General features: G+C 52.5%; 4 protein-coding genes across 12 annotated transcripts in view; 2 read left to right on the top strand and 2 right to left on the bottom strand.

The window, feature by feature from the left end:
* Positions 1-10,020, bottom strand: part of SEC14L2 (SEC14 like lipid binding 2) — a 20,440-nt gene extending 10,420 nt beyond the window's left edge. Inside the window, exons 1-7 of one of the 3 annotated variants that reach the window (XM_081037088.1) lie at positions 9,334-10,020; positions 7,114-7,189; positions 2,667-2,710; positions 2,245-2,304; positions 1,784-1,972; positions 503-598; positions 261-321 (exon numbers count right to left, since the gene is read on the bottom strand). In XM_081037088.1, the coding sequence (XP_080893214.1) occupies positions 261-321; positions 503-598; positions 1,784-1,972; positions 2,245-2,304; positions 2,667-2,710; positions 7,114-7,189; positions 9,334-9,387 (580 nt within the window). In that variant the 5' untranslated portion in view covers positions 9,388-10,020. Of the gene's footprint in view, positions 1-260; positions 322-502; positions 599-1,783; positions 1,973-2,244; positions 2,305-2,666; positions 2,711-7,113; positions 7,190-8,988; positions 9,046-9,333 lie in introns of those variants that run through there. The other 2 variants (XM_081037089.1, XM_081037090.1) reach the window with 2 other exon arrangements.
* Positions 10,021-20,102: 10,082 nt separating this feature from the next.
* On the top strand, positions 20,103-27,135 carry RNF215 (ring finger protein 215). Its single transcript, XM_081036841.1, has 9 exons — positions 20,103-20,473; positions 20,721-20,864; positions 21,305-21,376; positions 21,456-21,541; positions 22,000-22,156; positions 25,602-25,721; positions 25,797-25,940; positions 26,161-26,263; positions 26,352-27,135. The coding sequence occupies exons 1-9, from the start codon at positions 20,186-20,188 to the stop codon at positions 26,372-26,374; spliced, it is 1,137 nt and encodes a 378-aa protein (XP_080892967.1). The 5' UTR covers positions 20,103-20,185; the 3' UTR covers positions 26,375-27,135.
* A 555-nt stretch (positions 27,136-27,690) lies between these two features.
* CCDC157 (coiled-coil domain containing 157) lies at positions 27,691-44,041 on the bottom strand. 7 transcript variants are annotated; one of them, XM_081036839.1, is made up of 13 exons: positions 43,869-44,041; positions 40,839-40,888; positions 37,957-38,215; positions 35,696-35,867; positions 35,251-35,321; positions 34,301-34,943; positions 33,507-33,584; positions 32,959-33,149; positions 31,463-31,639; positions 31,121-31,289; positions 29,896-30,035; positions 29,163-29,251; positions 27,691-29,076 (listed from the first exon to the last, which is right to left on the bottom strand). In XM_081036839.1, exons 5-13 carry the CDS (start codon positions 35,299-35,301, stop codon positions 28,863-28,865), a joined length of 1,752 nt encoding a protein of 583 aa, XP_080892965.1. In that variant the 5' UTR covers positions 35,302-35,321; positions 35,696-35,867; positions 37,957-38,215; positions 40,839-40,888; positions 43,869-44,041; the 3' UTR covers positions 27,691-28,862. The 7 variants fall into 7 exon arrangements, with proteins under 7 accessions (XP_080892965.1, XP_080892964.1, XP_080892961.1 ...); XM_081036838.1 differs by lacking the exon at positions 43,869-44,041 and adding an exon at positions 43,580-43,703 and having other exon boundaries at positions 40,739-40,888; XM_081036835.1 differs by lacking the exon at positions 35,251-35,321 and having other exon boundaries at positions 40,739-40,888.
* On the top strand, positions 43,779-63,121 carry SF3A1 (splicing factor 3a subunit 1). The gene is made up of 16 exons (XM_081036833.1): positions 43,779-43,970; positions 46,765-46,886; positions 50,750-50,957; positions 52,303-52,560; positions 54,994-55,068; positions 55,798-55,948; positions 56,271-56,464; positions 57,347-57,464; positions 57,740-57,925; positions 58,608-58,729; positions 58,823-59,068; positions 59,608-59,815; positions 60,332-60,486; positions 61,500-61,601; positions 61,693-61,764; positions 62,536-63,121. Exons 1-16 carry the CDS (start codon positions 43,908-43,910, stop codon positions 62,635-62,637), a joined length of 2,382 nt encoding a protein of 793 aa, XP_080892959.1. The 5' UTR covers positions 43,779-43,907; the 3' UTR covers positions 62,638-63,121.
* The last annotated feature ends 4,901 nt before the right edge of the window (positions 63,122-68,022 follow it).

Here is a 68,022-nt window from a genome sequence, read left to right as displayed (position 1 = left end):
GGCACCTATCTGAGTTCCAGCTTCCCCATGGGTACAGTGGGAAAAGTCAAGTGGGTATAGTCTTCCTATCTCACCCGCTGGGTGGCTTGAAGGCAGAAATAAATCCTAACACTTTGTCGATTGGAATGTAGTCTGGATATGTCAAGGGCCCTCAGATCCCTTCCTTTGGCTCACTCTGGTTTACTCTCCTGAATCTGTCCCAGTAACTTCTTGAGCCACTCTTTCCCATTTGTCTTCCTCACGGGGAGTTCCCAACTTACTTTTAATAACAAAAAGACGCTTCAGTGTTTCAGGGTAATTATCCTCAACCATGCAGAGAAACTGTGGAAACAAAATCAGAGCCCAGCAGGCTCAGACCTCTTGCCACGGGCGACAGGCCCTGCCTCCTCCCGGCTCAACTCTGCTGCCATCACCTCACCCGTCCCACAGGGCGCCCTAGCAGAGGGGCCTACTCTCCCATTCTCTCACCGTCCCACCCTGCCTCCCCAGTCCTGCCCCTCACCTCTATGTAGGTCTCCACAGCAGGCTTCCAGAGATGCTTGAGGCCAAGCCCCTCACAGTCATAAATCAGGGTGACGGTATCCACTCTCTTCCCCAGCTGCAGAGGACAGAGGAGCAGAGTCACAGCAGCCTGCACCGCTGCAGGAACCCACCCAGTTTGGAGCAAATGCTGATTGTGTCATGTGCTCATATTGCAACTGGATCTGGGCAGAGCAGTCCCTAGCATTTTCCAAACGGAGATACTGTTTCCCCGAAAATAAGACGTAGCTGGACAATCAGCTCTAATGCGTCTTTTGGAGCAAAAATTAATATGACCCAGTATTATATTATATTATTATATTATATTATATTATATTATATTATATTATACCCGGTCTTATTTTACTATAATATTAATTTTTGCTCCAAAAGACGCATTAGAGCTGATTGTCCAGCTACGTGTTATTTTCAGGGAAACACGGTCATCACCTCAGGCAGGAACTGTGGCCCAGAAAGTCACCCTTCCTACCTAGGTCTCTGTGTTCTCATCCAGTAAACCACTGGTTGGATCTCAGTTACATCTGAGGTCCCTTCTGTTCTGCAGTTTGCCCTGGTGGCCTCCCTCTTCCTCTGTGTGTAACACCACACAACGCTCCGTCCAAGGGGCCATGTGCAGCCACTCATCGCGTCCCGGGCACAGATGCTATCTGTCTACCCCAAGGGTGCATTCCCATCTAATGCTTCTTTGCCTCCCCAGGCTTCAGGGTCTCTGTACACACTAAGCTCTCAGTGAACATTTGTGGATGACCGTGTTGAAATGGCCCCAAACTTAATCCCATCGTTTCATTGGGTGTTTACACCTGCTAAAGAGGAAGGAAAGAGGAAAGATCATGGTAGCAGCTGTAGCTTACTCTTCAGCCTTTTTCTCAGTAAGGAAATCAGCGGTCCTTATCTTTTTTTAAAACACAGAGTCAGAGAAACACAGAATCTGAGCTCATCTATACCAGTGACACCCAAATACTTCTCAGGATGATCCATGACAAAGATCTCACTAGTGCCCATATAAATGAGAAAAATCACCACAATGTACCTAGAAGCTGGCAATTGTTTTGAAGTGCTTACTTGGAAAATTAAAAATTTGGCAACATATGTCAGTCCCTACACCGTTGAAATTTCACTGGTCTATGAAATTCAAACCTCCAGGCCTCGGCCCTGAAGATGTGCTTAAGTCCCTCTGCGACGCTGCTTCTGCCTGCACGCCTCTACCGTGATCAACTCATGTGCAACCGTGCTGTCCACTCGCCTTTTCAGACTGACGATGACACTCCTGCACCAGCCGCTCGCAGTCCCGCATCTTGGTCTTCAGCAAGTCCTGTTTGGTGGCTGAGAGGATCAGACCCTTGGCATCCAGAGGTCCAACGATATCGTACCAGATGGGAGAGCCTTCCATGTCGTAGCCACACATGCCCCCAGACAGGTACAGTTGGACCACCTGGGTAAAGACACAGAGAAGGCACCTGGTCGGCAGGCCCAGGGTGGCCACACCTTTCCTGTATCCCAGGGCCTTTCTCTGGACTCATCCATCTCTCCCACCACAGCCTTCCCCTGGGTGCTGATGGACCTCCATTCTGGGAACCATTAGGGCCCATTTGGCAGTGTCAGACTTTTCCTCTGAAAGTCCCATTCCCATAGACCCGGGACACAGACCGTGAGATTGTGGACTGTAACCTAACAGAGGGGTGGGCCAGGATCGTCTGTCCTCACCTCTGGAGGCTGCCAGCTCAGGACGTTTTCAATGTCCTTTTGCTTTCGAAACTCCACATGCTGCAAACACACAATCAGGGCTTTAATAAAATGAAGGCAGGACAGGGAGGGCCCCTTAATCGTCATCTAGCAATAGGGGACAGCGTGAACAGACCACCAGACCACAGGGAAGTCATGAGACGGCAACCGGCAGAATGCAAAAGAAGGCGCTACCTATTTTAGAGGTCTCAGCAGAAGTAATTCTTGGCTGGCCCAGACCTGTGAAAGTTGGGTGTTTCCAGGGAAGAGAATTCACTAAAGCAGTAATGGTTGGCTAATACTCAGCTATATCATAGAAGTCACGGGCAGAAGTTCAAGCAAGGTGTGATTCTGACAGGCGAGCATGGAGGCAACCAGGGGATTTGGAAACAAATGGAGCTTACCTTCCGGAGCATGGCCTCGGACTTCTGCAAGTCAAAGCTTCTTGCTGTAACAGCAAAATTTGGTCAAGTTTAGGCTAGCAGACTGGGCAACCAAGGACAAGATTTCCCTATTCCCATACTGGGGCCAGCCCCTGTCTGTCATGCCTCAGTGAACTTTCAGGTCACCCCACATGCAGAAGCTAACATGAGGACCTGCACTGAGGGCCTCCGGAGCACCACAGCCCCTGGAGAGCAGGTCAAGGTTCAGGGCAGGAGGGGGCAGCATTGCAACTTCAGAGTTTTACCCTAGTGAATGCAATCAGGTGAAGGGTCTTATCACCTCTCAGGGAAAACGAACCCTGGACTCCCTTATCATTTAACCTTCCCCTTACACAAAGTTAATCTCTTCCACAGTCTAACATCCCGTCCTGAGAATTTGACCCACAGTTCGAAGATGAACACAGCCGCCCCGTAATCTGGGGAAAAACTGGCAGATAATCCCAGTAGGATGGGGGTGGGGAGTTGATCAGCTTCCAGTCAACATTGCCGTGTCCTCAAAGGACCCACGAATACCCCAATGGGATACAGAGGGCCCTCCTCCCAGGGGTCCTGAAAAGTTTTAGAATTAAAGTTCACATGGGCTAACTCTATTTTATGCACGAACCCCAACAAGTTGTCTGACTCCAACTTGAACACAAAGACCTCTCCGCCCCCTCCCCCGAAAGCCACCTGCTCCCAAATAAGCTGAGTTTTCATTTGCACTCAGCCCTCATTGTTTTACTGAGTGGAGATCCATCCAGAGACACTTAGAGAGTGGTTGTGACCTCAGCCATGTGACCACCTTTCCAATACTGGCAAATTCTGTGCTGCCACCTGCGTCCCTCCTGCTATCATGCTGCCCCTCCGTGGATCCTTTCACCATTCCTCACAGCTTGGTTTCAAGTTCACCCAAAAACTTCCCTTTGGGTGTCTTCCAGTTTGCCATTGCCCCTCTTCAAGAGTGTTGTCCCCAGCTGAGCACAGCACCAGGTGTTGTCTACCATTCTTCAATAAAGCCTAAGAACTTTCTGGGCGATGGTCACACCCTGAACTCAGGTGGCACTTAGAGTCAGCTGAAACCCCTAAATGCTTTTCAGCAGTTCTGCTGCTAAGCTTCCATCCCATATGTTGTGACATGGTTTTCTTGGCTTCATCCCTAACAGATTTCATCTTGTAACAGTCAGCTTCATTTTATCCTTTAGAGAGATGTTGAGACCCAGATTCTAACCAGTTTTGCCACCTGACCTATGAACTGTGTCCTCCCAGCTCTGTGGATTTGATCGACATCAAGATCTGCTTGACAACCACAAAACCTGGGCCAGATAGGCTGCCCTCTGGACTGTCACTGGTTCCCTAATCACTGCTCCCCAGGAGTGGCCGCGCACATTGCCTGATTCTGCTATCATGAAATCCAGTCCCTCTTGAGGCACCCATGGTGCCTCAAGAGATTTGAGCGATGCCACGCCAGTCATCGGAGCTGGACATACATTTGCAGAACTGAACAGCCTTCACTCTTGGGAAGTTCCTTCTGACTGCCCTTTGATGTGCCATCTTGGCAGCGTGGAACATGCCAGGCAATCTGCTCCCGTGACGGGGAGGTCAGCTGGACTACGAAAGTGGCAATTCTCCATCGGAGGGACACCCCTAACTGTGAGGAGAGAACTTATCTTCCAGGGAATAGGAGTGGAGGTGAACTGTGAGCCCCCTTATCTCAGGGTGGCTCTCCAGTTAACCCTTATCTGCCAGGGTCCAACATCCAGGGTCTTCTTCAAGGGCCCTCCCTGTGTTGCCACTTGCCCCTGGCAGCCCCTGGACTGGTCCCCCCCCATGCCTGCTGAGTCAGGTCCTTCCAGGGCTCCTGCTGCCCTGGTGAGGGGCAGCTCAAAGCATGGCTCAGGACACTGCACGAGAAGCCCATCTAGGAGCAGCTCTGCAGGGTTCTTCTTTGATCACTTCCTGGAAAATGGAAAGACTCAGACCTGTTCTGCCCTCCATAGGGTTCCTACCACATCCTTGTTTTTCTCTTGCCATCTGACCCTCCTTGGTGAGGTGCCCAGAGTTCAGCCAAAGTCAAAGGAGACAATGGAGATGTGTAGGCCTGCTCTCAGGGCCTGAGGCCAACAGAAAAGTGAGCCCACCGGGGGAAAGGAGGAAAGAGTAAAACCGCAGCTCACACTTCGGTTAGAGAAAGTCATCCTGTATGTGTGCACCTTGCAGATACTTCCTTTGGGACCAAAGGGAGAAAGAGAAAATGTTCCTTAAAATAATAATAAGAAGAAGACAACAAAAACCTTAACTGAAATTCATAGTAGAATCTGACCAGGTCTAAGCTCCTGCCCAGGAAATGTGAGGCACAAGTAAAGTGGAGATACTTCCTCTGAAATGGCACAGCTTGGCTTCAGGGGACCGCTGTGGCTTACTGGAGAGGATGCTGGCCTGGGGATCTGGGGCACTAGGTTTCTGCCCTGATTCTGCTTCACATTAGCTGTGTGCCTTCAGGTAAGTGCCCTCCCCTCTCTGAGCCTGTTTTCTCATCTGTCAAATGAGGATAACCACACTCTTTGATGTTCCTGCAAAGAGAGGGGTTATCCCAGGACTGGAGAGTTGGGGGTGCCTGGGAAACCAGCTGCAGGGCCCCGGGCCGGCCTCCTCTTAGATAAAAGAGAGCTGTGCTGTTGTTCACAGCTTTCTGAAACCACACTCCTTCACCTAACAGCAGTTCGGTAATTTGTTTGGTGATCATACAGCTGGCCTTTTAAATTTTTTTTTAGTTTCAGGTGTACAAAACAATGCACTAGTTAGACATTTCACCCTCACAAAGTGATAACCCCCTCCCCCAATCTATTGCCCCTCTGACATCGTATATATCTGTTACAATTCCATTGACTCTATTCCCTATGGATATGGAATATATATATATACACACACACATATGTATGTATATATATATATATATAAATTATAGTTGACATACAATATTATTCATCTTCAGCATGGTGTACAGTGTACAGTGTACAGGTGTACAGTGTAGTGGTCAAGCATCTACACCATCCATGAAGTGGTCTCTCTGCACTGTTGATGGCATTGCAGATTGGTGCCACCACTATGGAAATCAGCTGGTCTTTTAAGGCAGCCCTGGCTTCCCACTTTCTCCACCTGCCCCCTTCTAGCTACAGCCCCTTGTTAAAGTCCTGGGCCAAAATATCCTCCAGCCCTGGATGGACTCCTCTGCCACCCCTGCCCTGCCCCTCCACTCTCTCTGGGTGGGCTGGGAGCATGGGTGTGCAGCTTTCCTAGGGAAAGGGGAAATTGGCACTTCTAGAGGCCTACAGAGCCCCATGTGGCTCTCTGGTTGCATGTGCCCTGGGGTACCTGCTAGCAGTCCCTCAAAGCATGCCAGCTGTATTCAGTTTCTGCACCAAAAATGAAAATCCAGCTCTTCACTGCCTCAAGACTCCTTGTGGGTATCTATAAATAAATAATCAGTCACGATTTGTACTTTAATTTTTGAACTATGATTCCACATCACAACTTAATCTCTGCTAATCTAAGAAAGTGGAATTTATTCTCTATCATGTTATGTCTGGTGATAAAATTTCTATAAAAAAAAAAAAAAGTATGTCACAAGAACCAGAGAGGGTAGCACATGACTTGAAACACAGGGGAAGGAGAAGAGGGAAAAGAACAGACAGATTTCAGGAGCTGGGGCGTGGGGTTGAGTGTGACCCTGATGCTAATAGAAACGTGTGCATTGCCTCACCATGTGCAGAGCTGTCATGTCACACCTTGCAATAGGCAGGGCACCCTGTCTCATCCTGCTCTCTCAGAGAGGGGCCTAGGGCAGATGTTCGCCCCTAGGTACCACAGCCAAGCTGAGGCACAGCTAGAACTAGAACTCAGGGCTCTGGTGGTGGCTTGAGGGGAGTCTTGTCAACGTAGTTCAGGCTGAGCCCCCCATGTTCCCCATGTACTCTGTCCCTTCTTCAAGCTGCCAAACTGCTGGCAGTAGGTGCCCTGCCATCCCAACAGGCCACAGGGGGCCCAACCTCTTCCAGAAGCCAGGACTCTGGTTCTAAACTTGGCTGTGCCTCTGTCTTCCCACATGGCTGGTGCCTTTCTCAGCTTTTCCTCAATCTACTTCGCGAAGTCCATCAGTAGAGTGGATGGAAAGGGCATTGGGCGCTAGTCCTCTTTTTGCCTGCAGCTCAAGCACTTGTGTGACTTGGGGCAAATTACTTCACCTCTCTGTGCCTCAGTGTCATCTATCCAGTAGGCGGGTTGAGGTTATATGATTGCCAAGTGTTCTTTTGGTTCTAAAGGTTGAATACTCCAGATTCTCAGATTACCAGGGCCAAGGTACCCAGAGGGTGCCATTCTGTTACCGAGAACAAGCCCCTGCCACAGCCTCCCGCAGCCCCCCTTCACTCACCTCGGAGCCAGCGCAGGAGAAAATAGTCATCTGGATTTGGCAGGATGGGCAACACATCTTTGACATTCTCCCGAAACTGTAGGGAGAAACAGCTAGGTGAGTGACAGGTCCCAACCTGACCTCCCTCTGCCCAGGACTCTCCGTGGGGGCTTTGCGGGACCAGTCTTCCACACGGGTCCACTCTGCAGACACTGGGTACTTGGGCTGCGTGGGGCGCTCTGTCTGTCCTGCAGGGGGCATCGAGGTGGCAGGAGGAGGTGGGAAGGGATTCAAACACTGCCCCTGCCTGGGGGCATGCACTTCCACACTCCAGTGTGGCTGGTTCATGTTCTCAGTGAACTGTGATTGTAGACATTCTGGGACACGCCGTGGGAAAGGATGTCAGTTTACCAAGCATTCCTCATGTGCCCAGCACTGAACGTGGCACTTATCTTATTCCCACCTCATTCAGAGTCCCTAGAGCTATTACTGTCCCCATTTTATAGATGAAGGAATTAGAGCTCAGAGAGGCTTAATAACACGCCCAAGGTCAAACAGCAGAGCTGGGATGAAAACCCGGGTCTTTTCCAAGGCCAGAACATGCACTCTTTCGTGATCTTTTGCCCCCTTAGAAATGGACTGGTGAGCAATGTGTTTCTCAGAGCAAAGGGAAGGAAGAGTTTGATTCTGGCCAGGGGCAGGAAGAAAGTGGTCTCATATGACTTCATATAAAAAAAATGGCATTTGAGTTGGGCTTGAAGGACATCAAAGGCAGTAGGAGGAGGGCCATCCAGGTGGAGGGAACAGTTCCAACGGGAAGCCATGAAGTGGGGAAATGCAGGGAGTGCCAAACAAGGAAGATGGACAGTGACCCCACCGGATAGCCACACCCACTTCCAACTGCTCACTACCCTGTAAGTGAGCACACCCGCTGCGCATGTCCTCCCCATACCTCCTGTTTCCAGCCACTCATCTTTCTCTAGTCACTGACCGACAGGGGAGCCGCAGAGGGGATCAATAAGGACCAGCCACCTCTGCCCCTTGCCCAGGTCAGCCAGGGACTCAGACCATCCCATCCCCCAAACAGCTCCCAGACTCCCAGGTAAACTGCTCAATCCAGGGCCCAGGCATGAAGCCACCCCTTATCAAGGACCCTACCCAGCCCCTGGTTTCCAGTTTAATCACCACCTAATCCCTCTGTGCTTGACTTCCTCTGAAGGTCAGCGGTAAAATCTGAAACCTCCCTATCCAGCCTCCCTGGGATGGGGGAGGCCCAGCCTGGGCAAAACCTTCATAGGGCTGGTGCCTCAGCCTCTTTGTCATGGCAGGAGACGTCTCTCCCCTTCCTCTGTCCCAGCAACGGAAAACTGCGTGGCTGTGGAGCCTCCAAACCTTGAGTCTGGACCCCATTGGCTTTGGCTCCAAGAACAGTCAACCTACCCTCTCCCTAAGGGCGACAGACAAGAAGAGATTTAGGTGGCAGGGAGGGGGTCCAGCCGCCGAATTGTTGCTCCCTCCTCTGCCTAAGTGCCAAGGCAAAGCCAGGCTTACCTCCTAACCTTCTGAAGAGCATCAGCCCAACTCCCCAGCCATGGAGGGGCCTGGATTGCAGGACAGGGGAGGGCGGTCTCCGCTTATACCAACCCCAACCCACAGGGTCTCTGGTAAGATCCCAGACTTCACACTGGAAGGTGCTCCCTTCCACAGCATCTGGTCCAACCTCCTCATTTCTATTCATCAAGGAGCAAACAGATGAAGGACTGGTTTTGCCCAAGGTCGCAGAGCGACTTGGGACCAGAGCAGGGGTTATGGAAGTCTCCTAAGGAGCTGTACAGCGCCCTTTCCCTGGTGCCACTGCCCCTGCAAGAGGAAAACCTCCCGGAAATGAAAACAAACCTGGGGGCCCTGCTCCTGCCCCCAGGGCCCGGCTGCCAGTTCCGAGAATGAATGTCGTCTTTGTGCCCTGAGCTGCCTCCAAGGGCTTCCACTTAGAACAACCACTTCTTCCCAGTGATATGGGGTTCAGGCCGGGGTGGCTAAACTTCTCCGGGCCCCCTCAGCCGGCAGAGGGAGGAGGGGCGGGACATGATCTGCCAGGTGCCGCCGTTGCTGCTCGCGCTGCAGCCCGCCTGCCGGGGACCGTCGCTCGCCCCCCACCCAGCGCCTTCCCCGCTGGCTGCCGCCAGAGGGCGAGGACCAGGACCTGGCCGCGGACGGCGCCCGGCAAGGATGAGAGCTCACCTTGGCCAGCGCCTCCTTCTGCTTGGGATTCAGGTCGCCGACTCTGCCGCTCATCGTGGCTCAGGCTCGGGGCTCGGGGCGCGGCGGTTGCAGCAACTGATGGAGCTTGGACTCGTTCTCTGCCGCTGAAGTAAAGTCCCAGCCTTTGCCCCGGCCACTAGGCTGACGGCCAAGCCCCGCCCTTTAAAGGACCTGCCAATAAGAAGATGCGAGGGGGCATGGGGAGGGGGGGCCTCTGACGCGTCCCCTCCGCCCTCCTGAAGTCGGAGACCAGGACAGGAGGTGAGCGAGAGTACCCAACCCAGGCCGGGGCCAGAATGCATCAAAAGAACAGGAAATCTGGGTTCTAGTCCCAAATTTACTCTTAGCTCCCAGTGTGACCTCAGATGAGACATCTGAGCTCTATTAGTCTTTATTTCCCCATCTAGGTACTGTCTATGAGCTCTTCTAAGATCTGGCCCTCATAGGGGAGGACCTCTCCTCCCAAAACAGCAGGGAGCTTGCTTGTGACGCCATGGGAGGTCAGGACCCCTTATGCCTAGCCATTGCCCTGCCTCTGGGAACTGTGGTATTGGCCACTTCTCTCTGGAGCCCTTGCCCTTCTGTTCTGCCATCGGATTTGGACAACTGCTGCCAACCCAGCTTGGGGCCTTTCCGTGGTGACAGCCTTTCCCCTCCACTTGTGGGCAGACAGGCTGAGGGGGAACAAGGAAACACAGACGGGATCTCCCCACCCAGGGCCCTGTACCCCGCCTCTGACCTTCAAGAGCTGCTCTTAAGTTGCTCACACCCTCAGCCAGCATGGAAGAGTGCCTCAAAGCCCTGGGTTGGAGTTCTGAACCCTCCACTTGGAGGACACTTTAGCAAGAGAGAGACTTCACCTCTCTGAATCCAAGCTTCTTCATTCACCCATTGGGGGTATTAGCTTGGTGCAAAAGTAAGTGCGGTTTAAAAGGTTAAAAATAATTGCAAAAAACGCAATTACTTTTGCACCCACTTAATAGATGGTCTGGATTTCAAGTCAGCCTGAAAAGATACAGTGATCGAATGTATGTAATTCACCCACCGCAGTGCCTAGTACTGGGTTCTCCTCTGTGACCACTACTTCCTGGGTTGTCCAGGACAGCCTCCCTGGAGGCAGGGTGGACCTGGAGAAAGGCCCAATGGAAGCAGGCCTGCTATCAGCTTATCTGCTTCCCCACCCCCTTCCCGGCTCAAGCCCAGGGGCCAGAAGAGTTTGCAGGTAGCTGCAAGTCTGACTGTCCTGAGTGCCCCAGTCACAGCCTCTTCCCCATAGAATGAGCCATTTCCTTCTTTCAGGACTCCACAGCCCTTCCCCTCTACCGGGGGTCCCCTGCCCTCCATTCTAATCCGACTTCCACTGTCATGTGCCTTGGGCCATTCTTTTCTTCTACTGTGTGCCAGGCCCTATGCACTGTTCTGGGGACCCTGAAATCAATCAGGCACCAAGCTGTCCTCCCACAGATAAGACACAGGCACCTAGATATTCAACTAGAATAAAAGGGCCAGGTATATGTCACAAAGAGAGGCAGCAAGGGCTTGGGAGCTAGTTTAAAAAGGGACAGTTTGTTTGGGGTTGGAAGAATAGTAGAAGGCTTCATAGAGGGAGTGGCATGGCATTGGAGCTGGGCCTTACAATGTGGGGTAGGAAGGAAATGGAAAGGAGATTCATTCATTCCATGGCAGCTCAACACATGAGCAAAATGTTGGTGGTTGGTGGGCAGTGTGGCTACATCTAGAGAGGAGGGGAGAGAAGGACGAGGCAGGGAGGATTGGCAGAACCTTGATGAGGCCTTGCTTAGCAGCATCTGCCCTGCTAGACCATGAGGTCCTGAGGCATAGGGCCTTGTTTTACTCATCTCTGAACGCCCACAAGCCCTCTACTCCCAACAGAGCATCTTGAACATGGGCTGTTCAATAAACATGTGCTGAAAGAATGCAAGAAATGCTCCAATCGGCAAAGAGATAGGTGCTGGGGGAACCCTGACTGCATACAAACAGAGATCCTTCAGGGATCAGGAAGCTCACTTCACTTAACAGCTGTGAAAGCTAGGCCCAAAGAAGGCATACATTCCTTCAGTCACACCCTCCCTTTACTGCCTAGAATTAACTCAGGCAGAGCTAAGCCCAGGAGCCTGTGGGCACCCCACCTCCCAGAATGCCCCACCTCTACACTTATGCCTCTTAAGAGAGTAGAAAGCACTCTGGGGTAGAAGACAGAGGCAGGCTATAGCAGGCCCATTCAAGACTTGGGAGGCTTTCATTCTGCACCTGTCATGGCCTCCACCATAGAAGTCTTCTGCAGGGCACAGGTTCAGCCCTGTGGCTGACAGCCCCCACCCCACCTCTGTGAAGTGTTTTCAGGCAGTCCCAGCAGTCTTGCCCTAGTTAAAAAATCATCAGTTTCTGGCTTAGGGCAGGGCATGGCTGCCTTCCTTGCTGGATATGTGACTGAGATCTTTATTTAAGATCTTTCCAGGGGCAAGATGTTCATTTCAGTGTAGAGCCTACTCAAAGGAAAATAGAAGAACAACCTTTATGTTGCGTTGGCACTTTACAGTTTACAGGGTACTTCCAGATCTAGCTTTTCACTTAAGCCCATGTGGGAAGGTCAGGTGATTTATCGAGGAATCTGAGGGTAAGAGTGCATGGAGTGTTGGGACTTGAACCCACGTTCCTGGCTTCTGGGCCATAAGTTGCCAGGTACCTGTGGGCCAGGGCATGGACTTACCTGGGAGCTGCATGCAGAAGTTTCCTGGGAAAGCATAAAGAAAATATTCACCCAGCAGAAAACAGTCCCCAGCTCCAATCAACGCCCCCCCGCCTCCCCGCCACTACTTCTCCAGGAATCTGGCGTTACCTACAATAAAGGCCTAAGTAAATTCTGCCCTTCCCAGGCCCGTGGCTGCCTGCTTCTCCTTCCTCCACTGAAACTTATCTATCTCCAGTCCACTATGGAACAGCTAGTTAATCTGATAATATAAATCCTACATAATAATCTGGCAAACTCCTTCAAGCTTCAAAGGTTATTAAAAGAGGGTCCCTCCTCCCCATCCTCACATTTTCTCTGTCCCCCAACCCCTGCCCCACAATTCTCCTTCGCCGCTAGGTGTGTTGTTCCTCTGCAGTGGCTCCCTAGTTCCTTGACTTGCACTCAAAGCCTACCCCCATCTCGTCCATCCCTTGTGGCCTCGACTGCAGCTCCTCCCCTTCACACATGCTCATTTCAGCAAGAGAAGCTCCATGCTGTCTGTCAGAGGCACCTCAGCCTTCCTGCCTCTGTCCAAGTTGCTGCCCTTTCCTGTTTCCTCCTGCCAGATACCCCCTAGCCTTCAAAACCCTGATCTAATGCTCTTTCCAGGAACCTCTCTCTCTGATCAACCTAATCCAACGTGACCTCTGCCAACCAGTAGCCTCTCTCTTCTGAACTTGACACTGACTACTTTGTGTTGTAGTGGCGACCATCTGGCAACTGCCTGGCCCAACAGGAAGAGCCCAGCCTCAGGGTCAGGCAGGCACGAGGTGAGATCCAGGCCCTGCCGCTTGGCAGCTCTGGGACGGGTGTGCTCTTCTGAGTATACCTTGCTGGGCAAGGTTGTGTGAATGGCTGAAAACAGGCTGCTGGAGCATGGAGGAGCCTGGGCTGACTGTCCTAGTCTTAGGAGTTAGTGCTCTGAGATTGAGATTCCTCTGGGAGGTGGCTCCAGGCACAAGCAGGAGCACTGGACGGGGAGTCCAGAGCCAGGGTTTAGGCAGAGTTCTTGAGTGAATGCGCTGCAGTCATTATTCAACAGTGAGCATGTAGGGTCTCCGCAGGGTGGTTTGTCCTTGACCTCTGGGCCTTGGACACCTACTCTCTAAAACAAGGGCATTAACCTCGAGATCAAAGGCCCCTAGGTCCTCTGTCCTCTGATTCTGTGGTGTCAGCAGGAAAAGCGTGGTGCAGAGATTAGTACAGTGAATTGAGAGTTAGAGGGAACAGTCTTCTAAACCTTTCTGCAAATATTTGTGGAACACTCTACTTCCACGGGACCAGGACAACAGGAACTCTCTGGAAAGCCGTTGTGCTTGCAGGAGGCCCTGACTAGGGCCTCCTCGCCTCCTCCCAGCCCTGCCATGTGTGGCTGCAGCCGCCTCGAGTCCTTTTCCGACAAAGAGGGGAAGGAATGAAGAAATCTGAGCTACCTGGGACTACATGGCCTGGACAGCAGTGGTGACAGCAGCAGAATGAGGAAGCAGCTGCTTTCTCCTCCAGGTGGCCCAAGCTTCCACTTGTGATTGGAACTGAGAACCAGAACATTTTTTTTACACTTTTTTTGGGGGGGAAGGGGAACAGGACTTTAATGGGGAACAGTGTGTACTTCCAGGACTTTTTTTCCAAGTCAAGTTGTCCTTTCACTCTTAGTTGTGGAGGGCACAGCTCAGCTCCAGGTCCAGTTGCCGTTGCTAGTTGAAGGGGGCGCAGCCCACCATCCCTTGTGGGAGTCGAACCGGCAACCTTGTGGTTGAGAGGACACGTTCCAACTAACTGAGCCATCCGGGAGCTCAGCAGCAGCTCAGCTCAAGGTGCCATGTTCAATTTTAGTTGCAGGGGGCGCAGCCCACCATCCCTTGGTGGTGGCAACGTTGTGGTTGAGAGCCTGCTGGCCCATGTGGGAATCGAACCAGCAGCCTTCGGAGTTAGGAACATGGAGCTCAAACCGCCTGAGCCACCGGGCCAGCCCAGAACACTTTTTATTCCTTCGCTCCACAAGTACTGTGTATGCAGTGGGCATGGTGGCAGGCATGGGACACCTCCGAGGAGGCCAACCAGGCCCTGCCTTCAAGGAGTTCCCAGGCTACATGCAGACAGCCAAGGCAGCAAGTCATTCCAGTACAGTGCAGCCAGTGCCACCCCACAGGGGGCACACAGGAGAGTCCCCACACAGTCAGAGGATGGAGGCATCCCAGGTTCCCCACAGACCTGATGGCTGAGTAAGAGTCAGCCAGATGGGAGGGGCACGAGGCCTTTTCATTCATTTATTCATACATTCATTCATGCCGCGTATATTTAACTGAGCACTGTGCTAATCACGGAGTAAAATATCTGCCCTCATGGAACTTAGTGGCATGGGGAGGGGGAGCATGCCCAGAGTGTGGAGAGGTGAGGTGGCCAGATAAGAAGCAGGGCTGGGGGGTATGTGGATGTAGGAGGGGCAGACATCAGGAAGGGTTTCCGCGCGGTAGGATGCGGGGAGGTATTCTGAGATCCTTGAGCTCAGGATGCTCCGTGGGAACTTGGGTGGGGGCATCTTTCTCCTTTTGGGGCCTCGGCACCCTTAGTGTTGAACAAGTCTAGAACATCTGCCAGGGTAAGGTCAGACTGTGGACGAAAAGTACCTCTGAAGGTTGAAGGGCCACAAATGAGGGTTATGGGAAAGAGGTGGATAAGAAGCCCTTTTTTTAGGCCCCTCTGGTTCCAGCTGCAGCCCTGCTCCGCTGCCCAGAATACAGGATGGCAACCCCTCTGTTCCCTCATTCTTTGTTCTCCCTGCTGCCTTCCCCTTCTCCCCACCCCAGTGAGGAGACCAGGGGTCTTTAGGGACTTCCGTCTAGTAGGTGGCAGCCTGAGTTTCCCATGACTTCTGTTGTGGCTTCTTGGCACCCACCCCCCACTTCTCCCCCTGCACTAACTCTGTGAGAGCAGCGGAAGCAGTCCTGGGCCAGGAACGGGGGTGGGGGTGGGGGGCCTGGAGCCAAACCCCAGTTCCTTCGGGGGAAAGTCACCTGCTTTCTCTGGGTGCCAGTAACCTGGGGACAAATGTAATCTTTGCCTCTTTCCCAAGGCTTCTGTGAGAATTCCAAGTGGAAAAATGGCTGGTAGAGCTATGGGTGCACAAATGTGAGGGATTATTCATACTATTATGTGTTATTTCTGAAGACACAACAGAATGTGAGAAACTGAGCCCCGTTGGGCACCTCATCAGGAGCCGGTTTCCTCCTCACTTCCGCAGTCCACCCTGGCTTTGTGAAGACATAAATCCTCTCCCCGCCCCACTTCCCACACCTAACCCCCTTAATTAAGTCCCTTACCTTCCCAGATATTATTGCCTAATCCCTAAGCCCTTTCTCACAAGTCTCTAGTTGTCTCCTGGAGTCAAATCCCTTTAGAATGAGGTGGCCCAGTTTAGCAGTGAGCCCAGAGGCTGGGGGCAGGGAGCTGGGACTTCAGGACTCCCCCAGAGGGGAAGGGAGGAGAGAGCAGGGGGGTGCTGGAGACCATGCCCTGGCTCTGGCACTAGCTGACACAAGCCTTCCCTTGGAAAGAGAGAGGGGGTTGTCATTTCTACCCCTACCCCCTGCATTCAAGATAGAATCCAGATCTTATAGCCAGACTTTTTCATTCCGTGCCAGTGCCTTTGAGAAGCAGAATGGCATGGGGTGAGCCCACCGACTCTGCAGCAAACTACTTGGGTTCTCTCATCTACCAAGGTTACTTGACCCCTGTACCTCAATTTCCCTTCTGTGAAATGGCAATGATAATTTTACTACCTCATAAGGTTGTGATGAGGTTAAATGAGCTAATTCATGCAAAGGACCTAGAACAGTGCTTGGAACATAGTAAATGTATCAGCTGTTTTTACCTGAACTGTCTATTTTTTCCGCAATATTCTTGCTAGCCAGATCTCCACACCACTTCTTCGAATGGCCTTCCTTCTCTTGGTACTGAAACTGAAGCAGCCCCCAACCCCCAGTCATTCTCTAAAGTCATTTTATCTCCTTCATATGGCACTTACCATGGTCTAAAATGATCTTGCTTACGGATGTGATTATCGTTGACTATTCTGAAGGGCAGGGGTTATTGCTTGTCATGGTCACTGTTCCATGCCGAGTGCCTGGAACCCTGCAGACAATCAACATCCATCTGTGGGCATGACCCAACATTTGCTCTGCCCCCTCAGGGCTGAACCCAGGGAAGGAGCAGGCCTCTGGCTGCCCATCCACTCTGCAGCCCTTTCTTTCCAACGCACGACAAACCTCTGCTACTACTCTGCACCTAGCCTGTGGGGTCTTGGGTAAGTCATTGCCCCTCTCTGGCATCTGGGTGAGTGGAGGGAGGTGGTGATGGAACTAGGCAACCAAGGGATGGTCTAAGATGTTTTTTAAGACAACTTGTTCTATATCCTGGGGCTCATGCCTATACAATGAAGGGATCTCAAGATCCCAAGTTCTGTAAATACAGCCCTCCAGCCTAGCCCTCTCTTGTTGTCACTGGGCCTGAAGTCCCTGGGGGTAGGGGGATGTACATTCTTGTGAACTAGGCATTGCCTTCCTCAAGTCCCTTTGTAAAACCAGAAACTACTGCTGGGCTCCTATGTGGCCTAGCCTGCCACCTGGTGGCCGCTTAATTGTATATATTGGCCCCTCCAATAACAGGGGACCAAGGTTCAATCACTACAGCAGGCATCTAGTCTGAATATGGATTTGCCTACCTTGACATCCTTCTGCCAGCACCACCATCTGTGTTCTCATGGAATGCCTCATCCACGTGTATGGCACCACACTGAAGAACTCATGTCACAGCAGAGAAAGAGCAGCTGTGGGCTGTGTCCAGGGAATTCACTGGCCTTATCATGCATCTGGTTCTTGGTACTGAGTCTAAAACATTTCACCACCCCTATCCTGTTCCCACTTGGGATAATACACCCCATACCTCACACTTTTGTTAACGGATTCATTTTTTCCCGAGGTTGCCCTACAACTTCAGGGTATGAAGAGAGATGGGGGCAGTTCACACACAGTTCACAGCCCAGCTCAGGGCCAGAAAACCTTGGATTTCAAGACACAAGCCACCGGAATCACAGCATGTCTATTGAAAATCTTTTTGTCTAACTACCATTTTACAGTTGGGGACACAGGCCAAGAAAAGGGAGTGGCTTGCCTGGAGGCACATGGTGAGAGAGTGACAGCTCTGTCCCTGACAGCTCCCTACTCAGCCCCAGGCGTGAAGCAAGCTGGGACCTGGCTCAGTGTTCTGTCTGTCCATCCCTGAGAGCCGGGTGGCCAAAGGGTCAGCACCACGCCTGATAGCCTCCCTCCTCTCCCAGCTAGGATCCCTTCCCTCCCTCTGGGTCCTCCAGTCTCTTCCTCTTCAGATGCTCTGCTCCCAAACAGGGCCTTGCCCAGCACTCATCTCCCTGCGTCAATCTCTGGTCCTTTGCTGCTCTGTTCCTGGGCTTATACTCCCTCCAGTGGCAACGCCGACCTTTGCTGCTCCTCCGCCCACACCCACCCCCACTCCAGCAGCAGCAGAAGGCCCCGGGCTGGGCTGGGCTGGGCTACACCCTCCCACATTGTCTCTTCCAGGATAACCAAGGGTTACCCCATGGGAGGTAACCACAGGGTAACTCTTCTTACTCACCAAATTCACAGGGCGCTCCAGCTCCCACTGATGGAAAGCTAGGATGTGGATATTTGTGGGGAAGCAGAAATGTGTTCTAGGTTGGGGACAGGCGTGAGTAAGAATCTGTGTCTGGTGGGTGCAGCGAGGACCCCCTGCCTGGGTGACTGGGGTGGCGGGTAGGGAGTAATTAGTAGGAATAGGTATAGGCAGAAGTGAAGCCAACAGCCTGGCTAATTACAGGGTGTGTCCTTGCAACCTTGTCATTGGGGCTGACAGATGGGCTGAGACATTCACCGAATCGGAAAACCAAGGGGCCTCAAGAGTGATTTCATACCTACAAAGGAATGTTAGTAACCTACAAGAATAAAGATGCCACAATTTATCCCTTCCAGTGACGGAGATGTGGGCTGTTTCGAATTTTTTACTATTTAAATAGGGCTGTTCAACACAGGCCCGGGAAATGGTTCTCAGCCACGTCTGCACAGTAGAGTCACTTGCTGTGCACATTTTTAATCATTATCACCAACAAATTCTCACCTCCAGAGACAACAATTCAGTTGATTTAGAATAGGGCATCAGTATTTTGTAGACAATCCTTAGATGATTCTAATATTGTCTGTATCGAGAACCTCTGTTCTAGAGTATAGACCCAGGAGTGGAATGCCTGAGAACGTGCATATTGTTTTATTTGATATAAAATAGTTCCCAACGTGGCTGTACTGTACCAGTGCAACCAGGCTGGTCAGCCATTAGCAGTGTGCAGATTCCAGTGTGTCATTCCCCTTCCAACACTCGGTATTATCAGACTCTTACATTTTTACCATTTGATCTCTCCAATGATTTTAATTTGTATTTCACTGATTAACGACGAGATTGAGCATCTTTTCATATTTATTGACCATTCCTGTTTCCTCTTTTGCCAAATGCCTATTTGCATCTTGTAGCCCATATTTAGGTATTTGTATATTCTGCAGATGAATCATTTGGCTGCATAATACCTTCTCCCAGTTTGTAGCTTTCCCTGCCACTTTACTCCAATGTTTTCATTAACAATCGTTTCATTGTGGATGAATTTTTTCAATCTTTTCTTTTATAATCTGCTTTTACACATTAAGAAATCTCTCCCGATCTTGAAGTAATCAAGATATTGTTTCTTTCTAAGAATGTTTAAGGTATGACTTTTCATATTTAGGTCTTTAATCCACAGGAAATTGATAGTTTGTGTATGATGTGCAGTGTCCAATTTCATTTCTTTTCCTTATTGCCATTTTCTTAGCACAGTTTATCAAATAGTCCATCATACTTCCTCCTCCCCTCCGCCAACTGCATTGTTTCCTCGGGCATAGCCATGTTTATGTGTGTGGGTCTGTTTCTAGCTTCTCTGTTTGATGTCCCATTTGTCTGTGTTTGGGCTGATATCAGGCTGTCTTATTTTTTCCATCTTATTCTTCTGGAGCACCTTGATAATGCAGTGTTGGTGGTTATACAGGTGTTCACTGTAAAAGTCTTTCAATTTTTCTGTATGTTTGATATTTTTCATAATAAAATATTATTATATTAGTGTCATGACTCATCTGGCCTTTTATCACAGTGTAATTTTTAAAAGGATTTCAGACTGAGCCAGCTCCCAGTAGCCGCAACCCTTGGAGGAAAGGATGATTTTGAGGACAGTTCGTGGAACTTGCACATTCTGGCAGGCATCAGAGATTACTTGTTGGGGACTCGGCAGTGCTGGTCTCATATTGTGCCCACTTCACAGCCCAGAGAATTGACTTCCCTGAGGACCCGGTCTCTCCGCCCCACTGAGGAATTGTGTCTGGCCTGCTCCATGGCACCAAGCATCCCCAGACCCTCTCTCTGTCACTCCAGGACCCTTGCCTCAATCTCCCCCAGCTGACTCCCACACCAATCTCTGGTTCTGCCTCCTGGAGTTTGGTCCAGGGGAGAAACTGAGGCCCAGGGAAGAGAGGGGTGCAATCTGGTCCAGGCCACACCGTGGGACCATCAGGCCACTCCAGCCTCCAGGCCCCCAGATATCTCTCGTTCCTTCCTTTCTGTGGCCCTCATCGTGTCTCCGCCTCCCCAAGTCGTCCTTTCCAACTATGTCTCTCGCTCTCTGCCCCAGTCTCCGCTTCTGACAACCCAGCAAGCTGTGAGCACCTCCTCTCTGACTTCCCGCCTCTACACGGTAATCTAGGTTCCGCTCCCGCCTCCCCGGCCGTCGGAGCCAGAGTTCTCCATGGCCACCAGGGGGCGCGCGCGGCCTGGCCTGGGCGCGCGAGCCGCGGAGAGCCCACCCCACCCCACCCCGCGGCTCCCCGCCCCGTCCGGCCACAGCCCCGCCCTCTCCCGGCGCCCCGCCCCGTCCGGCCGCGGCCTCCGTCGCTCCGCTACTCCCGCGCCCGCGACCCCCGGTGTTCCTGTCTCATCTGTTTGCGGGGTCCGACCATGGGCCCCACCGCTCGCCCCGCGCTGAGGTCGCCGCCGTCGCCGCCGCCTCCTCCGCCGCCATCGCCGCTGTTGCTGTTGCTGCCCCTGCTGCCGCTTTGGCTGGGCCTGGCGGGACCCGGGGCCGCTGCGGACGGCGGCGAGCCCGTGGCAGGGGCGGGGCGGGGCGGGGCCCGTGCGGTGCGGGTGGACGTGAGGCTACCGCGGCAGGACGCTCTGGTCCTGGAGGGCGTCAGGATTGGCCCCGAGGCGGCCCCGGCGCCCCGGCTGGGCGGCCGCCTGCTGCTGGTGAGCGCTGCGGAGCCATCTGTTTCTGGCCCTAGCCCCAGTGTAGACCCCGCACCCAGATCCGGCCTTCACCTGGACCACCCCCTGGCAGTCCAGCATCTCCTCCCAGGCCCCCAGCATTCCGGTTCCCAGAACCTGAGGCCCAGATGCCCTCTGCTCCAAATTCGTTTCTAAACTCTGGCCTTGCGTCCCCTGTGTGCCTGATCGCCTCGTCCCCTTCCTCTGCCTATGGCCCCTCGCCCCACAGATGGATTTCGTGGATGCTGAGCAGGAGGTGCCTGCGGAAGGCTGGATTGCAGTGGCGTATGTGGGCAGGGAGCAGGCGGCCCACTTCCACCAGGAGAGCCAGGGCAGTGGCCCGAAGGCCTATCCCAAGGCCCTAATCCAGCAGGTGCAGGGGGTGTATGTGGGGAAGGGGGCTGGAGGAGGGCTTTTCAAGGCATTTGCTAGAGCCAGACTACTAGGGGGGACCTTAAGGAGCTTTCAGAAAACTCTTGGGCCTGGGTGGGGTGTGATGATGGTGTGGAAGCAGAGATGGGGGGAGGCCTGTGAGGGTCAGTGAGAGTATCCAATGGGGAGTTCCTGCTGGGGGTCAGTAGGCAGGCCTGCCCTGCTAGGACCAGGGAAAGCAGAGCATTGTTTGAGTCCCACAAGCATCTCGGGGGAAGGCAGAAGGAATAAGGGTTTCTGTCCTTGACCTCAAGGAGCTTATAGCCAGTCTGTCCAGAGGAAACACTCACTGCAGTGCCAGGAGCTAAGAACAACTCTGGCAACAGGTGTGTGAGCAGGGCATGGGTAGGATGTGGGCTAGCTTCTGCCTCTATCCTGCAGATGCGGAGGGCGCTCTTCCTGGGAGCCTCTGCCCTGCTCCTCCTCATCTTGAACCACAACGTGGTCCGAGAGGTAAACTTGATCAGGTTTTGGGGGCACACAGACTGGGTAACGGGGAAACAAAGCCAGCTGACCCTGTCTTTCCCTACAGCTAGACATATCCCAGCTTCTGCTCAGGCCAGTGATCGTCCTCCATTATTCTTCGAATGTCACTAAGCTATTGGAGGCGCTGCTACAGTGAGTTGGAGTTTGGGCTCCATAGGGCTGGGCCTGGGACCCTGGGTGCTGTGGGTCCTTGGCTCTGCCATGGGTTCAGGACCAGGTCTCGGGACTAGAACCTTTCCTGTTGGCCTTAAGACTGTAGTCTCCTAGTCTGAAAAATGGGTGAGGAGACTGGAAGGATTTGCCAGGGCCTGGAGTAAGGACGTGGCTCTGTGGGCAGAAGGGATTGGTGCCAGCAATGAGGAAGCCAGATTCCTGATTGACAGGCTCTTCCCTGAGCTTTTGGGCCTCCCTGGCCTGGCTGGTATGAGAACTGGAAAAACCAATAGCCGGGAAAGGCCTGAGGGCCAAAGCAGAAGGGCTACAGGGTGATAGTTGGGGGTATCCTTTTCCTACAAGGCTAGGGTGGAGGGGTGTGGACCTCCCCTCCCAAGAGCCCTTCTGTCTGGTTCCTTGGTTCCTTTCTCTCCCAGGAGGACCCAGGCCACAGCTGAGATCACCAGCGGAGAGTCCCTGTCAGCCAACATCGAGTGGAAGCTGACGTTGTGGACCACCTGTGGCCTCTCCAAGGATGGCTACGGAGGATGGCAGGACTTGGTGTGCCTGGGAGGCAGTCGGGCCCAGGAGCAGGTGGGTGCCCTGGGAAAGGAGGGTCAGGTGGGACCACACACATGCCTTGTCTCCAATCCTGTGGCCTCTCCCTACCTGGGTGGCAAGGACCACTACTTCCTTCTCTCAGGGCTATTGTGAGTGTTCAGTGACTTGGGGTCAATACGCAATGAATGTTAGCTGCTGTTATCATGTCATTCTCTTGCTCAGAAGCCTTCTTTGGCTCCCCATTGCCTGCAGAGTAAAATTCAGACTCCTTAACCTGGCTTTCACAGCTCTACTTATCCCACTCACTTATCCCACTTATCCTGTTTTTTCCTAGTCTTCTTATACTCCGCCATCCTGTGCCACTTACTGGCCTTCACACATGCCCTGGTCTCCTGCCATTAAGCCTTAGCCTTGCTTGGCTGCAGGTATGGACACCACTTTTCTCTGTCTCCATATGTTCCAGTCCAGCCAGCGCCCTCACAGCTCATCCTGCCTGCCTTCTTTGGAAAGCCTCCCTCAGACCCTCAGCTCCCAGGCCTCTGTCTGTCAGGCCCTTCAAGGCCCTTAGGACAACCCGTCCTACTATGTACGTGTTGGAGAACATGACTTTGTCTCCGAAGGTCAGGGCTGTGTCTTACTTGTCTCTGGATTTCCCAGTGCTCAACATTGAGAGGGTTCAAAGGTGTCCTGTCTGCAAACATTTCTCAAGTCCCTACTATGTGCAAGGCGGGCATGCCCCAGTCTCCTGGTGTGCAGCCTCCAGCAAGTGTCGGAGGACGTGGGCTGTGCGAGGCAGCTTCGTGCAGGCAGGCTTGGGTTCAAAATCTAGCTCTGAAACCTTAGCTGAGTGATCTCAGGACGGGCGCTTCACCTTTCTGGTCTTATAGTCCTCGTTTGTGAACAGGGACAGCACATGGCCATAGAAATTGTGTATATAAGCTCATAGCGGGCACTGAGCAAATGGGCAGCTGCTACTATTCTGAATATCTTTATTGATATAAGTGTTTGAGTAAGTCAGTGGTCACCAAATAACTTTTGAGATCCTAGGATATTTGAGGCTCCATGGAAGGGCTATGGCTGGTACAAAAGGCTGTAAGACCTGGGCTCTGCCCTCAAAAGGCTCAATGACAAGTAGGGAAGAGGAACTCTTGGCAGTTCAGCCCAGACAGCACGTGCTAAGTACTGTGAGCAGCACAAACCACAGTGCAGTGGAGGGAGCAGGCACTGAGGCTGGGGGATCGGAAGGGATTTCTGGAAGAGAAGAGAGTCTCACTGTTTCTCCCCCTGGAGGGCAGCCCACATAGACCTCTGTGTGGGACAGGAATTTGATGAGGGGGCTGTCAGATGAGAGGCTGGGAGCAGGTGCAGGCAGAAAGGCTTGAGTTAGGAGAGGAGCAGGCTGGGAGAGGGCCTGACAGGCCTTGAGGCGGGAATAACAGTCTGTAGGCCAGTCTGGCTGGTACAGAGGGCAAAGCTGAACAGCAATACTGCTGGCCAGGGTGGGCCGTGCACACGTTGGGTGGCCATCGTACCTGAAGTGTCTGAAGGACCGCCGAGACCAGCACTCAGCCCTGACCCCAGGGCCCAGGCATCACCCCTCAGCCTCTGGTAATCCAGAGCAGCAGCACCGGTGTACCAGAAAGATCCAATGAACCACGGCCTTACTGTTCCGATGGACAAGTCCCAACCCTGCCTTCCCTGCTCACCTGGGGGTCCCCAAGATGCACTGAGCCTAGGAAGGCTGGGTCTCGGGCCTACAGGAGAGCTTCAGGGTGGCCACGCCCTCAGCCCACCCAGTGGTCTCTGGTCGCTCCAGCGCACAGAGCTCCAGGTTCTGCCCTGCAGAGCTTACACTGTAAAGGCCACTCTGAGCCCTGCCAGGTGTTAGCCGGCTCAGCATGGCAGGCTGGGTCACAAGGACAGGGCAACTCCAGCCCTGGGTTCACGGAGCCCCATCTGGAGAGGAGATAGGCCAGAGAGACACTGTCACTGCTGGGGTGAGCGCTGAGCTGGTGGTGGGCATGGCCCTCTGGGGCAGAGTGAAGGCACCTGAGTGTAGGGGTGTGCAGAGCTTCCTGGAGCAGGTGCCACCATCCTACCAGGAATGAAGGGATGATGGGGACACAGAACCAGCGGAGGGAGGGTGGGAAGGAGTGGGGAGCTGGAACTCACAGACATCTCTCAGTAGTGGCCCCCAGAGTACCTCTGCCCTGAGCAAAAGCAGTATCATGACACTAGCAGCACTCAACTTTGTCCTGAGTGGCGGCCTCATTTAACATCAAATAATTTCTCGGCACCTCTCCCCTCAGATGATGGCAGTTGAACTCAGCATTGGCAGGGGAAGAACATGATGACAAAAAGCTACTAGGAATGCAGAAAGCTTTTAAGTGAATGTGTTTATTAGTCATAAAACACCCACGGACCCTGTGAAACGGGCCTGTGTGGGTGAGGTGTGCCTGTGCTGGGAGCGGGCCGGGTTTTGCTTTCAGTGCCACATCATTTCCTCAGCCAGCTGTTTAGTGGTCACAGCCTCGCTGCCACACTGCATATGGTGGGAGTTAAGTCAGTACAGCCGCCCAGGGGTCTCTCAAAGACTAAGGGAGGCACGTCAGATAGAGCTTCCTCCCTCCAATGGGACCAGCAAGGGCAGCAGCAAGGAAACGCAGGTTTAGAGTAGGTGTGAGGAGGGCTGAGCATGGGAGGCAAGGGGGGAGCATGTGCCCAGCACTCGGGGTCAGGGAGAGCTTCCAGAGCAAGGGACATCCAAAGGCATGAGCCAAGGGAAGGGGCCAGGCAGAAGAGAGTTCCCAATAGGGAAACAGTGTGTGGGAAGGCACAGACGTGGGAGGGGGTAAGGAACAAGGGAGGCTGAGAGGAAGGAGGGCAGGCTGGAGGAGTTTGGGTATTCTCCCAGCGGGGACAGGGGTTGGGGAGGGAAGTGTCACAGGGAAGGATGTCAGGCAGGGGCGCTGCCTGATAAAGTCTGCGAGGTGAGATGCCGGGGGCTGTGGGGTGAGTTTGGAGCAGGGGCCCCAAAAAAGGGAGAGGAGTGGGCTGGAGAGGAGGGACATGAGACCTTAGGAAAGCGAGGCAACGGTCTGGGGACTGGCGCGCTCAGCCTGGATGGAGGTGGGTAGGTGGTGGGGACTAGAAAGCAGACCGGAAGTACAGGTTAGGGGTGGGGTGGGAGGTGGCAGGGTCCTGGGCTGGGGAGTGTGTGAGGCTGCCAGATAGACACTTCCATGGGTGCCAAGACAACGGGTTGGTTGCCTAGGAGAGGCCTGGGCTGGGGACAGAAGTGGGCTGCCTCACTGTGTAGGGTGAAGACAGCTGGGCAGCCCCTGGGACGGAGGCTTCAGAAGAGGAAGCCGGGAGCCTCGTGCCAATGGACCTGCCCTGCCTGGTCCTTAGAGTAGATTTACTGGGGGAGGAGAATGGGGTGGCCCCAGCCTCCCTGACGCCCTGCTCCCCTCCCCAGAAGCCCCTGCAGCAGCTGTGGAACGCCATCCTGCTGGTGGCCATGCTTCTGTGCACAGGCCTCATGGTCCAAGCCCAGCGGCAGGCATCAAGACAAAGCCAGCGGGATCCAGGAGGCCAGGTGGGAGCCAACCCGAGGGAGTCCGGTGCCATCAGCCCTCAGGCCTGCCAAACTGTCCCTGTCCTCCCCCCACAGGTGGACCTGCTCAAGCGCCGTGTGGTGCGGAGACTGGCATCCCTTAAGACCCGGCGCTGCCGGCTGGGCAGAGCGGCACAGGGTCCCCCGGAGCCTGGTGCCGAGACCTGTGCCGTGTGTCTGGACTACTTCTGCAACAAGCAGGTGAGTGCCCTGGGCAGAGGCCAAGTATTGGCTGCCAGGTGATGAACCACGCCCCCTCCTGAAAGATCTCCGAAACACCCCCGCTAGCACTACAGAATGGCGGGGCATGGGGGCAGGTCACAGTGGTTTTAGTTCCCCAGCTCAGATGAGGACGTGGGGCCAGGCATCCCCACCTGGAGGCCTGCCACTGTGGCCTGAGTCCTTCCTCCCTGCCCCGCAGTGGCTCCGGGTGCTGCCCTGTAAGCATGAGTTTCACCGAGACTGCGTGGACCCCTGGCTGATGCTCCAGCAAACCTGCCCATTATGCAAATTCAACGTCCTAGGTGAGCCCCAAGGGTGGGGGCCGATGGCTGGCTCTACCTGGTCCACATCTGATGCCTCCCTCCCTGTCCTTTTTCCTCCTCCCTGCAGGGAACCGCTACTCGGATGATTAGCTGCCCCAGCTGGATCTCTGCACACGTGATGGGACCCCTCCCACCTGCACCCTGGCCTTGGCCTGGGCTCTTGGAATGGGACAGCGGATGGTCAGGAGAGAAAGCCCTGTGGGTGAGGAGCAAGGTGCCCCACCCACCACATCCACACTGGGAAGGAGGGGTGACAACCCCTGGCTGAGGATGCAGGACCTGGACCTGCTGGGACGAGAGGAAGACAGGCCCCTTTGGGGCCCTTCTGTGCAATTGTGGGGTGTCTGTGTCTGCCCTCCTCGCAGGCAGCTCCCAGGACCTTGGGCAGGGGCCTGGGGCAAGAGGGTGTGTGGCAGTGCAGCTGTTCCCAGGTCTCTGTGAGCTCTTTGGCCTACTTGTCAGGACATTCCAGGGGCTGAGGCTGCAGTGGCCAGGTTTTGTGCTTATTTATTGGGGGGGGGGGTCGGGTGAGGAACTGTTTGGCCTCGGGGGCACCTTGGCCTGACCATCTTTCAGGACACATCTTGGTCAGGCAGTGATGTTAAACCCAGCGGCCTGCTGCCCTCGGTCTTTGGGCACTGGGATCCACGGGTCCCACTGTCTGTCTAACTGGGCTCCCTTCCTGGGCCTGGCTGGGACCAGAGGCCTTAGAAACCATCCAGCCCTGTGCTTGGTGGGGCTCCAGATCGCTGACCAGGATACTTGAAGCCACAGGATAAATGTTATGCGTCTTCCAGGGACATCCTTTTTTTTTTTTTTTTTTTAAAGATTTGGGGTAGAGGAGGTTTAATATTAAAATAAACATGGATATATTTTAACATAAGTAAAATTTGTGTGGATGTTTTAAGATTCCAAAGACAAGTCACCTTGGTCTCTACTGCCTGTGGGAAGTGGATTCTACAACGGCCCCCAAGATTTCCCCCAGACCCTATGAACATGCCTTGTATAATCTGGAATTGTGATTCTAATGGATTTGACTCCCGTGATTAGGCTATGTTATATAACACAGTGGACCTTGAAAGGGAAAGTATTCAAGTGGACCTAATCAAACCTCGCGAGAAATTCTGAGGATGGAGGACTTGAGGATGGACGTGGCAAGGAAGGTGGACAGTCTGAGAGCTAAGAGTGACCCCTGGCTGACAGCGGCCAGCAAGGAAACAGACCAAAACCTACAGCACCAAGAATCAGAATTCTGCCAACAACCAGAATGAGCCTGGGTTCTTCCACAGAGCCATCAGAACAGAATGCAACCTGGCAGACATGTTGATGTCAGCTTGCTAAGACTCTGAGCAGGGAGTCCAGCCACATAGGGCCTGGACTTCTGACCTAACTGTGAGCTAATAAATGGATGCAGAGAGGAGTTGAGCGGTGACAAGTCCTTGCCCTGCTCTTGGGCCCAGGCCTCCTGTCTCAGGGAGCCCCCAGCCTCAGGCTGCCTCTCACCTGTGAGGGGCGGAGCCAGAGCATCGCAGCTTTCCTCAGGCACCCCCGGCTCCACAGGAGCGAGAGTTGGGCCGACACTGGCCGTCCCGGTTCAGCTGCACACCTGGCCCCTCCTGACCTTTCTCTCTAAACTGGGGCACTGTACCTGGCCTCCTCACCAGGGGAAAATGTCATAGGAAGCTGGGAGCACCCACCCTGAGAAGTCCTCAGCAGGGTCTTAGGGCTGTCCCTCACAGGCAAGGTGACTCAGGGCAGGCCGGAACCTTCCTGAGGAAATGACTGCTATGGGTCTAGTGTGGCAGGTGGCATCAGGGCCTGGGCCCCAAGGAACAGGCCTGGGAAAGCCAAGGCTGGCTAGGGTGTCCCGCCCTCTGGTTGGGTGAGGCCTTGCCCTGCCTTCAGTGGTCTCCTGGAGATCCACCCTCCTGGAGTTAGAGAAATCCTTCGTGACTCACATTTTCTGAAGGTGAAGAGTTCCTCAGTGAAAGGAAAGCTGACTTTCTTGGGTCCTTAATGTCCCCATCCCCAGATTCAGAGCCAGGGTGGGAGGCCCAGCTTTGGACCTGGGGCTGGGGACGGCACTGCTGCCCTCTGCCTGTCTCCACGAGCCGAGAGCCAGGACCTGTCTCTGACTCCTTTCTTGCCTCAGATACCCTCACGGAGCCTACCTCGAGCTGCCCTCCTGCTGCATACCCCCTACACCGACCCTGCCCTTTGTGGGTGGGGTGTTAGAGTCTATGCTACCCTTTGGCCCTTGCTATGGGGATTGAAAGGTGCCTTTTACCTGGCGTAGGTGTTAGGAGCTTCTTTCTGCCCTCAGTGTGTGCCCTCTTCTCCCATTGCTCCTGTCAGGAAGCTTCTATTTACGGAGAATCCTCCATGTGCCAGGCCTCTGCTGCTGTATAACCTGCATGGCTGGGGACTAAGTGGTCCCTGCCCAGGACAGGGAAGGAAGGACTCTGCCCCTAGCTCAGCCAGTGCTGTGAAGCCAAGGTCACTGTAGGCAGACGGCCAGGGCTTTATTACATTGGGTGGGTTGCCAGCCACCTGCCCCCCAGCCTCACCCCACTACAGACTACATGGGCCGCTCCTGGGGCTGGTGTGTAGGGCCAGCCTGGCCCCGGCTTGGTGACAGTCTCCTCCTCAGCCTGGCCAAGGCCCGCATGGGGTTCTGGGCACAGGTGGTCGAGTGGGTCACATCCTCTAGGGAGGACTTGCTGGGCGGGTCACAGGGCTGCCGAGGTGGGGATGCCCGGGACTGGCCAGGCAGGTACCGCCTGCCCAGAGGCCTGAGGGAAGACCAGATGACAAGAGCACCTGTAAGCAGGGAACCAGCCCAGCCCGTCTGCCCCGCCTCTGGCAAAGCCTCACTTACCCTGGGGATGCTCTCTGGGCCTGGGCTGGGGGCACTGCTCCCTGGATTCCCTGGCCGGGAGGGGCCTGGAGCTGGTCCTGCGGGATCAGCTGCAAAGAAACCCAAGCTCAGGGGCAGCCGGTTTGCTCAGTGGTTAGAGCGCAGTGCTCATAACACCAAGGTCGCCGGTTCAATTCCCACATGGCCAGTGAACTGTGCCCTCCACAACTAGATTGAAAACGATTTGACTTGGGGCTGATGGGTCCTGGAAAAACACACTGTTCCCCAGTATTCCCCAATAAAAATAAAAAACAAAACAAAAAACCCAAGCTCTGAAAGGCCCAGGAGTCCCCTTCCCACTGTTCAGAGAGGGTGTCACAGCCAGGGAGGGGGAGGGAGGGCCTGAACCTGTCCCAATGGCCCCTTCGTCTAAGAGGCAGGGTTTGGGAAGCCTTCCAGGGCCGCCTCAGCTGCAGTAAGTGTGGGAAGGTTTGCTTTCTGACAAGGCTCCTGGTTGCACTGGGAATGAAAGAATGAAGGGCCAGAGCTAGGATTGGAGCTAGGAGGTACTGTACCATCTTCACACCTTCTTAACAGGGAAGATGTTTCACGACAGCGCAGCCTAAAGCCACACCCCACGAGGCAGGCTCTCAATAGGTTCCCACGGTGGGGTCTGAGGACCTCTGCTGGGTCAGGGGCCTTCTCCAAGTCCCCAAGGGCCAGCCACCCCAGGTGAGGGAGCCAGGCTGCCTACCTTGAGGCCCCCCTGCTGGGCAACCTCCTGAATTTTGGATAGCATCGACCGGAGCCGCCCATTCTCCTCCTGCAGGACCCGGATGCGGATGTCGTTGGCCTGTACCTGCCTTTCCATGTCATCCGTGACATTGCCGGAGCCTGTGAGGACGCACTATTTGGCACCTCACCCCACCAGGCCTGCCTCTTGTGCCCAATGGGACAAGACCTGAGGGCAAGCATGACAGCTGGGGAGTGCTTTGGGTTGGTGGCCCAGCAGGCACAGGGGAGCTGGCAGGGTCTATGCACCAGGCTTCGCATCTCATCTTCCTTCTCCTGTGGCCTTGCCCCACTCCCAGTCCCCCTACATGCTGGAAGGTGACCACAGCATTATATAATTTGAGAGCTGGGTGGGACCTACAGCTCAGGGAAGACTTAGCAAATAGGCAAGAGAGTGACTCTCTTCCAAGACCAGCTGTTTTCGGAGGGCCAGAGAGACAGCGAGTTGTCCAGTCCCACTGCCACTCTTGGGTAGGAACCAGGAATACAGCCAGGACGTTCTTTTTCACCACTCGGGGGATGGATGCTTCCTTCCTGCCCTCTCTGATTCTGTTTCCTGGTTTGTAAAAAGAGGCTGCAATCTGCCTAGCGAGGCAGTTGAGAGGGCAACAGAAGTGCCTGGCACATAGTCAGCCCTCAGGAGTAATGACTTATCATGACCAGTTACATTGCGGGGGATCTTCCCGACGACTCTGCGGATGGATGAGTGCTTTAGAGGGCTGAAGGGCTGAGATGAGAACCTAGGTGGCTTGGCCTCCAGTCCTCTGTCGAGACTGGTCCCTAGCGCTCCAGGGCCATGGGGTCCAGGACACTGGATAGTTGGGGTTGTGCCCCTAGAGCTGGCCGCATGGTGTGGTTTGGAGAGACGCCAGGACAGGGGACATAGAGAAGGTGAGCAAGGACTGGCATGTGACATGGTGATGAGTACGAGCTACAGAGGCAGCCAGACCTCTGTCTGGATTCAGCTACGTGACGGTGTACAGTCACTTTACCTCTGGGCTTCCATGTCCCCATCCACGCAGAGGAGTGGGTAACACATGAAGTACCTGTTGTGGGGAATCTGGAGGGGTCAAACAGCTGACGGGCCTGGCTCTACCACTCCCCCTGCAGGCTGGGGAGTTGCAGACCCTAGTGTCCTGCCTGGCCCAGGCCCCAGCGTGCCCTCTGCACCAACCCAAGGCCCTTACTTTGGATCTGGGCCTCGACAGGTCTGTGCAGGTCTGGGAAGGTCACCAACAGCCGTTCCCGCTCCTTCAGCTCCACGAGCTCCAGTTCCAGCTCCGAGATGGTCAATCGCAGATCTGTCGTCGCCTGCTCCAGGCCTTGCTTCTCCCCCTGCAGGCTCTGCAGCAGCTCCTGGGATGGAGAGAGGCTCAGACCTGGCCCAAGGAACAGCTCCTGGCTCCCCTGAGGACACCCCACCCCTTCCACTCCTCAGACAGGGAACAGGCCCGCAGGCGCTCAGCTGGCTGGAGGCTCCTCTGGTGAAAAGGAAGTCTCCCTTGCACCCTCCCACTGCCCTCTCCTACCTGCTGGGCCCGGAGCTGGCACTGCCCCTGCTCCCTCTCACTCTGCACACTCTGCAGCTGCTCCTCCACGTGGGCCCGCTGGGCCTCGGCCTCATCCAGACTGCCCCGAAGCTCCTCGCGCTCCTGGTCCAGGCTATCCAGCTGCTGTAGCAGGGCTCGCTGTTTGGCCTGCAGGGACTGAGCCGGGATGGGCAGGCAGGGAGGCCATGAGGCCCACGGGGCTAGGCCCAGCCACCTGTGACTAAGGAGGCTATAGTATCTGTAACCCCGCCCTCCCTTTTGTGCTGCATGTGTCTGTGAAGGGGGCGGCTGTACTATACACATGTGGAGGGCAAGGGGCAGAGGGAAGATGGCAGCAGGGAGACACCCCCCCCATCCTGGTCAAGTCCAGGCCCCCCAGCTTGCAGACTCTGCCCCCTTAGAAAGCAGTTGGCTGACTCTATCAGCCTCACTCCCACTTCTCCACTCGGAGAGGAATTCTAGGAAATGTGCTTTTCTTCTCCTCCTTAGGTCTCCAGTATCCCATCAGCCCATGTCACTGGAATCCACTACTCCTGACACTCACTGAGCGCAAAGCAAAAAGAACCAGCCCAGGTCATCTCTGGGTCCTGGATCCACCTCTGGCTAGCTATGTGGCCTTGGGCAATTTCCTTAATCTCATTGAGTCTCAGTTTCCTCATCCATAAAATGGGGATGACAAGAGTATCTGCCTCCTACAGTAGTGGTGAGGAGGAGAATGAGAGAGTTGCAGAGGCTGAGCCCAGTGCCTGGCTCACAGAAGCCACCTGATGTGTGGTGATTGTGACTATTCGCAGGGTACTGAGAAAAGCACCCGCTTGGGATTGAAAGACTTTCCCATCCTGGCCATGCCTGACCCTAAGGGCTTCTACCTGGGGTCGTGGCCCCCCACCCAGCCGGGATCGCCTCCAGACCTGCCCCCTCTCTAGATGACAGGTATGACAGGTCACTAGCTCCCTCAGCCCCATTGGGAACTCCTGCGAGGCACCATTGCCCAGGACACAGCTGTATCCTGGGCCCCTGCTCACCCTGTGCCCTTTCTATCCTTCCTCTTGCTGATGGAGTAATCACCAGCCATTGGTGTCCAGTTCAAAGGCCACCTCCTCCCAGAAGCCTTCGTGGATTCCCACAAGCAGATGTGACTGTCCCTCCCTGGACCCCTGCAGCATTTTCTCTGCCTCTCTTAGCCATCCGGCAGGAGAGTTGTGGTTGGCACAACTGCTTGCCCTTGCCAGGTGGGGAACTTCTCCAGAACAAGGTCTCATTTGGCCCCATCTGTCCCTGGGTCACCATTCCCCCGGGGCCTGGATCAGAGGAGGGCTCAGACCCTCCACAAAGGTGAATCAAACCCAAACCTGGGTGCGTGTTGGGAAGCAGGTGCCTTACACAGATAACCCCTTCCCCCCCCCGCCAGAGCCATCTCTCCCTGCAGCCTATGTTGCAGGTGCCCAGGACAGTGGCAAGGCCCCCAGCCTCACCTCCTGATGGCGGACCATGCTGTCAACACGGGCCTTCTCCTTGTCCAGCTCCGTGCTGGCCCAGCGGATCTGCTGGCTGGCCCCGTCCAGCCGCCCTGCCAGTAGCTGCACCTGCTCCTCCAGCTGCTGCACCTGCCTCTCGGCCTCTGCCCTGCGCTCAGCCTCCTGCTGCAGCTGCTGGGCCTTTGTCTCTGCAGGATTGAGCAGGCGCGGGAAGGAATAAGGCAGGGGAGCCCTGGAGGCGAGTCCCTGCACTGCCTCTGACCCAGGATGGGACGGGGTGGGGAGGAGGGTGTCACAGCACATCTCTGGACCTCTGTGTCATCAGCCACAAAATGGGGCTCGGAACCCTGCCTCAGGTGGGTTCTGAAAATAGAAGGTGGTAGCCCAACTCGGGTCATTACCCAACAATGTGGCTGTTTACCCTCCTTTGTGGTTCCCTTTGTCTTTGCCCCCGAAGCCCAGGGTACAGAGATAGAGGGTGCTTGTCCGGCCATACCACCGAATACAGGGCGCGTGGTATGGGGCTATATGACAGGGCTCCTCACCCACGGCCTGAGTGGTCTCCTGCTGTTGCTTCAGCTCCCTCTCCAGGGTAGCCACCTTCATCTTGAGGTCACTTGATTCTGTGCAGCCAAGAGAAAGTCCCTTCAGAGGTTTCCTTGGGCCTGGCCAGTGGCCTTCCTGCCCAGTGGCAGCAGCCATCACCATGTGGAGGGGCCACCTGGGCTTGCGGGTAAACTCTGTGGAGGTGTCAGGAAGCCTGGGCTCCCATCCACCTTGCTTCCTATTGGCTGGCTGCCATGTCTGTAGCCCTCTGTGGGCCTCAGTGTCAGCCACAGAAGTGACAGTGAGGCTTAGAAGGGCAGTGACTTGCCCAAATCCCTCCGACCTCACATCAGCGGGCACTGGCTGACTTCTACATAGTACCAGTAGCTGCATCTCTTTGTCTAACGGCTTTCACCAAAGCCAACGCGGCCACTCTAATACTGGCCGGAGGGGCCAGGGGAGAGAACTCCCCCAGGAGTCACCTTTAGCGACTGACAGGAATGAGTGGATGAATCCCCCGGCTCGACCCTCTAAGGTGATAACAGAGGCACGTGTTCCACACCGGCTCCAGTGTTCCCAATGGGCTTAAGCTCCAGTTGCTGGATGGCTAGATGAGTGTACCCTTTTTTGCTGCCTTCCTTTCCCTGCATCCCTGGCCCACTCCCCAGCCCTGGTTTCTTCCACACCAACGACTTGTACTACAGCCCTGTCGTGGGGTCTGCTTGTGGGAGAGCCCACACTAAGGCTGTCGCGGAGTCCCGGCCACTAAGGGTTCGGCTTCCGGGGCACAGACCTGTGAGCAGCTGCAGCTTGTCGTGCTCCCATTTGGCCAGGCGCTGCTGGGTCTCATCTGCCTGCCGCTGCCGCTCCCCCTGCTCCTGCTGCAGTACCTGCTCCAGCTGGCTCAGCTGCGTCCTCAGTGCATCCTTCTGCCCCTCAGCCTCCTCCAGCTGGGCCCTGAGGGGCCCGACAAGCTGAGTGAGGGCCCCCACATGCTTACTGAGACGTGTCAGGTCTTTGCTCTGCTCTGCTGCCCAGTGGCCCACAGTGGCAGCGGGCAGTGGCCTGAGCCCCATGCTGTCCTGCACCAGCTGCTGAAACTGGCCCAAGGATGAGGGCAAGTTCTGGCTCTGACACAGGCTAATGACTACCTTGCCCACCTCCCGCAGGCTGCCCTGGACGTTGGTGCATGCATCACAGGGCACCAGGGCCGTCTCCACAGTCTGGGAGTGGATACTCCTGGTGTTCTCAGAGGTCCTGGCTCGAGACTGCAGGGAGACGATGATGGGGACGCTGTCCGGCTCTCGGGAGGGCTGGGCCAAGCCTGGCCATGGGGAGGGGGACTTGAACTTGGCAGTCAGAACTTCAGGGCTCCTGGCTGGCTCGCCCTTGGCTGTGGGCTTGGAGGTAGGGCTCTCCCCTTGGGTTGCCCTTTTCTGTGGTCAGAAAAAGAAAGGGAAAGCAAGTGAGGGAGATGGGCCTGGGAGGTGACCACTTCCCTGGGGAGTTCTGTGACAGCCTTCCCTGATGCTCAGACTTTCAGATGTTATCTAACACCCACAGCAATGAGAGTGAACCCTCTCTTTTCTTTCCACTTCCTCCAGTTACCAAACCCAGGCCTCCTCTCTGCTGCCCCTGCCCCACCCCCCAGCCCCCCAGCTCAATGCATTTACATACATGGGCGGGAAAGTAACAGTGACAGACCCAGTTGCTGGTTACTGGGCTCTTGCTTAGTGGACTTACCTGCTCTCGTGTCACTGTGGTCACTCTCAGTTTTAGTTTGCTCCCCATCATGGTGAGGGCGGTCCTTCCCACTAGGTGGTTGTGAGGATTATGGGATAACACATAACAAATGGTGCTCATATTAACACTATTACCTAACAATGCCCTGAGAAGTAAGGACTGGCATTACTCCCATTGTACAGATGAACACACTGAGGTGTGTTTTTTTTCCAAAGTCCCACAGCGCAAACAGCAGAGCCCAGCAGCCCAGACCTGCCTGCCGTGGCCTATGTGGCTAACTGCCAAGCTGCACGGGCCTTGACTTGGGAGGCTCCAGAACTGACACCTTTCTGGGGGGGGGGGGGGATGGATGTAGTGCACACCTGGTGAGCTAGGAAGCTGGGGTGGGGAGGGGGGACTGGTGTGAGGGTGATCACAGTTGGGGAACGGGGGTTAGACAACCCACCTGAGGGGGAGCCTGCTGGTACAGCGTGCCCAGCTTCAGCAGGCTATTCCAGAAGCGCCGTACTGTGAGCCCGACAGACATGCAGGGCCCTGCAACCTGGGCAGGGGGCACTGTCTGCTCCGAACGGAGGTTCTCCAAGTAGCTCCCACAGCTCTGAAGTAGCAGCAGGAGCCTGCGGGCAGATACAGCAGGGTCAGCTGAAGCTAAGCCCAGTGCCAGTGTGCCCGCACGCCCTAGAACAGGCAGCCTCTGGCTCTGGGGAACTGGCCCAGGCATCAGGGACTTGGAGCATCTTAGAATATGCTCTGCCAGGCCAGCTTCAAACCCAACCTAAGAGCCACTTCTTCCAGGAAGCCCTCCCTCAGAGCTGAGCCTGGGGGCCTCTTCTGGGCCTCCTGGGTGACAGCACTTCTGCCTGGCTGTTCCCCAGTGGAACAGCCACTGTTCCACTGGATGCTCTGGGAGGCTTGATCTTGCCTCATTGTATCCTGAGTGCTCAGAAAGTGCTGGATGAGTGGCTGCCTTACGTCACGTGGCTCAGAGCCTTCACCTTACAGAGGACAGAGCCGAGACCCAAGATGGGAGGAGCTTGCCCACAGCCTCAGGGTGAGTATGCAGGCAGTTTCCTGATTCTAGTCAGGGGCTTCTCCTGCAGCATGCTTCTGTGGCAATGGACATGTGGAGTGACTCTTCACTAGGTTTCTACCTAACCGCGGAGTTCCAAATGAAAGTCAGGGCCTAATTCTAAGGCAATGGGGTGTTGAAAAGGTAAGTTTGCATTTGCATGGGAACCAGGCTCTTTGAAAGGAAAAAATACTGTGTTTATAAAACATCCCCAGCAGATAAGTGACCTCTTGTTTCACATGCAGGGGGGTCATCCTAAAACCACTGGGTCTTAGGCAGAGAGGGTCTGGGGGAAAAAGTGCCAACCACTTCCAGGCCCTGCCCCTCTCTGGGCCTCCGTAAATGGGGACAGCTGAGCAACACTGGGGGGTGGAAAAGCACCTGGAAAAGGACAAAGCATGGCCTTGACAGAGCAGTCTGTGTGCTCATACCATGGGAGACTGCTGGGCTGCCTGCATTACTTTCATCCTTAGTCATACGTGTATAATCCCATCCCTGATATGAACTGAGCGCCTCCTCCAAACTGCTACATCCTGAGCCGGTGACCATGGCCCTGCCCTCCAGGGTTCCCAGGATGCTCTAGGTCTCAGACCCAGCGGTCTCTGCCAGGAGTTATGTACACACATAGAATCCCAAGAGAGGCTCCAACAAACTCAGTCACAGGTGGGCAGAGGGGGTCAGCAAGGGGTGGGAATACATGTCAGCAACAGCTTCACAGAAAGGGGACGGGTAAACTGGGCCTTGACACATGAATGGGGCTTGGCCAGACCAGGAAGGGGTGGGAAGGGCACTCCTAGCAAAGGGCACAGCATGTGCAAAGCCAGGAGGAAGGAAGCGGTATTCTGTGCTTACATGTTCGGCCCCTCACGGGTTCCAAATGGTGCTTTTACACAGAGGGCTCCTCTAGGCCTCTAAGTGGTTACCCTGGCTTCTCTGTCCCCAAGCAGGTCATCCCCAAGCTGCTGGGGTCCCTGTCTGTCAGGTCCCCACGGCTTCATTAGTGTGTAAGGTTTTGGAGCACAAGGAACCTGGGTTGGGGTCCCAGGAAGTGGAAGGCTAACGACTATGTCAACATTAATGATAGCGTAGAAACAATGGGGGTGCGGGGGAATCCACTAGCCTCTTCCCAGCAGGGCCAGGATCTGGAAAAACACATCCCATGTCTGGCCCCATGACATGCAGTGGGAACAGCACAGCTCACAAAACACCAGGAAAAAAAGCCTGGGATGGAAACTCTGAACAGCAGCTGTGGTGTCTTCAACACACAGAAACCCTGGGGAGGAGCTGGCAGCAGCTGGAGAAGCAGCGGTCAGAGCTGGGGTGCCACAGAGAGCAATATGGTGGCCAGCAACTCTCTGAGGGAAGAGAGGAGAGGAGGGAAGGGGAGGGGAGGGGAGGGGAGGGGAGGGGAGGGGAGGGGAGGGGAGGGGAGGGGAGGGGAGGGGAGGGGAGGACAGCGCAGCACACACACAAGGTGAGATCCTGTGAGGGCCCTGAGCTGACCTGGCCCCCGACAATACTCAGTCAAAGGTGATAATTGTTACCAACATCATCACCACTGCTGGAGGGGAATCCTGAGGCTGCTGCTGGGCTAAGATCAGTCTCTCCAGATCACCAGATTTGGTCAAGGCCCTTACCTGTCGATGACCAGTTCCAACAGCACAGCATGGGACAGCTGTGTGAACTCGGGGTCACCTGGCACATGGTCATAGCGTTCTAGCAGGGCCACCATGTCCAGGTCACAGGCCACGCGGTCAGGAAACTTCCAGGAGGGAAAGCGCACGGGTCCGGCACGGGAAAAGACATCTACGATGGTGCCCTGCAGGTCGGTGAGGTCCTTGCGCAGGCTGTCCATGCAGGCCTGGCTGCCCAGCAGGTGAGCCATCCTCACGGCTCCTAGGTGGGCAGAGAGGACCCCCGTTAGCCAGAGCCATGTGGCAGATGCTGGAGGAAACTTCCTAGGACCCCTACCTTCCCAGATGCCCCTTCCTAGGAGTTCCTCAAGTCCATCTGAGACCCTGGGGAGAAGTCTGCTTATCGGCCCCAGGTCACCAGGCCCTTCGGAAGCTGGTCGTGGTGACTTTGCCAGCCCCCTCTCACCCACCCTGCCCCACACCTACACTGCTGATTCCACTATCCCACAAATACTTCCAGGCGCTTGTGTATGCCAGGCCCCTGCTAAATGCTGGGTGGATACATCTGAATAAGACTGTACCTACCATCCTTCCCTCTCAGAGCGAACCATTGAACAGGCAACTGACAACGAAAAGAGTTATAACTACAGCGTGTCTGGGAGTGCTGGGCCGTACCAGGCCACTGTCATCTGCCTCCATCACTGCGGCAGCTTCAGCTGGGCCACAGGACTGCCTGCTCCAATCTCATCCACTTCAGCTCCACAGATCTGGGCCAAACCTTACCTGATCACTTCACACTGGCCAACAACCCCTCAGGACTCCCTGTGGCGCTTGGGAGAAAGACCTCCTCTGACTACGTCCCTCCCCCCTCCCTCGTCTCCCCCCTCTTTGCCCCATACTCACCACTCCAACCATCATCAGCTACAGAGCAGCTCATTCATAGGCACTCGTTTCTGAATCTATTGCCGTCTGTCCCCTCTATCTGAATCATGCTTCCCCCATCCAATTCCCATCACCTAGTCAACTCCTCTTCTCCTTCAGGGTTCCGGGATATCACCTTCTACAGGGAGCGTTTCCTGAGCACCCTTCAGGCTGGGTTAGATCACCCCTCTGGGCTTCCCCATTTCGGCCCTGGTCACTTGGCTGGAACAGCCTCCCCTCTCCAGGCCAGGTCCTCAGTCCACCTGAGTCACTGTGGTAGGCCCAGTGTGGCCAGCCTGGGGCCTGGCTCACGGCACCTGCTCACTGGCAAGTGCATGACAGAGTAATTGAATGAAGAAAAAAATGCACAAAGAAATTTAAAAATACATGGATTTGGGGAGGGGGGGACAAGTCGTAAGGTACAAGAGAGGAAAGCCTGAAACTCTGTAATGACATCTGTCCTCCAGGGGGCCCATTATACATTGATACAGAGAGCCCAGTCCTGCCCTTCCAGGCTTTGTGGCCTTGGGTAAGTCGGTGCCAGCTGCCTCAGTTGTAAGATGGGGCATCCTTCCCAACCAGGCTGGGTGGTTGTGAGGCTTGAAAGTGTCCCCAAGTCAAGGTGCTTCGTCCAGGGCAAGGCATCAAAGTTCTCCAGCAGGAGTGACTATTATTTTTGTGATGACTATTACCAGCAGCTACGACAGCAAAGGTCACCCTTGTCTGGAGCCACGGCTTTCTGTACTTCCCCTTTTCCCCTGCGGCCCATACAGCCTGTTTCTTGTCCATCTTTAGAGTCTATGGACATCTGAAGACAGTGATTTGGATGAACCATCCATGGCCCCTGACTCAGAAGGTGGAGAAGTGACACTGCCCCAGCCCGTCCTATGGCTCCTTGCACGCCTCAGGGGTTCTACTCTCTGCTGCCTGCCGTCAGAGCCAGCACTCTCTTCAGAGCTGGGCAGCCCTGTGGACGCTGAGTACGGGTCCCTCCCCACCCTGTGCATTTCTCAGCATCAGAAAGTGCTTCCTTGTACCACAGCCCCTCCTGGCAAGGGCTGTTGGACAATATTTAAAACATGGCCCCTCGGGCCCACAGTAAGTCCAGGCCTGACCATAACACCTCTCTTCCTCCAACCTATTTCTACCCCCCAATCTCTCTCATCTCAGAAAATGGCACCTCCACTGAGCACACCTGGGCACTTCCTTGAGTCCCCTTCCTTTACTTCCACATCCAGTACCAAGTGCTGCCAATCCTAAGTCCAAACCATGCTGAGAACCCAGCACTTCTGTCCATCAACCCTGCTCCACACTCACCATCTCCCCAGACCACTACCATAGCCTCCAAGGGGTCACCCTCTTCCCTTTGCCCAGCACCACCTCTCCCATTCTATATATGACAGCCAGGGTGATTATTTAAAAAGGCAACTCCTACCCCAGCTAGAACCCCTGAATGCCTTTCTACAACATAAAGATTGGGCTGCTTCCCTGGGCTCTAGCGCTGGGTGGTCTGCCCCGACCTCAGCTTCTCCCCACCTACAATGTGCCCCCCCATACTTCCTCCAGATAAGGTACCTCCCTCAGGTCCCCAGGCCTGTTACACATTCTCAGAGACTCCTGTCCTTTTCCATCCCAGCACTCACCCCCCCAGCACTGAATCATTATTTGAGTAATTATTTGTGAGGGGCAGTCTCCCTGCAAGCGCATGAACTGTCTTTTGAGTTCACTGGGGTATCACCTGGCCACCTGGGCCAAGGGCCAGCCTGTGCCCACAGGTGCTGGGATGCTCAGAGGTACCCAGGGGCAGCTCCCGAGGGCTGAGCTGGCCTCTCTGGCCTCACAGAGTACTGTGCCCTGTTCTCACCTCTGTGCAGGTGACTGCCTATGGAGCTGGATGTCTGCACGGGCGCCTGCCCAACTCTCGGACCAACCTAAGGCTCAGGGTCAGAGGCTCATCCAGGTACCTGGCTTCCTGTCTCCAGTGCAGGGCTGGCCCCAAACAGCTCTTCAGTCCCTAGGAATGGATGAAGGCAAAAGTGAGTGAGCGATCACTCAAGGAGAGCTTATTGGAGGACAGGCAGGAGGCTGTCCCAGAAGAAGGAGAGCGTTCCAGAATGGATGAATGGGGGGAGGGAAAAGGCAGGTGGGGTCACCTGAGTTGAAACTGCGCATAGACAGCATGCTTCAACTGTGCTAGTTCTGACCACAGGACGTACTGTGTACCACTTCCCTACTGTGTACCACTTTCTTTATACAGATGAGAAAACTGAGGCTCTGGAAAGTTAGCAGGTTAGCCTAAGTTCACTCAGGGAGTTGGGATTCTTGAATCCAACATCTCTGTTATCCTCAGGCCACGCTGCTGCTGGAGCAGCACTGTCCAAAGGAAATATAATGAAGCCACATATGGCATTTCCAATTTTCTACTGGCCACATTAAAAAAGTAAAAAAAGAAAGAAAGAAAAAAAACAGCTAAATTAATTTTAATATTTTATTTAAATATTATCATTTCAACATGAAATCAATATAAAGTCATTAAGGGGATTAAAATTTTTTTTTTTAATTTTTTATTTTGTTTTGCATTGAGTCTCAAAATTCAGTGTCCATTTGACACTTACAGCACATCTGAGTTTGGACCCGCTACCGTTTTCAAATGTCCCACCAGGTGAGCTGGTGGACACGGTATTGCACAGGGCAGGTGTAGAGGGCCAGATCCTGTGTGTTCATTCAGCAAACGGTGACTGAGTACCTAATACACGCTGGGCACTGTGTCAAGAATAGGGACAGAGCAAGGCACACGGAGCCCTGTCCACGAGGAACCATCATCTATATCCGAGGGTCTCTTTAGGGAGCGAGTCTTGGGTGTGTCAGCTCTATCAGTCTCACCCACAGGGCCCTGAGTATCTACCCCACAACACACACACACACACACACACACACACACAGGCCTATATCCCATACATATATGTTGCCTTGGTGACTGCCTCTAGTGAGACATTGCACCCATGAGATTTTACGTCCCCAAGAAATGAGGCAGAAACAGACAGAAAAAAAACAGACTGAAACATCCTGGTTTTCCTTTTTGGAAAGGGAGGATGGGAATAAATAAAGCAAGCAAGAAACCCTGCGCTGGAACTCAGGAGCTTGTTTATGAAGACAGCAAGAAACACTGACCTGTTCACCTTCAAATAACTATAGCTGCCATCTGGGGCCATGTAAGATACCAACTCCTGTTAGATTCCAGTTCTGATAAGCAGCAGCAAATGCCAAAGAAGAAGCAAGAATATACAAGACGAAACTGTGACATTGAAAAATAGCCAAGTTTACCAATGTCAATTCTTCTGAACATCGGGGATTTGCAGATATCAGGATGGTTTGGGAACCACTTAGGTGTGTGTCAAGTGTAGGAGCATTTGGCATCGGCTTTCTAATTTCTGCCTCTTGAGTGAAACTCTCAGTCTGAAACTGCCAGCCCTGCACCGTTCCTGAGGTCACATAGGTGATGGTACTAATTGAGCCGACACTGCCCTGAGGTAGCAGGGGCAGCTAACTGCCTCTCCTCAGTTCCCTTAAGCTCAAGGTGGACTTCTCATTCCCAGAGAAGGGAGGGAGCCTTTCCTCCATTCCCAGTCACCATCGAGCCTCTTCCCTCTCTGAGCCCTAGGACCCTACCCCTCTGGTAAAGATTATGCCTACCTCCCCACCGGTGCGCCTGCTGAGATTCAAGGTCACCACCATGAAAACACTCTGGAAACTCTAAAATTGTCATGTATATGGCAATTATCAGTCTCTGACTCAGGCCTGTGAATTGCCTGGATCCCCGGGGACACTGAATAAAGCGTGTGAAGACAAAGGAATAAGTAACTGTACTAGTAAAGGAGTAAGAATGGCCTGGTTTGGGTTCCCACCCCACCAACTCTGAGCTTCATTGTCCTCATCTGCAAAGAAGTTGCTATCAGAAATAACTGTTGTAATGCGTGCAGTGTTTGGCACAAGGTTTGGCTCATAGTAAATGTTCAATAAATTCTAGATATCATTATGATTCTACATTAATAATAAACAACAATGACATAAAACAGCTATGGGGTGTGTGTGAGAGAGAGCATGAGAGACAGGGAGGAGACTTGGGAGGGCATCTCTTCCTATCATGCCCCCATTTCACAGGTGAGGAAACTGAAGTCCAGACCAGGCCTCAGAGCTGGCCCGCATTCAGGTGTTGGAAAGGAGGGGAGAGAGTACTGGGAGGAGAGAAAGCAAAAAGGGCGGGATTCAAGTAGTGCCTCAGGGAAGCGAGAAAAGTCGCCTGCAGGGAGGTACAAGTGGGAGCGAGGGGGTGAAATCTGAAGCAGCTGCCCCATTTGAGACAGGCCGTGGGACTTGAGGGCGGGACTGAGGAAGGCAGGGAGTGAATCTAGAAAAGGCAGACCCACGGGAAAAGGGACCAGAGATAGTTACAGCTTGGGACTTGGGAAGGTGCCCTGGGGGAGGTGGGCCCGAAGCGAAAGGGGGGATACGGCAGAAAGGAGGTGGGGCTTTGAAGAGGAGGGCCCGAGGGGGTTTCCCAAAGTGAGAGACCAATTGGAGGGAGCTGGGGCCTCGAAAGGCGGGGCCGGAGGAAGCGAGGAAAGGGCCCGTGGAGTGAAGGAAAGGTGGGCCAGTGGAGTAAATGGGGAGGCGTCCGGCAGGTGATGTAGATAGAACGTCTCACCAGTCTCCGGCGTTGCAGCCTCAGCCCCTGTGTCTGGTCGGCTCATGGAACTGACTGGCACGCCAGCCGCTCCTGTGAAGCCCAGCAAACCCTAGCCGGGTGCCCCGAGCGCTGCCATGGCAACGGCGTCTCGCAGGGCGGCTCCCAGGGAAATTACGTCACGGTGAAGGGGCGGGTCCGGAAGTGCGTCAGCCTTGTCTCCTCGGCGGCGACTCTCTCGGCCGCCGCCATCTTGCGGGGTCGTCGTACTAGCGCTGCGGGCAAACTGTTTTGACGCAGCGCTGCTCACCTGCACCGAGGCGGACTGGCAACCCTGAGCGTCGCAGTCATGCCGGCTGGACCTGTGCAGGCGGTGCCCCCGCCGCCGCCTGTGGTCACCGAGCCCAAACAGGTACCGTGCCCCCATCACCTCCACCGCCGGTCAGCCCGAGCCTAGGCCTGGGCGTTCCTCACTTTTGCAGCAGGAAGCGGCCGCCTAGGAGGGCTTAGAGGGACTGCAAGTCCCAGGAGGCAACGCGCTGCCCTCCAGGAGCGAGCCGAGCTCTGGAACAGTGATTCTCAAAGTGTGGTCTGCGGACCAGCAGCGTCAGCGTCACCTGGGAGTTTATTAGAAATGCGGAGTCTCCACCCCAGGTCTTTTAATAGGAATCTTCATTTTAACAAGATCCCAAGGCGATTGGTTACAATTTGAGAAACATTGTTCCAGCCCATCCACCGGTTTTCTGTGGCAGTTGGACCCACCGGCTCCCAGCCTTTGTCCCGTTATCCCCGATTTCCCAGCCTGCAGGGTACAGCTTTGAATGTTAATTCTCAGCATCTCCTCGGTGCTTAGCCCAAACCAGACACCGTGCAGGCTGCCAAGTTACTGGAATGAATGAGGCACAACTCCTCCCTTAGGCAGCTCACAGGCTAGTGGGGATACAGATGTACTTAATTACTCAACAAACGGTTGTTGCCCCATCACTGTAAATAACAGAGTGGAACTAAAAAAAAAGATCTCAATTAGCCAAGGAAGAAAGACGTACATAAACAATTGCATTATGTTGTGATTTGCCCTATAACAAATTTCAGGTACAAAAGAGACAGTAATCTAATCACCATTGCTTTGATGGGGTGGAGGGGAGATTAAAGTAGGTGAAGCCCACAGGAGTGAGCGGTAAATTGCTTTTAGAAGGATGAATAAGAGTTCAGCGCGTAGGTGATTGGAGAAGGGAAATGGCATTAGGTATTCATTCAGCAAACATTTATTGAGCACATATTGTATGCTGACCACTGCTTTGGGTTCAGGCTACCGTGGGGAACATGACAGAAGAGGTCCACACCCCTTTTTTTTTCACATTTAATTTTTTTTTTAATTGAAGTTTCTTGGGGTGACGACGGTTAGTAAAGTTACATAGGTTTCCAGTGTAAAATTCTGTAATACATCATCTCTGTATCACATTGTGTGTTCACCACCCAGAGTCAGTTCGCCTTCCATCACCATATATTTGACAGGTCCATACCCTTTCCACAGATACTTAGGCATCTGTGTGTCCTGGCATTTTTCCCAGTCGCTGGGGAAAAATAAAGTAACACCAGTAAGTGCAAAGACAGCAAGATAGGAATCAGATGGTGCCTCTGGTGAAAGGTAAATAAGTGTGGTTGAAGCACAGCGTTGGGGAAGTGGTGGCAGGAGATGCGGGTCTGAGGATTTGAACAAGTAGACAATGGGTCGAAAAGGATTTTAAGCAGGATAATGACACATTCGTGTTTCAGAAATTCAGGTATATAAGCAGTGATACGAAGAACTTCGCAAGAAGGATGGAGGATTTGTCATTTTATTTAAAAAATGCTGAGGGCCTGGCTATATTGGGGGTGAGCAGAGGGTCTGGGAAGCTCATGTCACTCCCCTCGGCTGGGAATACAGGCTCTCCAGCCGAAGTGGTATGTTGGAAATCTGGTTCTGCTGCCGTTTGGGCCAGTTAAGCTCTCCATTCCTCAGTTTTGTCATCTGTAAAATGGAGATAAAGTATTTACCTCATAGGGTTCTCATAAGGGTTATAAGAGTTAATATAGTTAAAGTGCTTAGAAAAGTATATGGCACCTACTGTGCTCGATAAATGTTACTATCACTGAATGTGGAGGTTGAAGAAGGGGTAGGAGGCCCAAGTTTCTGGCCTGATTGACCAGGTGCCTGCTTGCCCATTCATGAGGAAGGAGGATAGAGTTGAAAGTACCTAGGAGCCAACTGGATCTAAAGCTGTAGCACACAAAGTGATTTGGGACATTCATTTGGGCGGGATTGTTCAGCTTAGAGGTGGTAGGGGAAACGGAGGATGTGGTTGTAAGTTCTGGCCTGAGGATAGTGGTCATTGATCACATGGTCGCGTAAATGCTTAGTGAGCTGTATGTAGGTAGTTGCTTTTGATTTTGGCAAGAGCATTTAAAATGGATGGGGACCAAATGGGAGGTGAGGAAGTGGGAACAGTAAGGCTGAGAAAACTCAGGATGTTTAGCTAGCCGAGGAAGGGAGGGAAAAGGAGGAAAGGGGGGAGAAGGCCACAGCAGAAAGGAACATGAGGTCAGGGGAGAAACTATTTTTCTGAGAGACTTGACACTTTGTTTACTAAAGGAAGACTGGTGAGGAAAGAATATTGGAATGTATTGATAATGAACGTTGAGTATTCCAGTGGAGTTTCACAAAACATTTGAGCATTGAGTGGTGGAGACTATGGGTGGATACAGAAGAGAGGGCATTCAGTGCAGAAGGAGCAGCCAGCAAGGAGTGTCCTGTTTCTTCATTGGGCAAACAATCGCTGTATAGCTGTCCCTTGGTGTGGGGCTTTCTAGATTCTGGAACATGGTTTCTCAGAATGTGGTCAGAGCCCTCTGCGCCTGAATCACCTGGGCACTTGCTAAAAATACAGATTCCCGGTGTTCCCAGTACTGAGATGATCTAACTAGGGGAGTCAGGGAACCGGCTTTTTATTACTAGTTCCCCAGGAGCGTCCCATGTAAGCACAATGCAGTTAAGAGAACCACTCTTCTGAAGAAGAGGGTTCTAACCCGAAGGAAGTCTGCAGGAGAAGGTCTAATGCTCAGCAATATGCTAGAAGGGTTTAACCTGGGGGGAAGGAGAAGGGAGGGGGTGGTCCAGCCTCAAATCATGAACTTTGAGACCTCATTTCCTTTTTTGTTTTTCACAGCCCACAGAGGAAGAAGCATCTTCAAAGGAGGATTCTACCCCTTCCAAGCCAGTGGTGGGGATTATTTACCCTCCTCCAGAAGTCAGGAATATCGTTGACAAGACTGCTAGCTTTGTGGCCAGGTAACATAGCTACTTCTGCTCATGTGGCTCACACATGGAGTTTAGCACCAAGAGCTCCTGAATTCGTATAGGGCAACACTAGGTTTTTAGAGAGCCATTGTTGTCATAGGCCCATTAGTTCATGCAAAACCCCAACATGGAGCTGAGGTAGGCAGCTGGCAGGCCTGACATCTCTAACACAGTGCAGCAGTGGCACATTGTGAGTCACACCCAGAGTCACCAGGAACCTGTGCTTCCGAAATGGGCCGGAGGAAATGCCTGGAAAGCTGCTTTGTCATGGATAGTACGTGTATCTATTTCTGAACCGCCAGCCTGAGGAAGACAAAAAAGAAAGTTGATCATTCTCATTGTACAAGGACTGTTCCTCAGAGCCTCGAATGACCCATGTGTGAAAGGGAACAAAATACCACCTCTGGGTGATAGTGAGGCAGGAGTGAGGTAATGGGACTGAACATAATTCAGGTATATTATTCAGGTGTTGGCTGTCTTCTCAAATGGTGTGGAAATCAGTCCGAGTTCCCCTTGTCCCTCCCCATCAAACTTACACTCACTCAGATGTCCTCAGAGGGAATCTTCTTGATGGCCACTTGACTCCTAGGGTCAGCACATCACATCCCCCCGTTTAGGATATTTATTTCTTTGGCAGCCAGAAGGCTACATCCAACCTACACATATTTTTTTGTACTCGCAATATTTTTTTTAAAATTCATTTCCTGCTTTTTCAAAATGAGGAGATTGTGCAATACGTCTGGATTTCTGGGTTCTCTTGATGAACTGGACAGCTCCTTGCGTGGAAGCAGACTGCTGCTCTCAGGGAGCATTTGCTCTCCAGGGGGCCACGCCTTGACCCCTGAGGCAGCATCCCCATCATCATGTTATTTAATAGATGGCTCCTGCCTTTCCCAACCTAATAAAATGAAACAGAAAGAGATTCCTCTGGTTGATGTCCCTCACTGTGTCAGGTACCAGGCAGATTCATCTCATCACATTTCAAGGGCTTTGATTAACCTGGGTGTTGGGTTAAAACTGTTCTGCGCTTGCTTGAACAGAACCAGCCCATGTCAGATTTAGGGCAGCAGGTGTTGTATTAAATGCTTAATGTCTCATAGCAACGTTCACACTTCTCCTTTTCCCCTGATATTTTAAAAACAGAATAAATAGGAAAAGGGTGTTGGAGGAAGAATCCCCACGATCTCATTACCGGAATAGTTTTGGCCGGCTGTTTTCACTTTTTCCTGTTTCCTTCTGGCCCTCGGCATCCTTTTTTAAGTCCTTGTCATCCTAGCAGAGATACTTTCACATCCTGCTTTTCCCTTTTGCGCTGTGTTGTAAGCATGTTCCCGTGTTTCTGTGTCGTCTAATGCTGTACTGTCCTCCCTGGAGAGGCTGTACCATATTGAGGCGATGGGCATTAACTTGGGCCATCTCCTCTATCTTTTCATTGAGGTTTCTAGCATTTCAGTTTGGCAAATGATGCTGTGGGGAAATTTCTGAGCAGTTGCTTTCCCTTTTAGATTGTTTCTTTAGAAGAAAATTTTTTGTGGCACATTATTGGCTGACAGAGCGTTTTCAAAGATTTCTTAAACATTTTGCCAAGTAGCTTTCCAATAATTTTGTGCCAACCTCTGCTGCCACAGCAATAGGAGTTTATCCAAGTTCCCTTAAAAATAAATCTATACATCCACATCTTGAGATCTGTTTTTGGCGATGATGATTGCCTTGTAGGCGTTTCTAAAATCTGTGAACTTGCTTTTGTTTACGTTGCAATAAAGGGACAGATCAGCATCTCACTCTGGGATAAAACAAACGTGCAGGACCCTGTGCTTCATTTCTGCTGGGTTTACACATTAATGGAGCATACAGTAAAAATCACCGAGTATGGTTTTCCAAAAGAAGTTTTTTTCTCTGTAGGTTAGGTTTTCCTTTCACTGCATTTTCCTGTCAAGAAACTGAAGTGGAAATTACCCTTAAAAGTCCCACCAGCTGGGTTGAGTCAGAGTCTGGTCTTTTCCTGTTGAGATCTATGCCTTGTGTTAGAGAATACAATTCTAAAATTAACTTTAAACTAATTTAAAGCAACAGAAGAGCTGGGAATGAATATGGCTGCCTTCTTGTTGTTTTAATTTCTCAGATTGTTCCCAGCTGTGGTGAGGTTATGGCTTAGGCAGCGATGATAGAGAAGACAACCAGAGCCCCGCTTTCTAGCAACCCTTTCCCCTGGGCATTTGCTGGGTATGGTGGCCGAATTTAGCAGTATTTAACTGTGCATTCACTCTCCTCCTTGTGTGTGGTTTGCATTGTTTAAGAAGGGGGACGAATGCTTCTTCCCCAAGCGTGAGGTTCCAATTCTAAGGCATTGTCACATTGAGACCTTATGGTGTTAGTCACATGACAGAGTGTGACCAGAATTTGCGGAGTAGCTAGCTTGGGTGTTGATGACCCACCATGATGGCCCAGGTTGTTACAGTGGTTAATCTGGGCCACAGCATTGCCTGCCCCTGTCTCCCACTCTCTCTTCAACTGACAGGGCCAGGTGGTGAAAGTCTAGAGAGAGTGGAGCAGCCTTGCTGCCCGCCAGCCCCTGGAGCTGTCCCTTGGTGTGTTTGGGGCGCCTCTGAGTGCTGGACTCTGACTGGAGGAGCGCTGGAAGGTCCGCAGTCATCTCCTAATACCCAGATCATCTCTAATGTTTATGAAACGGCCCCTTCTAATTTTATAGGAGTGGCAGCCCTCACTTTTGCAGGCCACTGTAAGAATCAAAAAGACTTTGGCATCTCCTTAACTAATTTGATCTTCTCAGTACTTCAAGGTAGAGAGAGATGGTGGTGTTAGCACATTTTACACATGGGAAACCGAGTCACAGTGAAATTCGGTAACTTGGTGAGTAGATAGTGAACCCAAGACTTGAACATGTCCGTATCTTCTGTCATTAAGTTTAGTGCACTTTCTGACTAACACAGGTTATATATGTGACTCCTTGAAATTTTACCATTGGGACTCTTAAAAAATCGGGTTCCCTAAACCTTATGAGAGAAACTTTTTTTTTCATTCTGAGGTTTTAAAGGCATGTGAACTGGGCACGTGGGGTTTCTATGGGAAACTGTCCCAGGTTCCGAGAGACAAGGGAGACCTCCTTGCCGATTTTACTGCTCCCCTGTTGTCTGAATGTGCCTTACACAGCACCACAAGTCCAGGTCCTTGAGCAGTGTTTCCTGTGTGGGACTCAGCCATAGTAAGTTAGGTGATTTTAGGCAGCACTTGGACAGGCATTAAATCTCATTGTCTACATTTTCATGTTTTTTCCAATCCTTTTCGTTACCCAAAGGACAAAGTCTCAGTTTGGTGCTAGTATGTCTGTAACACCTCTCCAGCTCTCAGTAATCCCCCTTTTTAACTATGAGAACTGGTCTTAGGTACAGTGAACTTCAAGCTAAACTTTTAACAATATTACGTTGTTTTCATTGTATTTAATTTTAGGGCTGCCTTTTGTTAGTAAAGCCCTGCTGACTTTTACTTGAAGTAGTAATATATACCTTCCTTTGTAAGTACATTTTTTTAAGAAGTAAATACATCTCATAAAAAGAAAAAAGCAATAGTCCAGATGGTTTTTGGAAATGGCCAGATTGGCTGAGGAACTGCAGGACAGTGAAGGTCGGGGAGACCCTGTGGGAGAGGAGGGGCCAGGCTGAAGGAGGCAGGAGGCCGCCGCCTGGCCACAGGGGTTGCGAGGAGGACCTCTGCTCTGCTGAGAGATTGGCGAGTTTGAGTGATATGTGGGGGCAAGAAGAGGGCTCGAACGGGTGGCATTCTGGGTCTCAGCCGTTGCAAGGGTTGTGGTGGTGAATCTTTTTCTCTCCTTCTAGAAATGGACCTGAATTTGAAGCTAGGATACGACAGAACGAGATCAACAACCCCAAGTTCAACTTTCTGAACCCCAATGATCCTTACCATGCTTACTACCGCCACAAGGTCAGCGAGTTCAAGGAGGGGAAGGCTCAGGAGCCCTCGGCCGCCATCCCCAAGGTCATGCAGCAGCAGCAGCAGGCCACCCAGCAGCAGCTGCCCCAGAAGGTTGGAGCCAGCCCCTGCCCTCACTTCCCCAGGGCTGAGAGGGACCCGGACAGGGAGGGGAGGACCATGAACTCTGCTGTCCAAACCGCACAGCCACCCAGGGAGAGGCGTGAGCTTTTTATCCTCCTCTTACACAGGCAGATGCTGAGGCTCAGACAGCAAAGTCCTGCTGACAGTTGGCATTTCCTGAGCGCTGCTTGTCAAGCTCTTGCTCTGCTCTAGGGGCCTTGTCTCATTGGCACCTCACAGGGACTGCATGAGGAGGCCAGCAAAGGGACCATTTTACAGATGAGGAATCTGAGGCGTGGGGGAGTGTGAATTACCCAAGGCCACAGAGTCAGGACTCTATAACGTCCATGCACTCAGCCACTTGTCTTTGCCTTGACCGTGGCATGAGGGCAGTGCTGCGATGTGGCTTATGGGCCCCTTCTTGTGCCATCCTCTCGTGTGTGTCACCTTCCCAGGGCCTCTCTGTCTGGCCTTCGCTAGTACCCCCTTCAACACTAGGCCCAGCAGTAGGGACGATTACAGTTACTAATGAGGACAGGAAGGGCTGGCACATTTTGCCTCCTTGGTAGACCTGGAGTTGTCCCTTCTCTTTGTCCCACTCCTGAACCATGGTGGCAAAGGCTATTCCTTTTCTTTTGTTTTTTTGTTGTTTTTTTTTTTTAGTGAAAAATCAGTTTATTAGAAGAGATCAAAGAAATAGGAGTGGTCCCAAGCAGGAAGCAGTGGCTCAAGGGCCATTACTGAAAGGGATAGCGCCTTCCAAAAGAGTTGGGAATGGGCTGAAGAGGCTCAAAAGGCAAAAAGGTGCAAAGGGCCAAGGATGTTCCTTGTTTTACAGTGGGAAGTAAAGGTTGAAGTAGGTTGTGAGACCTTGTATTGCACTTTACTAGTCTTAGAGCCACAGGCTACCTCAGTTTCCTCATCTACAAAAAGGATTCACGGTACCTGTTCTCTGTCCTCATGGTTCATGTGGAAGCCAGATGAGGTAGCAAACGTGGATGGAAATCCTTTGTCCTGTGGGGTCCTCTGCACATAGGTAGGACCTACTGCGTCCTCTGTCTGCCTCGCTTGGCATTTATGAGCCATGTCCTTGTCGGATCTTCTGCCACCCAGTTTTGGCTTTCAATTTCAGGGCAGCAGCAGAGGTACTGAGGGTCACGGGTCTCACTAAAAGCCATTCAGGTTGTTGAGGCTACAGTTGGCCAAGAAATTGGTGCTTTTGTGAGTTAGGATTGTCTCACACCATGTGCCAGTGGTGTGCACATCATTGTAGAGCCCCCTCTCTGGAGCCAGTTCACCCCTGTGCCTCTTGCCTCACACTCCCTCTGCATCTTAGGTCCAAGCCCAGGTGATCCAAGAGACCATCGTGCCCAAAGAGCCCCCTCCCGAGTTTGAGTTCATTGCGGACCCCCCGTCCATCTCAGCCTTCGACCTGGACGTGGTGAAGCTGACGGCTCAGTTTGTGGCCAGGAATGGGCGCCAGTTTCTGACCCAGCTGATGCAAAAAGAGCAGCGCAACTACCAGTTCGACTTCCTCCGCCCGCAGCACAGCCTCTTCAACTACTTCACAAAGCTGGTGGAACAGTATACCAAGGTATCCCTGGGCAGGGCGGGGCCAGATGCTGGGCCCAGGGAAGCAGGGCATTTACCATAAGTGGACTCTATCCACTTCCTGTCTGTGGGGACAGTGCTCCTTTGTGGGTCGCCTGGGTGGATGTTAAAAACTCCAGGTCATTGTGAAATTTTGATTTCTATTTAGTTTTTCCTCTTACATGCAGTATCTCTAAAGCGAAATGAAACACATGCTTGGTAACTGTCATCAGGTGAGTGCCTGCTGTGTGACTAGGCCAAGTGGTGCTAGCTGCTTTTAAGTACCTTTGAATTTTCAGGTGCCTGGCACAGGGCCTGAGAAAGAAACAAGTCCTTAGTAAGGGTTTATTACCTTATTTAATCCTCATAAGAATCCATGAGGTAAGCATTTTCCCTTCCTTTTTCAAAAGCAGAAACAGGCTCAGAGAGGGGAAGTCACTCATGGTTTCTCAGTAAGTAAGTGTCTACAATGAGGTTTAATCCAACAGTTGACTCTAAAACCTATGTCTTTCACTCTAAAAAATGACTTGAATTAGAAATATCATTTAAAGAGGCATAGGGAAACAACTAAACGTAAATATAGTTAGTATTTGAGTCCTTACATGTGCAGTGTCATCTCATTTAACCCCTGATGACCTACAAGGTAGCCAGTGTTATACTCACTTTACAGAAGAGGAAACTGAGGCACAGAGAAGTTAACTTGGCCAGGGTCACACAGCCATGGGGTTGAAGAGCTGGGACTTCAGCTCTGGCATTTTTACGTCAGACCCTAGGGTCTTAGTTATACTGCATCATTGCAATCAAGAATCTGAGCAAGTCATCACTGGCGTTTAAAATAATCCGATCATTAACCCATTGCAAAGCTTACATATAGATTTGCCTGTGGTACGTTTTTCTTGCTACACATGTCGTGGAGATTGTCTTCCTCTTAGTGGCATGATCTACACATCTGTTCTTGATATGTAGAAACAGTATGTTAAAGTTCTGACTTGAGGGGTGGCCGGTTAGCTCATTTGGTTAGAGCGTGGTGCTAATATCAAGGTTGCCGGTTCGATACCCGCATGGGCCACTGTGAGCTGCGCCCTCCTTAAAAAAGGGGGGGGGTTCTGACTTAAAAGGACTCATAAGTATATAAGTAGAAAGAATTATAAAAATACGTGTGTTTACAGACAATAGTTCAGTGGTTACCAGAGGGTAAGGGGGGTGGGAGATGAGGGTAGGGGGATCAAATATATGGTGATGGAAGGAGAACTGACTCTGGGTGGTGAACACACAATGGGATTTATAGATGATGTAATACAGAATTGTACACCTGAAATCTATGTAATTTTACTAACATATGTCACCCCAATAAATTTTTTAAAAAATGTATGTTTAAAAAATGACCAAATTCAGCAGAAGCCTGTAGCTGAAATAATAATCATTGAAGGCCCAAGGCCAAAGGGTTACTGTAAGTACACAGTATCAATTTTAAGTGAGCCCTGGGTTAATTTCTTCCAGTGGACTGCTTCTGTGGTTAAAGGTGCCCAGGTTTCCTTTTGTTCTGTTACTTGCCTGGTCCTCCCCCTCAGAATTTGGGTGTTGATATTTAGTACTCTAACTTGAGGGCGCTGGTGTCTGTCTCTAGCCATGGCAACTCAAGGAGCAGATGGATTCCAGGGATAGAGGTACAGGGAGGATGTGGTGGCACTGGGCCTCTTTGCTCGTGACAATAGATACTGGGGGACAGTTGCAGTGATTGGCTGTTTTGAACAAAGCCAGCATTCGTTCTTTCAGCAAATATACATTGAGTGTCAGACACTATTCCAGGTGCTGGAATACAGTGCAAAAAAAAAAAAAGACAAATCCCTGTCTTCGTGGAGTTTTTGGCCTCTTGAGAGGATGACAAACAAATGCAATCTCAGTATATGTCAGGTGGTGATAAATATTATGGAGTTAAAGAAAGGAGGAGATGGAAAGGAGAGAAGTGAGGTCAGTCTTTGTTCTAGAACATTTTTATAAGAGTTTGAGTCAAACTGACAACATATGCCAGGTAGCAAGATCTCCAATGCTCCCTGGCTGCAGTCTTAAATAGGATAGTCGGGAGGCCTGGTAGCATGTGCAAAAGGATCGGAGCAGATCCATCCCCTAAAAGCAGCCATCGCATACTGACCAAGTGCTGGGTAGTCTGCCCGTGGTTCTGCATAACTTCCTGCTATTCCTTGCAGCAATCTTTTTAGTTGATGGCGCCAACTTTTAAGTGGTGGTGTCACCATTTTATAGATGGAAACAAAATTACAGAGGTTAAACAACTCATCCAAAGTCACACAGCCAAGTGTAGCTGGAATTGGGACCCAAAATCCCACTCTTTGTGCCTTTCCATGGATTCAGGAAGGCTACCTCTTTGTCCCACGTTGTCTGTACTGACAGTTGCTTTAATAATTCTTCTGTGTTTCAGATCTTGATTCCGCCCAAAGGCTTATTTACAAAGCTCAAGAAAGAGGCCGAGAACCCCCGAGAGGTTTTAGACCAGGTATGTTCAAGTTCTTACTACAAACAGTTACTGATGGGGCAAGTTATATTGTATGGATTCTCTTTCGCGTTGGGAAGTAGTCTCTGAGGTAGTACCTTCTGTTCAGGCACAGGAGTGGTGGGAAGAAAGGCCTTGTGGCTACAAAGCCCAAAGGAACCTAGATTCTGTGTTCCCCAATTTTCGTCTTTGCCTTTGGCTTTACTAGGTTTCCCTGTTTTTACTCTCAGTAGAAGCCCACTCCTAAACAGGTATCAGGTGACAGATGACTTATGAAGCCCCAGGTTGTCAGAGTCAAGGGGAAGAAGGTATATTGGTGCTGGCTGTTTTGGGTGGCCACATGAAGTCTTTTGTTTCTCAGGCTCTCAGGCTGCTGCTTCTCTCTGGGCACTGGGTGGTCATGCAGACTTCTTGTGAGGGAGTCAGCTACTCTCTGAACACAGAGCCCCTCGTTAACTCAAGCAGAAAACTGAGAAAACCAAGGGTCTGGTTACCCTTGGGGTCCAGACAGAAGGTTTCTGTGGCATTTAGAATTTTCATTCTGTGCAAACTCTAGGCCTGGCTGAAACCAGATATAAATACCATAGTTTGCTGCACGCTGTTCCCCTTGTGGGCAGAGCAGCCTCCTGTTCTGAAGGAGACGTTGGCTTTGGTGAAGGCCCTAGAGGTGACACCCTCGTCGAAAGCAGACCCTAATTCAGCTCAGCACCCTGTTGTTTCCCATCAATTCAGGTGTGTTACCGAGTAGAGTGGGCCAAGTTCCAGGAGCGTGAGAGGAAGAAGGAAGAGGAGGAGAAGGAGAAGGAGCGGGTGGCCTATGCGCAGATCGACTGGCATGATTTTGTGGTGGTAGAAACGGTGGACTTCCAACCCAATGAGCAAGGTAGGTCTGTGACTCCAGATGGGGAGCCAGGATTCAGAGCCATCCCGGGAGCGCTCATGCAGCTGTTCCCAGAGAGCAGCAGACTCCCTCACGGGGGCTTTACTAGTATCTGTTTCATCTCTGCTCCCAGAAGACTTCGCTTCTGCCACATTGCCCCAGTTAAACTAATTCAACAAATACTGTATCAGTGTCTGGGTAGGCCTCTGGCGATAGAGAAATCAGACAGCCTTGGAGAGCTCAGGGAGGAGAGAGCAGGTAGATGGGCTTTTGATAAGGGACACCTGTGGAGGCCACCCTTTGACTCTGGCTCATCCTCTCCCAGGGAACTTCCCTCCCCCCACCACTCCGGAGGAGCTGGGCGCCAGAATCCTCATTCAGGAGCGTTATGAGAAGTTTGGAGAGAGTGAGGAGGTAGAGATGGAGGTCGAGTCTGATGAAGAAGACGAGAAGCAGGAGAAGACAGAGGAGCCTCCTTCCCAGCTGGACCAGGATACCCAAGTGCAAGACATGGATGAGGTATGCCCCTGGGAAGGCCTGCAGGATGACCTTTGCCCCTGGAGCCCAAGGGGCGGGGGTGCTCGCCACCACAGTCAGGTCCGGCTCCCTGGTGAACCATGAATGGAGGAGTGGGTCCTGAATAAGGCATCCTGGCGGAGCAGCTACCCAAGCCCAGACAGCACAGAGCCTCTTTCCAGCTTGGGCAACAAAGGTTCATTCACAGGCAAGGATCTGAAGGCTGTGCAGGTCCTGTTCTGTGACCTTCCCCCTTCGCCCAGAGGCCCTGCTCCCCGCCAGCCCCATGCCAGCTCTCAGGGAACACTCTACACCATGAGCTTTGATGCGTTTGAGCTTACGCCAAATGATCAGCAGTTCCCAGTGCTTTTCTAATTGTAGCCCGTGCTTTCTTTCGGCCACCTCTACCCGCTTTGAACCAGGCCTTCCAAGCAGGCATAGAGGCTCTGGTGCCAAGCTGCCCTCCTCCCCTCGGAAAGAATTTGTGTGCAGCCTGAGAAGAAAGGCCCCTGTGTCTGTGGGAATTGACTTTTTCTTTCCCTCCCAGCATTGCTTCATGAGCAGCTACCATTGAGTGCTGACTTGCCCCCCCGCACCCTCCCCGGCATGTTAAGTGCCCTTAGCCTCCTGGGACTGTCTGGTGCCAGCTGCTGGAAATGCCTGGGCGGAGTGTTAGCGCCACGGCCCCCAGCGCTCCCATTCATGCTGTGAGGAAGCAGCTTGGCTGCCTGCCGGCTGGCCTCAGCTGCCTGGGGAGGCTTAGCACATGGGTGCTGGCTGGCAGGGGCCTAGGCTCCTTGCCACCCTGAGAGCCACCAGGCCTTAGCTGCAGAGAGGTAGCTTCTCGGTCCCTCTCTTGAGTCCTACCACTGCTTTGTTTTTCAGGGTTCAGATGATGAAGACGAAGGGCAGAAAGTGCCCCCACCACCAGAGACACCCATGCCACCTCCTCTGCCCCCGACTCCAGACCAGGTCATTGTCCGGAAGGACTATGATCCCAAGGGTAGGGCCTGCTTTCCTGTCCGTGTGTGTTCTGTTTCTAGGATGGCTTGTTTCTACATAGGTGGCTTGTAGAGACATTGGTAGCCCCTCTGTCCTAGGCCTCGTGGTGGGGAACAGGGCTTAGTTATCTCTAGTGCTCTGGCGACTTGCATTGCTCCAGTACCATGTGGCACTGAGTGGATGTGTCCTGAGTGAATGATGCATGAATGAAACAGCACCCTCTTAACCCAGGCGGCCATCCAGTATTCTCACTCAAGCACCTCTGTTCCCTTTTAGCTTCCAAGCCCCTGCCTCCAGCCCCTGCTCCAGATGAATACCTCGTGTCCCCCATCACGGGGGAGAAGATCCCTGCCAGTAAAATGCAGGAACACATGCGCATCGGGCTTCTTGACCCCCGCTGGCTGGAGCAGCGCGATCGCTCCATCCGTGAGAAGCAGAGCGACGATGAGGTGTATGCTCCAGGTGAGGTGGGGGTTCCCCCACCCAGACCACACCCCTTTTCTGATTCAACCCTGACTCATTTTGATCCCTGGGAATCTCTTAAACAGCTTGTTTTAAGCAAACATAAAAAGCAACAATTGAAGTAAAAAGGATAGAAGCAGCCTGTGATGCTACAAAAGAACTCCCAGTTTTCCAGAATAACTCTCCATAGGAATCCTCCAAAGTCAGGCACCTAATGTGGATGGCATATGCCCATTGACATCCCAGAGCAAGATTTGACTATAGCTATGAAGGGTGCTCTTTCTTGGGGGTGTCTTAGAATGAAGGCTCTGATGATGGAGTACCCTGAGCACCTGGAAATGAGACATAGTGTCCCTTGACTGCTGTGTACGAAGCAGCTAAGAAGGAAACTGCCCCCAAAGTAGGAGACCAGGCTTTTAGTCCTGACTCTGCTACTTGTGTAACCCCGTCTTCTCATTTTCTTGCATAAGTCAAGGAGTTGGACAAGTTCTGGTTACAGCTTTATTTAGTGCTGACTGGGCAGCCTTCCCAGGCTCAGAGGACAGGCGTGCTGGGTTAGGACCCAGAGTCAGCCTCGTCCCATAGGACCAGTCTCCACCCTGCACCAGGAGAGCTGCTGCCTTGTCAGAAGGGCACCTGGTTTAGTTTCCCTTTGTCCCATCTCCATTCTGTGACTCTCCAGGTCTGGATATCGAGAGCAGCTTGAAACAGTTGGCCGAGCGGCGTACCGACATCTTTGGTGTAGAGGAAACGGCCATTGGTAAGAAGATTGGTGAGGAAGAGATCCAGAAACCAGAGGAAAAGGTACAATTCAGATGGTTCCTACTGCCTTCCTCGCCCTCAGACTCCCACATTGGACTCAGTTCTTACAAGCTGTGGCTTTGCTTTCCCTTGCAGGTGACCTGGGATGGCCACTCCGGCAGCATGGCCCGGACCCAGCAGGCTGCCCAGGCCAATATCACCCTCCAGGAGCAGATTGAGGCTATTCACAAGGCTAAGGGCCTGGTGCCAGAAGATGATACCAAAGAGAAGATTGGCCCCAGCAAGCCCAATGAAATCCCCCAGCAGCCACCACCTCCGTCTTCAGCCACCAATATCCCCAGTTCTGCCCCACCCATCACCTCGGTGCCCCGGCCACCCGCAGTAAGCCAGCAGCCACCTTGTCACTGATCTTTTAGAGCTGGGTTTTTGGGTTGGACACTATTGGCTGAAAAGGGCAGCTGTGGGGCCCAAGCGCCTAGTGGGTCAGATAGAGAGAAAGGACCTCTCATTGGAATTGAGAACCTCTAGCCTGACCTTATCTGTGGGAGGATTGGAACAGGAGGGAGGCAAGAAGCAGATGTGAGAAACAGGCTGGGGGCAGAAAAGGGCTGCAGGACTTATGGGTGTTCGAGGACTGCTGGCTCATCTCCAGGAGGCTAAGTCGAGGTCAGCCTGTTTAGTGCTCTCTCAGAGTCTGCCTCGAGCGGCTGGTTGAGTCCCAAGTGGAAGGAGTGTTGCCCTGGGCCTTGGCATAGTTCCTGTCAGAGCCTGAGGTGAGGCTGTAATCTCTTAGCCCCAGGGTGCCGAGTCAGCTGTCCAGCCCCAGCCCTCAAGGCTGCAGGTGACCAGTTGCCAGCTGTGTGGACTCTGGGAGTCCAGCCTTGGTTTCCTGTGATGTACGAGTCCCTTCTCCCCCACAGATGCCACCTCCCGTCCGGACCACAGTTGTGTCTGCAGTACCCGTCATGCCCCGGCCCCCGATGGCATCCGTAGTCCGGCTACCCCCAGGCTCGGTGATTGCTCCCATGCCGCCCATCATCCATGCGCCCAGGATCAACGTGGTGCCCATGCCTCCCTCGGCCCCTCCTATCATGGCACCCCGCCCACCCCCCATGATTGTGCCAACAGGTCAGTGTCTCGGATCGCTTTCCAGGCCATTGACTCAGGACTGCAGGCCAAGCACTGTGAGCAGAGCAGTGGCTGATGATAGTGCCAGCTGTTTTAGCTGGGGGTTTAGCCCGGAGGAGAGCCATGGCTTCCCCATGTGAGAGATCCCTGAGCTGGGAGCTGGGGAGCCACAGTTCTTGGGGCACATAGGCTGAAGTGGCAGAGCTGGGCTTTGTGTACCCAGAGGGATGGGTCTGACCCTAGACAGGTGCAGGGCTGACAGTGCCTGCTGCCGGTAGGCACCCACCCCGTCCATCAGTCCTGCCCTTCCTCCAGTCCCCTGCTGCCCAATGGGCAGCCTCCCAAGTCCCCTTGCCAGGCAACCAGCTGGCTGCCAGACTCAGCAAGCAGTAGCCCTTCACACCTCTGACTGGAAGAAAGAGGAAACCTTTGCAGCCTCTCCTCTCACTTCTCACCAGCCCTGAGTCTTGGGCCCCTTCCCCCTACTCACACAGCTGCTTGTTCCTGTCCTTGCAGCCTTTGTGCCCGCTCCACCTGTAGCACCCGTCCCAGCTCCAGCCCCAATGCCCCCTGTCCACCCTCCGCCTCCCATGGAAGATGAACCTGCCTCTAAGAAACTGAAGACAGAGGACAGCCTCATGCCCGAGGAGGAATTCCTTCGCAGAAACAAGGTATATGATCCCACAGGGCTGCCTGTGGCCTGGAATGTCTAGCTGGGGGCGTCTAATCCCACCCTAGTGACATACTCCCAGGCCCACCCTATTCTGCTCCTATAGTTCGGCTTCTGGCACCTAGGTTAGCCATTGGCGGCCTGTGAGCGCTTCTGAGCACACACTGTATGTGGGGTCAGCAGTCAGAGGAACAGATACCATCTGTGGTCCCCTGGTGTGAACAATTGTAGAGGTCAGCAGGGAGATACAGCTCTACATTAAGGAAGACTCGGGTGTGACAGGGGCCCTGGCCCCGAGAGAAAATCCTGGGTGCAGTTCTTCATTTCTTTATGGCCTGCTCCATTTGCAGCCCTTAGGACGCCTGCCTGCTGTGGGGACCCTGTTAGGGCAGCAGAAACAAGGAGCGGTCAGAACCTTGGCACTGCTGGTCCCTCGGGAAGCTGCTAGGCTCCAGCGAGAAAGCAGAGACAGCCGCAGCCCCTCTCCCGATACATTTGAGCAGATCTTTTACTTTCTTTCTGGTAGTGTTTCCCATCTCTTGGGTACTTAAGTGCCAAGGTAGAGTTACACGTTTTATGGACTCTTGTCCTTTAGTGCTCACGACACTACCGTGCAGTGGTTGTCAGCAACAGCCTTACATACCGGGCGCGGAGGCTCAGGCAGATCTCGTTAGCAGGGTGGCTGAGTTGGGAACCCAGGTCCTCTGACCTCACACTTCATATTCTTTTTTCTGGTGGTACTTTGTGGGGTTTGAAGAGCATTTCCATGTCATTTCTTCAGCTCCAGATTGCCCAGGAAGCAGGGTAGAGATCATTTTAAAGAAGAGAAACCAATTTTGAAAAGAGCAGTGACTTGTGCCCTGTCATAAGTGGCATCATTAGTAGTGAACCAGGGGCCAGAGTCCAGGAGCCCAGATGGAGAGGTGACACGATCTAGACTGGCCCAGGAATAGGAGACCATCATTCCTGATTGGCTCAGGGCTGCCGGGCACAATGACCACCTTCTATTTGCAGGGTCCAGTATCCATCAAAGTCCAGGTGCCCAACATGCAGGATAAGACCGAATGGAAACTGAACGGACAGGTGCTGGTCTTCACCCTGCCACTCACAGACCAGGTATGGTTGCTGCAGGGGACCCAAGGGCTTGGGGCAGCGTCCTCCAGCTGATCTTAGTAAGGGGGTGCATGACCTTCCCTTGGTCCCACAGGTGTCTGTCATCAAGGTGAAGATTCACGAAGCCACGGGCATGCCTGCAGGGAAGCAGAAGCTGCAGTATGAGGTGAGTTGGGTGTCTGGTCCTACCTCTTGGGACCCAACTCCTGTATTGTCCTAGAAACCAAATCCCATGTGGAACCAAAGGAGTGGGGAGACACATGGGTGAGGCCATCTGAGCCCATCCTAGAAGTGACGACGCTGGCTGGGAGTGCCAGGACAGGTTAATGTGACAGGGTGACGCTCTGACAGGGTCACAGTACAATCTCGTGTGGGGTTTGAAAAAACGCTCTGCCTCAACTACTGGTGTAGACATCCGGGTACAAGACTTGGGAGTGCTCTGGTGGCTTTCTGGCCCAGAGGTAGAGCCAACCCAGCCAGTGTGGTCTCACGTAGCCTGGCTTTGCGCATGGACACAGAAGTAATAGTCCAGCTCAGCTTGGTGCCACCAGGTCGCACGGAGCTGCTGTGTTCTCCCTCATTTGGACTTTGACAAATCCCTACTCTGGGCCTCAGTTTCCTGCTCTGTTGGACTAGTTGATCTCTAAAGTTCTTGTGATTTGAGAGTCAAAATTCCGTGGGGTTGGTGAGGGCCAGCTATTTGGGGAGTCAGCAAAAGGGAAGAGCATGGCTTTGTAGGAAGAAGGAAAAGCATTCTGGGAGGAACCAGAGACTTTTAACCCTGCCTTGTGCCTGCACCGCTCCCTTGCCCCCCACCTTCCCTCAAGACCCTATATTTGCTAAGTTCAGAGTGTGAATGGACACTGCCATTTGGGAGACTGAGCGATGTGCTCCAGGCCAGACTGCCCCGTGCTAATGCACACTGTCTGTTTTCCAGGGCATCTTCATCAAGGATTCCAACTCGCTGGCTTATTACAACATGGCCAATGGCGCCATCATCCACCTGGCCCTCAAGGAGAGAGGTGGGAGGAAGAAGTAGAAGAGAGAAACCTGCTGTCAGGTCCCAGTCACTACCATTTTGCCTCTCCTGTCGCCCACCCTCTGCCCCAGACCCACGAGACCCTGTCTAGTGCATTTGTTTCCCTCTTACTAAGTTTGGAAATTCAAATTGTCTGCCAGTTTTCTCCCCCAACCCCCTACCACATTGATAAGAGAGGGTTTCGTGTGCCACTCTCCTCCCCAGTGGTCTTTGGAATTCCTTTTTGGTCTTGATTTGAGGGGATTCATTTCTTCAGGCAGCCCATTAGGAAATGGGAACCTAATGTGAACCGTGTTTAAGAGTATACATCCTAGTATATAAGATTTTTAGAAGTTTGCTTTTTTAAATGCTACGATGTTCTGTGGAATGGTGTCACAGTGCCAAGTGGCACTTGGCTGATGGAATATGCTTATTATCGTCATTAATCATTGTGTGTCTTGCTATGAGCTGTCTAATAAACCTCTTGGGCCCTTCTCTTGTGAAATCAGTGTTATAAGACTTGTCCCTTGGCCACCTGCACCTGTCCAGACTCAAGGCACAGGGAGCGTGGTACGGTGCCTTGGGGCTCCTGCTGCTCTCAGGAATGCTGGGCTTTTGACTGATTCTTACCACCATCAAGTCTTTCATGCGTCTTAGAAAAGTATATTTCAATTGCCCTTTGAAAACGTTTGGTCCCTCCAAAGGCATAGCCCCATGTGTTTAGCAGACCAGTACAGACGTCTTCAACGTGCCAGGACCACAGAACAAGGAGGGATGAGATGCAGTGCCTGGGGTCAGTGGGCAACGGAGAGACACACGCAGATGAGACTCAAAGGTAGCGGTTTCCCGCAGGCCTGTAATCACCCATCATCTGGCTCTGTGACATTGGGCAGGTGGCTCACCCTGAGTGAGCCACCTAATGGGACATGATTAGTTGTTTTGTTTGTTTGTTTATTTATTTAAGAAGACCTAATTGTGCCAAGGCCATGAACTATTCTAAGGATTATAAAGTTTAACCAATTTACTTGCCCCTTATTCTCTTAAGCACTTTATCAGTTTTAACTCACTTAATCCTGATGTTGATATTCCTATTTTACATGCAAATAAACTTGAGGCACAGAGGGTGAGTCCTGTACCCACAGTCACACAGTAAGATGAGGCGAGAATGTGTGCAAAACACTTACCACAGTCCTTGTCCCTTAGTAAGGGCCAGATGCAGGTTGTTATTTTTGGAGTTGTGCTAGCACATGGAGGTGGAAGCTGCTGTAGGTGTTCTGAGGGAGGAAAGTGAGAGCCTGTTGATAACCGTTTCCTGGTTTTAAACCTAAAGCTGATTTCATTCTGAAGATTTCATGTTTATTTTCCCCCAGAGTTCCCAGTGCGAGTTCCCAATGCCTTTTCTTTGCAGTTCCTCCATTTGATCCTCCTAGCTGCCCCATGAGGTCATCTCCAGGGCTCAGAGTGGTGTGGCTATTCCCAAGGTCACAAAACCAGTATTCTAGTTACCACCCTCCCCTCCCCCAGCCCCTGCCAAGCTCAAAGCTTGCAACTCCAGATCCGCGGCTCAGGTGGCCCTTCTATAGCACCATTCGTGTGGCTCCATTACACACTGCTGGACCAAGTTTTTAACTTGGTCAGTGAATGTTATTCCTCATCTTTTTTAACATTTGCCTCTTCCTGCTTGCTGGAAGTTTCCTGCAGGGATCAGGGTTGAAATTTGGTTTCCTGAAGTAGGCTCCATGGTTTGGGTGCCTAAAGTTGAGCCACTGCTAATTACTTCTCCATGGCCAACACCAAAAATCCCCCTGAACAGCGCCTGGGCCTCATTCCAAGAGGGGAGGGATCAGGAAACCTGGGAGAGACTCAGTTCCAGCTCTCCTTTCTTCCTGGGATTGGCTCTGGATATGGGGGACAGGGCACTCTGCATAGATTGGCAGATCCTTCAGGCCTTCTGTGACAGGCTGTGACTGGAGGCCAGGAATGGTGCTGGGTAGAATGTGAGTGAATGAGTTCTTTGAGCCGCCCTCTGGGGCCCGAACCCAGTCTCCCAGAGCTCCTGAATGAACATATGTCCTGGCTCGCTCAGTCGCAGAATGCCCGTTGACCGCAAGGTGGCCTTGGGACTGTCGGTGGCCACAGGCCCAGCATGCAGCCCAACACTCTGCATTTCTTGTTTGGGGTCTGCCGCATGGAGGCAGCACCTTGCATGCACAGCTTTTCTGATTCTCACTGCCATCCTCTGAAGATTATCTGCCTCACTGTTTAGATGAGGTGAATGCCCAAGGTCATGTAGCCAGTGAGGGCTCTGGAAGTCAAAGCAGCTCTTCCAGTCTTGGTGACCACACTGTCCTCACCATTTCAGCAGAGCGGGCCATGAAATGGGGAGAAATGTTCCTGTTGTGGCACTGCTGGCAAAACTGGGCACAACTTGATGCTTTCTGAGTCACTATAATTTTAAAGACTTGCTCGAAGGGAGTCGTAGACATTAAGGAATTTCACTTTCAATTCTACCAGCTGCTTGAAATGAGCCCAGAGGAGGCTATTCATGATTAGACCCATTTCACTTTTTAAAATTATATATTGTATTAGAGAATATATATAAAGATTATATTAGGTTATGTTAGGATATATACTTGAATGGAAATATGTGGTATACTGTAATTATAGCAATCCTTATACGTATTTCATTTATCCCTATAATTCAAAAATCAAAGTACAGTGTAGTTCATGTTTAAGAGTATACATACTAGTATATACGATTTTTAGAAGTTTACTTTTTTTAAATGAAAGTAAAATGTAAAATCTTGAAGTTAAGGTTATTAACTCTGATTTGGGGATTTGCCCTTAACTATTCTACATTGTTACATTAAAAAAATGAATAATTCTAGGTATCTCTGAGCAACACAATCCATGAAGCAAGACAAGATACATTCCTGTTCTTTATCATATCAGAGAAGGTACTATTGTTCTAAGCTGAGTTCAATTATGTCAGCCTGTTCCCTACCCCTGGGCTGTTGTGATTAGATTAGGGTTAGGCACCTGTGTTATGTAAACAGGTGATACACAAAGGAATGCAGCCTCCTCACCATTAAGCAGAAACTACCAGAAGAGTCATTTGTTGTATGTATGTGTGGAGGAAGGGTGTGAGCCTGGAGCTGCTGCCATGAGGGGCTCTAGCTTGAGGATGAAGCAACCACAGGAAGGAGTACAAAGAGAAAAGGAGAGAAAAGGAAAATGAGGCTGATATCCCCGGTGATAACCTGCTTATATACCTTTGAAATTTTTTAAGGTATGGAATCCACTAAATGCAGTTTTGAGTTAAGCCCATTTGAGTTGTGTTCTCTGCCCCTTGGACCAAAACATTCTTAACGATCATCAGTGTAGGGATAAAGAAGCTTTGTAGTTTGCCTAGTCGGCATGGGCTGCTGGGCACCAGCTGTCTCACTTCTGAACCAGTGCTCTCATTATGAGCAAAGGCTAAGACATCTGGATATCTGCTCATGGCCAGTGCTAACAGATTTTCTGAGTATATGCAAGCTCCAAATGCCAGGATCCAGGAGGGGACTGCATGGGGGGGAGTGGCTATGTGAGCATCTTCAGCTAAACTTTCTGGGGAATGACCCCAGTGATGAGACTCCAGGTTATCAATATATTCCTGTAGCGCTGGCCAAGCATCTCATCCTCAAAAGAACGTCTGCAACAACCAGCCTACCAGGATGCCTCACAGCCTTGCCAAAGGCCTCTCATTTGTATCCCCAGTGAGCTACATGATTCTGCGGGGCATTCCTTTGGATCATTCATTCATTCACTCCTGCTATCTCACTCCAGTCTAACCACGCCATCTGAACCTGCTTCTCTTTCAAGGGCTCTGCACTTGCTGCCCTGCTTCCCACACTCTAATTCTCCCAGGTCCTCACAGAAAGGCTTCCTCATTTCCATGTGCTCCCCCGTCCCAGGCCCCATCTTTGCTCCCAGCATTCTCTATACCTTATCCTGCTTTATTTTCCTTTTCACATTATCTGACAAATGTTCTAAGCTTCTTCATGTTCTCTCTCCTCCCCTAGAATATAAACTTTTCTGGGCCAGGACTTCATCTCTTTTGTTTACACTCAATATCAAATAAGGAGCTCTGGAGTTTGAAGTAAAGAAACCTAACATTTATTGAGTGTCTACTATGAGCTGGAAGCTTCAGAGACGTAGCTTGTTGACTTCACCAAGTAATTTTTGACATTCCTAGTTTTCAGAAGAGGAAATGGGTTCTGAGAAATGAACAATTTTGCACAAGAACATCCAGTTATTGAGGGGGCACAGACATGAAATGAGGACTCCCAAACCATTGGTTAAATTAGGTGAACTCTGCTGCAACCACAGGCTGTGGTGGGAAACACACAAGATGATAACGAGTTTGCAAGTGCTTTGCAAACTACAAATGCCACCACCCCTGGCTTCTATTTACTGGGTATCTCCATGTACCAGATGCTTAGCCCACATTATCAAACACAAGTCTCAGAACAATTCCAAAGGGGTATTTTTTCAGTATTTTTATTTTGCAGATGAGGGCATGGGCTCAGAGAAAAGTTATTTGTTCACTGTGACACAGTGACAGAGCAGAGATTTGAATCCTGGGTGGTCTTATGTAAGAAAATTAAAAGCCTGAGGGCATCAAGGCCTTAACTTGAGAAACAGCTACCCGGTCTCCCAAAAAAGGTCCCTCTACCCTTCTCCCAACCTCACCCCAAATATCCTGGGGTGAACATCGCTGTACGTGTGCCCTTACAAAGATGAACGTGTTTGGGATATGACCCTATGACCAGAATTATGGAGTCAAAGCATGTGGATACTTTGCCAGGCTTGGGGCTTCGTATCTGTTCCAGGTGTATCTGGCTCCTGGAGCCCCTTTTCTTGGGATAGGCCTACACCTTGATGTGAAGCCCACTCTGCCCCTGCTGGGAGCTGGGACTAAGAGCCCACTACTATGTCTGGAGCCACTAGAGAGTAGGAACGTCCTCCCAGACTGAGTTTACAACCAAAATAGCCTGTGCCCACTCCCATGTCCGTCGTTGCCCTGTTTATGGAGAACCAGAAGCCAATGGAATGTGAAGACTGCACGACAAAGTCTTCAAGAATGTCTAGGCCATGTGGCTGGTAAAATCACTGAAATCTTAAAACCAACTTCTTGAGGCTTGCTTTGGGCTCCTTAGAAACCTGTTCCAGGCCCTGCAGCTCAGGCCTGGCTCTTCAGTCCCTTCCCCTCTCTGGGCCTGTCTCCCCCACAGGTCTACAAGAGAGTGTCACATGACAAGATGGTTGTGACTTGTAAGCTCTAAAGCACTGGACTTAAGTGAGGAACTATCATATGGCTCCAAGTATTGATAATCCCTGGGCTCAGAAGTAGGCTGCTGGGAG

This window comes from Rhinolophus hipposideros (assembly GCF_964194185.1).
Source record: "Rhinolophus hipposideros genome assembly, chromosome: 24".
NCBI classification, from domain to species: Eukaryota; Metazoa; Chordata; class Mammalia; order Chiroptera; family Rhinolophidae; genus Rhinolophus; species Rhinolophus hipposideros.
The sequence above is the reverse complement of the archived record's forward strand: the minus strand, read 5'-3'. Positions and strand labels throughout refer to the sequence as shown.

What these genes read in the sequence shown, in the direction of transcription:
- RNF215 (XM_081036841.1), top strand. Translation starts at nt 20,186, where the DNA reads ATGGGCCCCACCGCTCGCCCCGCGCTGAGGTCGCCGCCGTCGCCGCCG. An exon ending in TGGGCGGCCGCCTGCTGCTG is followed by an intron (nt 20,474 to 20,720) that starts GTGAGCGCTGCG and finishes CTCGCCCCACAG; the next exon opens with ATGGATTTCGTGGATGCTGA. An exon ending in GCAGTCGGGCCCAGGAGCAG is followed by an intron (nt 22,157 to 25,601) that starts GTGGGTGCCCTG and finishes TCCCCTCCCCAG; the next exon opens with AAGCCCCTGCAGCAGCTGTG.
- CCDC157 (XM_081036835.1), bottom strand. Translation starts at nt 38,204, where the DNA reads ATGGCTCACCTGCTGGGCAGCCAGGCCTGCATGGACAGCCTGCGCAAG. An exon ending in CCCAGCAGGGGGGCCTCAAG is followed by an intron (nt 29,252 to 29,895) that starts GTAGGCAGCCTG and finishes GTTTCTTTGCAG; the next exon opens with CTGATCCCGCAGGACCAGCT. An exon ending in GCCCAGAGAGCATCCCCAGG is followed by an intron (nt 29,077 to 29,162) that starts GTAAGTGAGGCT and finishes GTCTTCCCTCAG; the next exon opens with GCCTCTGGGCAGGCGGTACC.
- SF3A1 (XM_081036833.1), top strand. Translation starts at nt 43,908, where the DNA reads ATGCCGGCTGGACCTGTGCAGGCGGTGCCCCCGCCGCCGCCTGTGGTC. An exon ending in AGCAGCAGCTGCCCCAGAAG is followed by an intron (nt 50,958 to 52,302) that starts GTTGGAGCCAGC and finishes TCTGCATCTTAG; the next exon opens with GTCCAAGCCCAGGTGATCCA. An exon ending in CGATGAGGTGTATGCTCCAG is followed by an intron (nt 57,926 to 58,607) that starts GTGAGGTGGGGG and finishes GTGACTCTCCAG; the next exon opens with GTCTGGATATCGAGAGCAGC.